Source organism: Acromyrmex echinatior, chromosome 2 (genome assembly GCF_024713525.1).
Source record: "Acromyrmex echinatior isolate Ae372 chromosome 2, ASM2471352v2, whole genome shotgun sequence".
NCBI lineage: Eukaryota > Metazoa > Arthropoda > Insecta > Hymenoptera > Formicidae > Acromyrmex > Acromyrmex echinatior.
Window position 1 is genome coordinate 16935181 of NC_141853.1, and position 60948 is coordinate 16996128.

At 33.4% G+C, this 60948-nt stretch overlaps 10 protein-coding genes across 14 annotated transcripts; 4 read left to right on the forward strand and 6 right to left on the reverse strand.

Moving 5' to 3' along the window:
- Positions 1–3202: 3202 nt before the first annotated feature.
- emc (Basic helix-loop-helix domain-containing extra-macrochaetae) lies at positions 3203–4632 on the forward strand. The gene has a single exon (XM_011051755.2). The coding sequence runs from the start codon at positions 4006–4008 to the stop codon at positions 4420–4422; it is 417 nt and encodes a 138-aa protein (XP_011050057.1). The 5' UTR covers positions 3203–4005; the 3' UTR covers positions 4423–4632.
- A 4384-nt stretch (positions 4633–9016) lies between these two features.
- Positions 9017–14572, reverse strand: Psa (puromycin-sensitive aminopeptidase). Its single transcript, XM_011051756.2, has 4 exons — positions 14162–14572; positions 13484–13728; positions 12933–13083; positions 9017–12268 (listed from the first exon to the last, which is right to left on the reverse strand). The coding sequence occupies exons 1-4, from the start codon at positions 14474–14476 to the stop codon at positions 10187–10189; spliced, it is 2793 nt and encodes a 930-aa protein (XP_011050058.1). The 5' UTR covers positions 14477–14572; the 3' UTR covers positions 9017–10186.
- Positions 14573–15930: 1358 nt separating this feature from the next.
- Positions 15931–24254, forward strand: Eip63E (cyclin dependent kinase Eip63E). 2 transcript variants are annotated; one of them, XM_011051758.2, is made up of 7 exons: positions 15931–16813; positions 18308–18397; positions 18706–18834; positions 19345–19559; positions 19645–20027; positions 20112–20656; positions 20745–24254. In XM_011051758.2, exons 1-7 carry the CDS (start codon positions 16768–16770, stop codon positions 20834–20836), a joined length of 1500 nt encoding a protein of 499 aa, XP_011050060.1. In that variant the 5' UTR covers positions 15931–16767; the 3' UTR covers positions 20837–24254. The 2 variants fall into 2 exon arrangements, with proteins under 2 accessions (XP_011050060.1, XP_011050061.1); XM_011051759.2 differs by having other exon boundaries at positions 15932–16813; positions 19369–19559.
- A 1056-nt stretch (positions 24255–25310) lies between these two features.
- On the forward strand, positions 25311–31981 carry ZnT63C (solute carrier family 30 member 1). 3 transcript variants are annotated; one of them, XM_087403600.1, is made up of 8 exons: positions 25311–25562; positions 27406–27597; positions 27965–28187; positions 29121–29382; positions 29462–29579; positions 29680–29895; positions 30284–30394; positions 30978–31981. In XM_087403600.1, exons 2-8 carry the CDS (start codon positions 27421–27423, stop codon positions 31206–31208), a joined length of 1338 nt encoding a protein of 445 aa, XP_087259726.1. In that variant the 5' UTR covers positions 25311–25562; positions 27406–27420; the 3' UTR covers positions 31209–31981. The 3 variants fall into 3 exon arrangements, with proteins under 3 accessions (XP_087259726.1, XP_087259727.1, XP_011050065.1); XM_087403601.1 differs by lacking the exon at positions 25311–25562 and adding an exon at positions 26921–26945; XM_011051763.2 differs by lacking the exon at positions 25311–25562 and having other exon boundaries at positions 30999–31981.
- Positions 31982–32051: 70 nt separating this feature from the next.
- LOC105143433 (inactive CLIP domain-containing serine protease A3) lies at positions 32052–34647 on the reverse strand. Its single transcript, XM_011051765.2, has 6 exons — positions 34475–34647; positions 33892–33968; positions 33400–33644; positions 32874–33098; positions 32471–32666; positions 32052–32340 (listed from the first exon to the last, which is right to left on the reverse strand). The coding sequence occupies exons 1-6, from the start codon at positions 34539–34541 to the stop codon at positions 32188–32190; spliced, it is 963 nt and encodes a 320-aa protein (XP_011050067.1). The 5' UTR covers positions 34542–34647; the 3' UTR covers positions 32052–32187.
- Positions 34648–35547: 900 nt separating this feature from the next.
- On the reverse strand, positions 35548–38511 carry Pex16 (peroxisomal biogenesis factor 16). Its single transcript, XM_011051768.2, has 5 exons — positions 38136–38511; positions 37815–38061; positions 36492–36765; positions 36132–36235; positions 35548–36055 (listed from the first exon to the last, which is right to left on the reverse strand). Exons 1-5 carry the CDS (start codon positions 38260–38262, stop codon positions 35800–35802), a joined length of 1008 nt encoding a protein of 335 aa, XP_011050070.1. The 5' UTR covers positions 38263–38511; the 3' UTR covers positions 35548–35799.
- Positions 38512–39933: 1422 nt separating this feature from the next.
- On the forward strand, positions 39934–44681 carry LOC105143435 (lysoplasmalogenase TMEM86A). The gene is made up of 6 exons (XM_011051769.2): positions 39934–40227; positions 42450–42613; positions 42719–42912; positions 43023–43138; positions 43328–43438; positions 43665–44681. The coding sequence occupies exons 1-6, from the start codon at positions 40207–40209 to the stop codon at positions 43767–43769; spliced, it is 711 nt and encodes a 236-aa protein (XP_011050071.1). The 5' UTR covers positions 39934–40206; the 3' UTR covers positions 43770–44681.
- Positions 44682–44947: 266 nt separating this feature from the next.
- LOC105143436 (uncharacterized) lies at positions 44948–47444 on the reverse strand. Of its 2 annotated transcripts, none has more exons than XM_011051772.2 (4): positions 47027–47444; positions 46343–46659; positions 46034–46235; positions 44948–45944 (listed from the first exon to the last, which is right to left on the reverse strand). In XM_011051772.2, exons 2-4 carry the CDS (start codon positions 46657–46659, stop codon positions 45702–45704), a joined length of 762 nt encoding a protein of 253 aa, XP_011050074.1. In that variant the 5' UTR covers positions 47027–47444; the 3' UTR covers positions 44948–45701. The 2 variants fall into 2 exon arrangements, with proteins under 2 accessions (XP_011050074.1, XP_011050073.1); XM_011051771.2 differs by having other exon boundaries at positions 47039–47438.
- Positions 47445–48173: 729 nt separating this feature from the next.
- LOC105143437 (tetratricopeptide repeat protein 27) lies at positions 48174–51902 on the reverse strand. The gene is made up of 8 exons (XM_011051773.2): positions 51668–51902; positions 50633–51491; positions 50482–50548; positions 50056–50388; positions 49815–49988; positions 49590–49742; positions 49355–49516; positions 48174–49122 (listed from the first exon to the last, which is right to left on the reverse strand). Exons 1-8 carry the CDS (start codon positions 51738–51740, stop codon positions 48565–48567), a joined length of 2379 nt encoding a protein of 792 aa, XP_011050075.1. The 5' UTR covers positions 51741–51902; the 3' UTR covers positions 48174–48564.
- A 533-nt stretch (positions 51903–52435) lies between these two features.
- On the reverse strand, positions 52436–60714 carry mdu (mitotic spindle positioning protein meduse). Its single transcript, XM_011051775.2, has 6 exons — positions 60237–60714; positions 59089–59689; positions 54748–54885; positions 53922–54367; positions 53346–53511; positions 52436–53221 (listed from the first exon to the last, which is right to left on the reverse strand). Exons 2-6 carry the CDS (start codon positions 59296–59298, stop codon positions 53114–53116), a joined length of 1068 nt encoding a protein of 355 aa, XP_011050077.1. The 5' UTR covers positions 59299–59689; positions 60237–60714; the 3' UTR covers positions 52436–53113.
- Between the last annotated feature and the right edge of the window lie 234 nt (positions 60715–60948).

A 60948-nucleotide genomic window follows, 5' to 3' on the forward strand; every position in this document is an offset into this window, starting at 1 on the left:
ATACGATTCGCAATTAATTGGGATGTACTTACCAAATGAAGTTAAATTTAACGTAAACGTTTCCCTCGACTCTATACTGGAATCTTCTTCAAGCGGAAATCAAGTACAAACTTACTTCGTTGCAAATTGTGTCTTATCGCGAAAGAATATATAATTTACGCACCAATAACCATAGAGACTTACGTAAGTATTTTAATCATACTGGATTTATTCTTGGCTACGAATATTACTATTTTATTTTATTTTAATCCAGTTGATTATTATTTGTATTAAATTAAATGAATCTTACAGACTCAATGTCAGTAATTATGTTAGATTTTGACTTCATTCAAGATTAATATAAAGAGTTTGATGATTTACGGCCACTAATTCACATATCGATGACTCGCGCGCGGTCTGGGAATCTTTCTGGGAGAAAGATAAGAAAGAAAGAGCTCTTGGTGCAGCTGTAGCAAATCGCGCGAGTATCTCGCGAGCAGTTGTCAATGATTCCGCATGTCCACCCCGCTGCCCTCAATTGTCTCCATAGACCGCGGCTTCCTCGGACGAGTCCCGGGGCGCGCATATTGACGTCGCCTGGAAATTCTACGAAGCGTGTCGCCGCTAGTCCGGTCGGCTCGCTTTTTCTCTCTCTCTCTCTCTCTCTCTCTCTCTCTCGTTCTCTTTTCTCCTATAATCGAGCGGCAGGCGCAGCCACCTCTCTCTGTTTTTATTCAACTCGTTCGTAGCGCCGGACATCGGGCGGATTCTTGTCTTCAACAACCGGTAACGAGACTCCGCTACGGAGTCACGAAGCGCGTACGTGCGAGCACGTGAGAGCCGGGAAGAGCAAGACGGAAGACACAAAGTACGATGTAATCGCGACGACGCCATCGCCTCGAGTGGGATATTCGCTGGGGAAGATTGAGCTGTCCGAGGGACGATATTTGCGTGGCGGTTCCAAATAAAGCCGAGTGTGTGGAATAAAAGCCTATGGCACATACAAAAACGTAAGGCAGTAACACGTAAGCAGTAAGCAAATTGGCCAATCACGGTAAGAGACCGTAAGACCAGTAGCAAATTTAATGTTACCATTTCCTTACTGCTTTACTCTTAGGCCTACGGAATCAGACTACGGAAGCAGACTGCATTAAAGATGAAGATTGAAGATAAAAATTTGACGGCAAGGAAGACTGAGGAAAAAGGAATTTTAGCTTCTGTTTTGATTGATCAGATTTCAATCTCAATCTTCAATGCGTAATCTGATTCCGGCTTTAGAGAGCGTTTATATTGGCCGTAACTGTCAAATGCCGTAATCTGTAAAAATTGATCAATCATCTTCGAGTATTTCCTTCTTACTGTCGAATCAGAAGGGACTTAACTGTGATTAGTCAATTCTTACGCTCCCTTACTTTGCCTTACGTTTTTGTATATGCCATGGGCTTAGCTCGTGGAAATTGTCACGAGGCACAACGATGTCGAAGTGGGCTTTTGAAAAAAAAGGCACATTTATGAATAAAGCTCTTTTTAAAATGGATGCTTCGAGTGTAATCACGACGCTGTCACTTCGAGCAAAATATTCGATCCGAAGGGATTGAGTCGCTCGAAATAACTCTTGTCAAATTGCAGTTCGAATAAATTCGTATATATGGGGGGGCTAAAAAAGAATAATTTCAATCGAATTAGTCAATTAGACAATTATGATACGAATTTAAATCGATAAGAATAAATCTAATTAAATAAAAGAAATCCCTTATTCGATCAAAGTGAATCTCAGTGCTTAAATATTTCTGTATGAATTTATAATTTATCTGATTCTACAAACCGTGCACTAAAATTCGTTTTGAGCAAATATAGAATTTCTCTTGTTTAATTAGACGTAATCAATTAGAATCAATTTGTCATACATCTTTAAACCATATTTGTTCCTATGATTATGATATTTCGATATCTCGTCTGTTTTCACATAGTTTACAAAAATAATTGTTGATATTACAATTCCAGAATTGTCAGAATTATTTTATTGTCTCTACATTCTATAAGAATATTTATGTATATATATATATATGCAAAATGTATAAAGTTGCGTCCATGACGCGAGGCATTTACGTAACGCGTAATGATTTCAACGTAAATAATCGGAATACGAGCGCGCAAATTTGTTCGCGCAGCGAACAGCGTTCGCCGCCGCGAGAAAATCGCACGGCCGGAATCATGGTGCACAGGTTAGCGAGTGACCATCACCATGCAAGTCGAGTACATATAGAGCCCGGGATAGTGGTGGTTGGTCGACCGCCTGTTACAGTGTTGGTGATGACGGTGCTTACGTGGTAGTGGTAGCCGTGATGGCTAGTGGCTGGCGCCGCCGGACGTTCAACAATGGTAGTGCTCCCCTTTCCCGCCTCCCTTTTACACTCCCCTCGTGTTCCACCGACGCCGCCAGTCGCATAGTCGTCAAACACCCCCGACTACTGATAGCTTCGAATCGGACCTCACGTGCGATTTTCCGATGATCCCTTCATTCATTATGTGTATATTTCTAAATGCGTTGATCTTGATTGTTTCCTCAGCCTCGTAATAAAAAAATAAATAGTGCTATTAGTTAATAACTACTTGATTACTTAACTATAAATTAGTAATGACTACTTAATTATTCAACTAATTAATAATTTTAAATAATTAAGTTAATATTAATAAACAATTAATTGTTTTACTAATTAGTAGCGATTAGCAATTATAATTAATACGTTATTCGTATAGTAATTATTATTTAGTTATTTTACTTTATTAATGAGATAATTAAATCAGTTTTAATTTAGTCACATATTTCTTATGCGAAACAATGCGATAAGAGCTTTCTTATTATTAAGAATTTTGTAAAAAGCGATTTTTAATTGATTTGCGTCCGAAGGTCCAATTTTATAAATCATTTGCAATTTATAATTGCAAATTTATATGACAATCGACTTAATATAGTTCAATCATTTTCGAGCACTCTTTTAATTATCTCAAATCGTTATACTTTCAGTATATCTAAATTATTTCGAATATTTCTTGTTTTTTCGATTCTTTCTTTTTCTACATAAAAATTAAATAATTCTTTCTCATCGAATTTACGATTGAGAGATTCTCACAAAACGCAAGATACAAATTGTACTCTCTGCAAGTCGCGTTAAAAATTGAGAAAAATTGGAAAATTCCGATCGGAGTACGTACTATAGAATTATTCAGAATGAATTCTGATCGGAGTTATTCAATAATTTCCTAAATTTCTATTTTTTTTTTGTAGAGAAAATAACAATTCTTATTGGAACCCATTCCGACTTGTTCCATAATACGTAGCCAATCGGTCAACAAGAAGGAGAGATCGCGTGAGGCTCGAAGCCACCGCTACTCCACTCGGGCAGCGATTGCGCCGTACAAATGCTGGAAGCGTCTGGAGGGTATGCGCGGGGAGCCGGGTGGGGCAAAGCTATAAAAAGACGCAGGTGAGGGGCGGAGGCCAGTCGGCTCCGATCTGTCAAACGATTCGTGTACAGTACTCCGCCGGCTGCGCATTCACCTTCACTATACAGTATACGCTCAGTTCGTCATCATATTTGGTGCGTAGCTGTCCGCTCGAAAACGATGTGGCTGATCGGTGAAATTAGTACCAGTGCGTGATCTTGCACGTGGTTCCACACCTGATCGTGATCGACCAACCAGAGAGAGAGAGAAAGAGAGGACTGTCACTCCACGAAGACGCAAAGCAACTGCAAAGTAAACAGGACGCAGGCAGTAAGCTCTTCGCTCTTCACGTGCTGCATTAACGCCTTTGGTGTTCGACGCACAGCTCTTTTCCGGCGATCGATAGGCACACGCGCGGTGGGTGGTGTGTATGTGTGTGTGCGGTGACGCGCTGTCGTCGAACGATCACCCAGACCCAGCAGCGGCAGTGTGCTCGCGAGCGAGGGTCGAGAGGAAAGAGCCGAGCGCCGGATCGATCGATTCCGGCCGTGTAATTCTCTGATCGCCGCCGCTACCTGCATGAAGGCGATGGTGGTGAGCCCGGTGAGCGGCAGAGTGCCGCCCAACCATCGCGGCGTACTGCACAACGGTCTGGGGATCGGCGGCACCAGACGCGACCTCGAGGCCGAGGAAGTCGCCGCTTACCTCACCAAGCTGCGCTCCCTCGTGCCGGACATGCCGCGCAAGCGGAAGCTGTCGAAGCTCGAGGTGATCCAGAGGGTGATCGAGTACATCTGCGACCTGCAGACCGCTCTGGAGGAGACGAACGCGGCGCATCAGGACGCGAAGACGATGACGACGGCGATGGCGACGGCGACGGCGACGGAATCGACGACGCAGTCATCCTCGAGGCAACCCATGCTGAACACCATCACGTCGACCGCCACGACGACCACTACGACGTCCGTCGTAACCGCGACGGTCGCCGATCGGTGACCTGTTGGTCGGACCCACTAGGGTACAGGTCACATCGAGGCCACCCTCCTCGTGGATTAAATGGATCGCTCTGCTCTTCGAAAAGGACGCCCGTCCGCCGATCTACTCTCGATCTGGGCAGTCACGGGAGGAGGTATCGATCATCGCCCGGAAGAGAAACCTACCCGGGAGACCACGTTCGAGGAACGCACCTACATCCGAAGACGAGAACGTATTTTGATCAAAGAGACATTTTGATCAAAAAAAAAAAAAAAAAAAAAAAAAAGAGCGAGTCCAGCACTGGTTTTTACCCTTCTCTTCCGCGAAGGGAAATTGTAAATACATTTGTACATACGCTCATCGCCATTCCACACGAGATCTCTCACGGTTATAAGGACCCGGCACAAATTTCCTCTATCCCTCTTCTTTTTCGTTCTCCCCTAGGATCTTATCATTCCAATTTTTCTTTTCTAACCGACCGCGCGACACCGATCGAATCGGCCGCGAGACCAGCGATTCGATTTCATCGCGATCTCTGGTCTTTCGAGGCCTCGATTGACGGACTGTGGAAGTCCCATACAGCACAGATCGTTCCATCCACATAACGCCAATTATCTAAAAGATGTCTTAAAGATGTCCAGAGAATGTTCGAGGACATCCTTAGGATATTACTCGGAGAAGTGTGCTGTAGGCAGCAATATTGCAGCAACATTGCGAACTTGCTTGCAATAAGTCTGTTCGCGTTGTTTGAAATCGCCCCCAAAATTTTTGAACTTGGAAATAAATATATATATTCAGACGTCGAAGAGAGAAAAAAAGCGAAAATACCGAGTACAAGTCTATTGTTGCCGCAAGTTTCTGTGCTGCATGGGAGGCGACGCGCGTGTTTCCAATTGGCATTCGTTCTTTGATAAATTACTTGTTGTGTGACTGGGAAACTGGATCGACTCTCGAGTCTCCCGACGGCAAGAGTCCATCCATCCTGTTCCCATCGTCGATCGTATCGTAACGCGATATCGCGCGTCGAGTGCGGCAACACGCGCACGCGTTCGAATACACTGACAATGAGCGCTCGCAAAACGTTCGTTACACTCGAGTCAATTACATAGCCGCCCCGCCCAACTAGTCTCGCCGATCGATCGCCTTTTCTTGCCGGAGGTCCTTCCTTCCTGGAGAACGCGCCTCGTCGCCGAGTCGCGTGCGCGCGACGAGAAAACAGAAGATTTCTATTCCTCGTCAAGTCAATGATCGACGAATTTTGAATGTCGGAGACGCGAACGAGATGACGATCGATCGGGATTGGCTACAATTTCGCGGCGAGCATGCGAAATCGAACTCGACGAGGCGATTCGACGAAGGGCCTCGTTTATTTTCTAATCAAAGTTTTCGCGTTCTATCGCTGCTATTGATTACTGTATAGTTATCTCACTGTCGTTGTTATAGCCTCTTATGTTATAATTTAGAAAGTGCTGAAACTCCCCCCCCCCCCGACCCTCAACCCGCGTAAATATTGTATATTTGCAAAGACTGAAAGGCTGTAAGTACATCATTGCGCGGGCGTACTGCACTCGTACACACGAAAAATAAATACAAACTGTGTCTATACGTTAGTTTCGTGCGTTTGTTTTTATCCTGCGAATAGCTACGTTCCTGTTCCCTCGTGGCTTATTCTATCTCGATCACGCAAATAAGTTGACTAATACTCATTTCTATCAATAGAAATGCAGTGATTAACTTTAATCTTGGCTCAATTTACTCTCTCTCTCTCTCTCTCTCTCTGTCTCTCTCTTCATCTTTTTCTAATTAAATTTAAATTGCATTGACAGAAACGGGTATAAGGCTTGGTTCCACCATGTAAGATTAATTTTAATCTCAGTTTAACTTACTGTTTATTTTTTTCTAATTCTACAAATTAAAAAAAATAAACAGCAAGTTTCTCTTCGTAGAAATAGATACGACTAAATCTTAGAATTAGAAAAAGATAAAATTGAAGATAAAAGTTATAAATCTTACATGGTGGAATCAGACCTGATGTTCATTTCTATTAACGTTCATTTCTATCTTTAAAATCTCAATTTAATTTACTGTTCACCTTTTTTTTAAGCACATATGGAAAAGGCTAAAGAATAGATTTTCTTAGAATTAGAAAAAGATAAAAGGTAAGTGAATCAAAATTAATTTTCATTGGCAGAAATAGGAAGTAGAAATAGGACGGGCAGGAAGTAGAAATAGGAAAATAATTCCTTCTACATCTCTGAAAATCTACATCTCTGAGAAATCAAACACTAGGATCAACAAATAACAAAAATGATCATTAAAATTAAGAGCTAAATTCAATAGAAAAAGCGAAATTTGTCGAAGAATTTTTTTTTAAAATATACTATTAAATTTTGAGATATTTTTTATACATTCGCATGTTCGATATACGACTAAAAAAATAAAATTAAACTAAATAAGAAATAAAATTTATTATTCATACGTTTGTGAATTTTATTTAAAAAACTTAGGGTTTCTCATTAACTTGACTAAAAAAGATTAAATGATATATATATATATATATTACTAAGATTAAAATTTTCAATAAATATAAATATACATTCATTATTTATAAATTAAAAATAAGACATATTTATATATATCTTTAAATTTTCTAAAAGTAAGATTGAACTTAAGAGAACTAGTGTCTGATGCTCTTTCAGTGTCGTTCATGAGACCGTAAATCTGTGAAGATTCAACGATATCGGGAACGGAAGCCGGATGGTATAAAGGGATAGACAGAGAGAGAGAGAGAGAGAGAAGGAACCGAGGGTTAAATAGGCGCACGTGCGCGCAACAATCTACGCACACGTGCGAGGAGGGATGATGGTCGTTCGCCATCGCCATCGGTCTCGTCGGAAGGCGAAGGATGTGTGTGGATTGTACAAGGGCGACACGTCGTTCCAGTGGGGTGTAGGAGTTCGCAAAGTCCGTATTGATCGTCTTCTGCCGCGGGTCACGTGCGCGTTCCTGGGAACGCTCGATCCGGGTTATACCCACGGGAACCGACCCCACGGTTCCTCGACATTCTCTCTTTCTCCCTTATCTCCCCGCCCTTCCTCTTCCACAATCGCTAGCGTCCGCTCTTCGTTCCCCTCTTTGAGCGAATGAACGAGGGGATGCATTCATTATTCCTCCGAGGATTTGGACAATCCTCTAAGAGCGTTCGTCTAAGGATATTAACCCTTCGTGCTCTTGATCTTCTTGTACTTCATGTAACATGAAGAAATATCTTAGAGAATATCATAGATCTGCAAAATTTAAAAAAATAAAATCATTGTAAACTTGGAATTAATTATTCTCAACTCAAACATTGCTGTTTCAATAATCTAGTAAATTTGAAAGGAATTAAAATTTTCATAATTGTATTTGTACTCCATCGTCATAAGATTTAATTCAACTTCAAATATTGGAATCTATAGATTGGTAGATTGATTGGATCTGTAGATCAAACAAAAAGTATCGAATAAAATAAATAGTCCTTGTTCCAATTTTGCGCCATTTCAAACGTTTCTAACAGACAGATAGAGGGTGAAATATCTCTTCCGTCGCGGGGGTAGTGGGCTACACTCGGTAACAACTGTCGGCTGATGACTGCCAACCAACAAGCACTGATAATGAAACTGAAGGCTGACTCACTACCGGGATCATCTTTCTTCCTTGTCTCGAATTGGCACGTGCGACCATCGAACGCGGGAAATTACGTTTTATGATGGTCGACATGAAAAATGTCGCGACATCAAGTATAAAAAGCGTCCACTTTCGTTTTTATTCTTCGAAGCAATTTTTTATTTTGATGGTGTCCCAGATAATATGTCCGCAATCGAGACATAAAATCATAAGAGACATGTCTTTAAAATATTTTACATTAACTGTCAAATTTTGATTGATTTTACACCTTTATAAAACATGTTTAATTGCAAATTGAAAGACTAAAATTCATAAAATCAATATATAGCAGGAAATACAAAAAAAAATAAATAAATAAATAAATTACGAACAAAGAATTGAAAAGCTGACGCTAGCTACTTTTTTCTATTACGCGTGTGTACAAGGAAAATGTATATTTATTAATAAATGAGGTAATTATGGCATTCATATTGCATTTAAATTTAAGTTAATACGTGAAATAAACAATCGTCTATTACATAGACTGTAAACTGTAATTTGTACATATTATGGGGTTACATACTATAAATTCTGTATAGAATTATAAGGCTAGTGCGATCATTATGAAATGTCATTGAACAGGAATATTTTAATTTTCTGTTATCAGTAAATAATGACGAAAGAAATATCTGAAAAGTGTTCAAGAGGTATTTAAAAATTTTAAAGCGTCTCTATGATGTTTGCAAATCTTTTAAAAACATTTCAAAAACTTATTTAGGAATTTCCTAAATATCTCTACATCAAAGTTTAAAATTTCTTTATGAATATTCCATCCAGACACGATACTTAATATAATTAACCTACTTTATAAATTTCAAGATACAATTATTTAAATTAGAATATTGAAATGAAAACCATTTCATGAAATAGTTAAGTCACATCGGTTAAATAAATAAAAATGCATAAACAATTTCTTGTTGAATGATTCATCAAAGTTTAACGTGTTTATTTTGATAAATGGAACTAATAGCTCTCTTTCATAAAAAAAAAGATGTTATATAATATGTAGTTTTTTTATACGAATACTGGTATATAATTCATATCGAGAGCATATCTTTGCAAATGGCATGTAATATGAATAAAACAATAATACAAAAGCAATCAACCTTCAACTGGCTCTTTTTAAATTATATCTATGTATATATAAATCATATTTTAAATAGATTTTGTTTTAAATATTGCTGTAGAAGGTTATTGAAAAACTAAGTTTTGATATAATATTGTTTCTTCTCATATAATATATATTCTTCTCATATATAATATATGAGAGATATCAAAGTGGCAATTCTAAATTTTTTCTTATAAATGATAAATTTAAAATGACGAAATCTAATAATGATTAATTAAGAATAAAACAATAAGACCACTGTAAAAGTGTTGAATTATGCCAAGATGATTTATCCGTGAGGTATAATAATTGTGTATATAAAATTGTATTTTCTCCCATTTGTTTTCACTCAACACTAGTCAACATTAAACAAATTAGCGTTTTTATCAAGCGTGCATACACGTGATTTGTCGAACTACACTAGTTTACAGCAAAAAAATTCTTTAAACCAGACAAGATATTTCTTAGATTTTTCAATATTGGAAATGCGATATCGCAAGCCTTTGTCCAGCACGTCAGATTTAAAAAATAATTGATCATTAATTTGCAAAAAATTAATGAAAACATGCTACATAAAACGTAAAATATTGAAAAAAAAATGCATTTTATAGGAGAAGAATACATTCATGACCTCTAATCAGAATTTTAAGAACGTTAAATACTATAAAAAAAACCATTTTGTGTATACTAAAGGTCAATTATTTCTCAAATGTGTTAGAAAAATTTAGTGCCATTACGTTTTCAGCATTCAAAAATCTGTAAAAAATACATTGTCCGATTCAAAATAATTAAAAAAAAAGTCTTGTAAACTAGTGTTATTTATGTATTATTTCGTACATAAGAGACAAGTAATGTTCTTTCACAATGTCAAGCAGTACCATAAGATATTCGCATAGTAAAACTACGCGAGATCGAATTATGCCAATGTCCTATTAAGGTATAACGGAGAGAAAAGACAAAGAATTATCTTTACTAGACTTGAGTGGTCAGATATTTTCTGATGGAGTCTTTTTCTCGGTTGAGCCATGCAGCATTCAATCTAATGGACTCCACGCACTGTTGCACCGTTCTTTCAGTGCCTGGAGTTGGATGACCCTCGAAGAAGCTCTCTACATCTTTGGCTTGTTCTTCGGTGACAAAATTCTCTGTTGTGAATTTTATTAGTCGTGCCAGCAAGAAGCCGCCTTCATAACGATCCAACAGAGTCTTCCATTTCTCCTTAAAGAAATTCCATGCCATGAGACGTCCTTTGTATGACAAACTCACAGACATAATGGCAAAGACTGTGTCTTGAGCACGGACCTCCTCGCTCATGGAGAAATCCAGGACCTTTCTTAACAGAGTTTCATCTTTGATTGCACCAAGCGCTCGCAGAATTCGCTCTTTCTCTTCTTGAAGATCAGCTTCTTTATACAGTTTTAACATAGTATCATAAGTATTGGCATCACCTACGGAAAGTACAGCACGATAAACTGGACTGCGCAAATCAGCAGCGAGTGTTGTTGTGCCGTTTACGTGCAACTCAAATCTTCTTTTCGCTTCTTCAATAGTATCTTGATCATTTAATGCTGCCATGCGGCCTAATACGAGAGATCTGAGTAACGTATTTAAATGACTTTCATTTGGCTTAGGATTCCAGCCTAATCTGACATTAACTTCACGAAATAGATTACGTCCAAACGCTTTGAGAGAATCCTCAAAGTCTAAGTGAGAAATGAGAATACCGATTTTACTTAAGATATTCACTATAGTGGACCACACGGTGTAGTTGTCCTCGTGCAGGAACGCCTGCATTAATTCGAGTACTTCCACCGTGGATGCATAACCCGCCTGTACCATTGCAAAAAGATCATCCAGTAAGCCTAATCTGTCCAGAGGAGGTAATGTATGATCTTTAATTGCTGGTAATAGAAGTGACAGAGCGGACTGACTGTAACGAGTCCGATAGAAGCCAATTGTTCCAGGATTGATCTTCAGCCATGTGCCCTCGGGAACGTTTTGGATTACAAATTCCTTGGTTTTTGCATCTAATATGCCGTCGAATATTGTTTTCTTTGGATCTTGTGAAGAGCTTACGCTTATTGGTATGAGCCATGCATTATCTGCATTGTTATCCACTGATCCATCAGCCAGGAATCTCTCTTGAGACAATGATAAGATCCTATTGTTACCTTCTTGATGATAGTCAACTTTGACAACGGGAAAACCCTGTCTCTTGGTCCATGACGACATCACCTTACGTACAGCCTTATTACTGACCTCTTCTAACGCGGCCCAGAGATCCTCAGTCTCCGCATTGGCGTAGCTGTGTCTCTTCAGATATAGATTCATACCCTTTCTAAAATCGTCGTCACCTATGTATGCATGCAACATACGAATCACAGAGGCACCCTTATGATATGATATGTCGTCAAAGATCTCGTCGATCTCCGACGGGTGACCGACCGGTACCTCGATTGGATGACTGTTCTTCAAAGCATCTAATTCCAATGCTCGTATGTATGTGTCTGTTACAAACTGAGTCCAGATATCATACTCTGGGAACAAATGTGCAACACACAGGAACTCTACAAATGATGCGTAGCCTTCATTTAACCATAGATGTGTCCACCATTCCATTGTTACGAGATTACCAAACCATTGATGTGCTAACTCGTGTGCTACTATCAACGCGATCCACTGTTTGCGTACCGCCGACGTATTCTGCGGATCTACAAGTAAACAGGTCTCGCGGTATGTAACGAGTCCCCAATTTTCCATAGCGCCAGACGAAAAATCAGCAATCGCTATGAGATCGATCTTCGGCAAGGGATACGCGATACCGAAGTAAGTTTTGTAGTAAGGCAGCACCTTGGTGGCCACTTCTAGAGCAAACTGCCCCTGTTCTTTTTTAGATTTGGGCACATAAACTCGAACTAACACACCATCACTAGACATGTTCTCTATGTAATCGAAATCACCTATTACTACAGCCACTAAGTACGTTGACATAATAGGTGTTCTTTCAAAAGTCAATGTCTCGCAGTTCCCATTTGTAACTTTGCTTTTTACAGGCTGAAAATCAAAACAAACAAGATGTACTCATATATATGTTGATAGTAAGATCGGAATTCATAGTCCGTTTTTATCATTACAAAACTTAAGTAATGTCTTAAGATGTTAAAATTAAAGCATATAGAAAAACATTAGCAATAAGAGAATCAGTGAATGTAAGGCAATAACATAGGTAATAACAAATCCAAAATGTTGATTCGCTTATTGTGTCTTATTGTTTATGTTTTTTTTATGTCATAGTCTTAAAATAGTGTTTATATTGGCTTTGTCATTGGCTTTGATATTAGCCTTGTAAATAGTTTATGATTGTACCGATATCTTAAAGTCATGAGCAGAGCAAAGTTTATCAAACTTAGGATTAGTTCTTTCTTCTGTTCAGTTAAATTCAAATCCATTTTCAATATTAATTTCTAATCTGATCACTTAAAAGATGATTTTAAATATAAGAACCGACTATGAATGGTATACAATAAGAAATAGTTAACAGATTAACAATCAACATATAAAACATTAATTTTAAGTATCAAATAATGTACACAAATATCAAATACAAAAAAAAAGCATAAGAAAAAAGTACATACATCTACTTTAAATATAAATTACAAGATAGAAAGCAAAAGAAAAAGAGAAGCAAATAATATTGTAGATGCTCGGCGTTGCTTACCATATTGGAAAGTGCTGTAAGACCGATTGGTACTTTTAGCGTAATGTCAAATGTTGCTTTCAGCGCTGGCTCGTCCCAACATGGGAAGCAACGTCTAGCATCTGTCGGCTCAAACTGGGTAACCGCCGCGTATTCAACGGTACCGTCCTCTCTGAAATCATAAAAAATTCTACGTTGTATCAAAGATGCTCACCATGTTCGATAACCCAATGAGACATGGCTGAGATGGAATTGTGAGATGTATATCAAAGGTTGCTTTAAACGATGGTTCATCCCAACATGGAAAAAACTTCCGTGTTGATGTAGGACACAAATAGGTTACAGCGCAGTTACCATCTTGCCTTTGAAAGATACATATAAGTACATAGTTTAAACACTCTGTCTTCATTTATCCATATATTATATAATTTTCAGGAACTAAAATTAACAAACAGTAAATATATTGTTAAAAAGGTTCTTTTTCTAATTAGACAGCTAGATAGAGATCAGTTTGATAATTTTTTTTATATATTCAAAGTGATCAGTTACCAGTATATCAGTTGTATTCTTACCCAGTATATTTGCTTCTATAAAATCCTTTCATCTTGTCATTGATCTCTCCCATGAATTCTATGTTCAGGTATCCACTTTTCCCAGATGGCAGAGCTTCAGGAAACACCAACGTGGCTGTCTCCTCCGATCCTGATAGTACAATTTGCACGGGTACAATGATCTTGCCATCATTTCCATAAAAACTTGCGTGTTTTATATTGATTTCCAAACAATTCAATACAATGGTATCCGTAGAAGTTTCCACCTGTAATCCGAAAAAAAAGAAAAAAAATGGATAAGAGAAAATTTTCGCAATTGTTATGTATGTCGCAAAGATAAGCATGAAATATGATTAACGGGAGGAAAAATAATAGATAACATTCGTAAGTGCAAATAGAATTCGTGTCACTGCGAAATTAACGAGCAAATCAAGAGATTAAAATCGCGATTGCCGGCAATTAGAAGATAAGGCGGTCCGCCTTAATGTTTGCCAATCAGATTCGAATCTAGATGCTATTTAAACAGAAACCGCGCGCGGCGGCGAGGAAGGGATCAGCGGGGGCGGGGCGTTTCTTGGTTATGTTTCCCATATGGTTAGCGGCCGCTTTGTTCTCCATCTCTCATTCGACTCTACTTCACTGAAGGGAAGGACAGAGAGTGGCAGCGAAAGAGGAATGGTGGCGGGTAGCAGAACTCACATTGAGATGTACTTTCTCCGTGCCGCTGAAGGTGAAGGTGGTGATATGCGGCGTCAACGAGATATCGTAATGATAGGGACGCACGCACAACGGCAGACGGCGAAACGGCTTCTCGTCGCCCGACATCGCTCCACACGGCTCGCTGACGGCAACCTGACACGTTTTCACGCAGTAACGCGCGTCCTGGATCCCACCGTTTCTGACGGTACACGCTCGTAACAGCCTCAACAACAGATTATCGTCAACTCCCTTCTCTTTTTGCTGACTCACAAAGCGACAGCGCACACTTACACGTGCGACGATGCGCGAGAACATGGCATGATGCCCCGAAGCTTCGAAGTTCGAGCCAGTTCGAGCTTGCCGGAGCTGCTAGACGGCTTATCGATACTCCGCTCCGCTGCAACTCGATTATTTTGATACCGAAAAGTCGACGTCGAGACGTCGAGTATCGATAATGAAGGTCTGTTCACAGTATTCATACGGCTGCATATGTGACGTGTGATGTGTGACATTTAAAAGAGAGAAAGCGAAAGAGAGAGAGAGAGAGAGAGAGAGAGAAGAGATTTTAAAGCTTGAACCATTTAAATTGACGTAGAACTTGAAAAGGTTTTTGTTAAGAAAAGATTAGGATCGGCATTCATAATCTATTTTTATCTTAAAACTGTCTTAAGTAATATCTTAAAATATGCTAATAAAACGGCTCTGTAATTGACTTATATCTTAAAACTGGGTATATAAAATTTACTGACTATCAATGCCGCTCTAATTTCAAATTAATCGGAGTATTATGGAGTATTATAGATAGATTTGGTTTTTGCATGGAATCGTTCTTTTTTGAAATAAATAGATATTATAAAATATGTACTAGATATCAATTATAGATATTGTAGAGAGAGAAACAGAAAATTAAACAATAAATGAAAACACGCACAATTAAGAGCCTAAATTCGCAATAATTGGAGTGATTGTATCACATATATACTTCTCAATACTACATATATATAACAATAATTATTTGTTATATATATGTAATACTGTTATATATTTGCGAATTTATACTCTTAATTGCTCGTGTTTTCATTTATTGTTTAATTTTTATCTCAAGAGCCCAACTTTAATTATTCTTTAGAAAAAGAAAAAATAAATTATATGTACAAAAATCGTGTTCTGATATTATATACATTAAATTACCAATATTGAAAATCTATAATAGTATAAAACGTAACAACTTGCAGATTTCAGTACTAACAGAAAGAGTATTTTCCATTAAATGACAATAATGAATAAGACAAGGCATCACATTATTCTATCGATCTTTTCTATGAATAACAAACGAAACGATTATGTACTTGTGCTTTTCTATTGTCAAGTCATGTAAATATAAATCCTGTTATATCTTTCGCTATTATTAGCATCTGATATAACAGATCAATAAAAATAACAAAATTTGTTCGGGCAGGCTAAATGAAAAGTATAACAAACAAAAAATTGAAATCATTTGTAAATTGTGCATAATATATACGTCTATTTAAATATTCATGATTTAAACGATAGTTTGATAACAAGTCAATGATTAAATGATATAAAAAAAGAAAAACAGTTTAAAAAAAATAAGAAAGAGAGAAAGAGAGACAGCGTTGTATTTCTTTTTGTCCAACAATCGCAAATCGCAATGCGAACGTTCGCGGTTCGTTTAGTCTAGTTACTTTTCTCGTTTGCGACAAGTACAGTGAATACGCACGCGTCCCCACTCTTGAACAACTTCATACAACACTGAATACAACGGCGGTCGTCGTTCTAGGTTGTGATACACGCTGACGCGCGTCTGCCGTCTCGGCCGAATTCGGCTGTGGCTCGCGACTTTCGTGTCGTGTGGTGCGAGGTGGTGACGGTGGTGTGGGCAGTCAGTATCCGCGACAAGCGAGATAGGCTTCCCGACAATCCCAACCGGTCGGCCTCGAATCCCCGATCGCAGATGATTTGCTGGAGGTAGTGGTGTGGTGTGCGCGAGCACCCACCGTCAGCGAGGGTTAAGCGCAAACGGGAGGGTTGACCGAATCATTTGTGATCCCGTGTAAGAGAAGAAGAGAAGAAATATCGAAAAGAAAGAGATAGATACGTGTATGTGTCTTTGTATATGAGTGTGTAGTGTGCACCGACGTGAACTTGCCCCTCTCGTGAAGTAGTGGAGAGGTGATCTCTTGGAGGAGGTCGACTACTTAGCGAGATTCTCGCTGGCAAATTTTGTGATAGTAATATTCTCTCGCGGTGGCTCACACCGTGCAGAAGGCTCCCATCGCCGTCCTCCCCGTCCTCGTCATCGTCGTTGTCATCGTCCACGGGGACAGCGCGGAAGCGTTTTCATGGCGCGAGGCGACGCGACGAGGATCGTGCGCGTTTCGCCGAAATACAAGAGGACGACGTGAGAGGGTCACGCGTTAGGGAGCACGGCGCCCGGGACTCTCGTCGCCGCACAGGAGCTGAGGAGCATCGGCCGAGGGAAAAACACAGCGGCGGCAGCGGCGGCGGCGCGTACCAATACACGCAGCCGAGTGCGTCACCGCCCATATGTGATGTGTCCCGCGCGTGCGAGCGAATGAGTAATCATGTACTGTCAGGACAAGGGTTCGACCGCTTCCAAGAGCAAAGAGGGTAAGTCGGACACGGACGCGCCCGTCGCGCATCCTTCCCCTATTTCTTTCTCGCGGCCGACGTTCCGGCTCTTGTCGTTTTGGTTTCTCATCGGTTGGTGGTTTTGTGTGTGCGTGTGAACGAAGTGAGAAAGATAGATAGAGAGGGAGTGTACGTGTATGTGTATGTGTGGTGTGTGTGTGTGAAAGAATGAGAGAGGAGACGATGAATGAGAGAGAGAGGTAAAGAGAGTTCCGTTCCAGGATCATGGAGACGGGAGAGAAGGACCAAGTAGCAACAGCAGTCTGACGGAGAGAAGCGGAGAGATAGAAAAAGAAAGAGAGGAAGAGAGAGAGAGAGAGAGAGAGAAAATGAAAATAATAATTCTCTCTCTCTCTTTTTTTTTGTTTCCTCGCGCGCGCGTCCCTTGTATGTGTGTATGTACAGTACCTCCTGATCGCAGGCAGAAGAGGGACGACTGAGTTCTTCAGTATATATGCAATTCAAGCGAGAGAAGAGCATTGAACATTATTTTCCTTTGCCGGCTTGATATTCATGTTGGCAGAAAGAAACGCGCGCGCTTATCAATTTCAGGATTGGAATCGCCGTATCTTTTCGAGTCGCACGATGGATACAATGCAATCTTTTGTGTGACACGAAGAGAGAGAGGGAGAGAGTCTACGTTTTATCTGACACTTGAACATCTCGACCAGAGATTTGTTCGGTTATTCGACGTGTGAAACTAATGTATATTAGTTCGTTGAACCTCCTGTGCTGTAATTACAGTGCCATACCTGTACGCAAAAAGAACGTGTGTGTCGATACTCGTGTGCGTGTACGTACGTGTGACTGAATGGCGTGTCATGTGTCATATACATACGGCAATCTCAAAGTTTTTTATCGTGTTAATAAGTGTCCCGTGAGAGTTTGCTTTGTTATGTGGCTTGCTCCAAAAAAGAATGATAGTTGGCTGATTCGGATGAATTGATACACATACTTGGAAAGTGCATACTTAAGAAGACGTACTTTCACTTTTAATTGCAGTAAAAATTCATTATCTTCTACGAACGGATGAGTCATCTACGTTCTGAGAAGTTGAATTAAATTACTTTGGATTCGGGACAAAATTGTGTTCAAATTACTTCGTTCATTGAGTGTCATTATTCTTGCTTTATCTGTAGTATAACGATGTATAATATCTACAAAAAACAATTATTAATATTTGTATGATGTAATCATATTCATGCTTTGTATCATGTATGATTATTTTTTATCATATTGTAATTTCCTGTGAGTTCCTCGCATTGTCATTTAAGAAGAATGTGATGCATATATACCTCTATCATCATTAAGGAGCACTGGCATAACATAGCGTATGATGTCATCATAAATGTAATGATCTGTTATATCTAAATTACTCTGATGTTCTTGGCCTTCTGTTGTGATGTCATGCTATCTCAACTTACATTCAGTGTATCAAATTGTGTGTTTAAACATTACATTTGTTACATATAGGGCCTGTGACAATGCGGGAAAAGAAAGGTGGTGCTCTCAGTAGAGTGCAAAAATTAAAAAAGCGCCTTAGTCACAGCTTTGGACGTCTTTGTAAGTATTTTTTGTATAGGTAATTACATTAATAAAATATAATAGTAATCACAAGGATTTAAATATTGAACTTTGTTTTAATATTTTTTCCAATATTAATAAATATATAATTAATGTCAGGCAAATAATTGCGTTTGCCTATTGTAATTAAACAGCATGATGTTTTAGTAATATATTATAATTATTATTGATATTGCAAATATTATAGTATTACAAAGATCGAGTAAAATAGTTTTATACAAGTAAATCATGAATCGTTAATTAGACATAATTAATGATGATTATAAATATTATTTATTTTATTACAGCTATATCAAAAGAAGAGGCTGATGATGCAACAACGAGAGGTCAATTGCCGTATAATGGTTATTCGGAGGAGTTCCTAGACCGCTTAGAGCCAAATGGCAATATACCTGCGGACAAAGATCGTCGTTATGGTGAGCTTTATCCAAAAGTATATATATTTATGGTTTCATAATATTTTATAGATGTAGTATATCGTGATGTAGGTCTAGATGTTTATATATTTTTTGAAATAAGAGATGAAAACAAAGAACTTAATTCATGCTTTTTATTATATTAAAAAAGTAGAAATCTAATTTATGTGCACACATATTTTATAAAGTTATTTATTAATTAATTTGTATTTATAAGAATGCACTCTTTCACATATATTGTTAGTAAAAACACTAAAAAATGATTACTAAAACACATTTGTTAATGTGATCAAATATCACGTTGTTGTTTTTCTATATATTATGCATAGTTGAAATTATGCATATGTAAAAGTAGCTATACCGCGATTGTTTAAATGCATAAATAACATCAAAATATGTATATATGTAATTTAAGCAAAGTAGAATTATTTATCCAAAATTTTAAAAATCTGTGATTTTATGTATTTTTATTGCTGTTATGTTAAGAAGTTCTATTGCTGTTGTTTTAAGTTTTCGGAAATTGGACTGTCATAGAATGGACAGGTGTGGGCGACCATGAGAGAGTGCATCGACAGCTTTCGGTTTCTAGCGATTCGAAGCTTCTCGATGAAGATATACGAGAGGAAGCTAGGGTAATTCTGCGGCCCCGACGCCCACCGCGGCCCAAATCTGAAGTTTTCCTTGGTCCAGAACCTAGAAGAACTAAAAGATTTTCCGCTTTTGGGGTAACATATTATATTACATATATGTACTCATTTGCATTAATTTTCTAGCATGATACTAAACATTAATCTCAATTTGTCTCGGCAGGGAGATTCGCCATTCGGTAAATCCGAAGCTTATATAAAATTGGAGCAGTTAGGAGAGGGATCATATGCCACAGTGTTCAAAGGCTATAGCCATCTCACTAATCAAGTGGTGGCTCTTAAAGAAATTAGACTGCAAGAGGAGGAAGGAGCTCCGTTTACTGCCATTCGCGAGGCAAGTCTCCTCAAAGAGTTAAAACATAGCAATATCGTGACTTTACACGATATCATTCATACCCGCGAGACGCTCACCTTTGTGTTTGAATACGTTCATACCGATCTATCCCAATATATGGAGAGGTATTTCGGGAACGGAGGATTGGATCCCCGTAATGTTAAATTGTTTCTTTTTCAACTGTTGAGAGGACTGGCATACTGTCACCGCAGGTAATTAAAAAAAGTTTATAGTATGTAATGTCAACGTCTTCATCTTGATACGCATTAATTAATTTGTATTACTGCATACTTTAGGAGGGTTCTGCACAGAGATGTAAAGCCACAGAATTTATTAATCAGCGAGATAGGAGAACTTAAATTGGCAGATTTTGGGCTAGCAAGGGCCAAATCCGTGCCATCGCATACATACTCACACGAAGTCGTGACCTTATGGTATAGACCGCCCGACGTTCTTTTAGGTTCCACAGAGTATTCCACCTCGCTTGATATGTGGGGAGTAGGTTGCATATTTGTGGAAATGTTAACTGGTGAACCGACATTCCCAGGTGTACGCTGTACGTACGACCAACTTGATAAGATATTTAAAGTACTGGGCACACCTACCGAGGAGACTTGGCCAGGTGTCACGCATCTGCCCGGGTATAAAGCACATAGACTGATATTTTATCCGCCGCGGAAACTGGGACTCTCGTTTCCTCGGCTGTATGATATCGCCGAGGGCGATAGTATGGCGTCATCGCTCCTACAACTGAATCCCGATCAACGGATAGGTGCGGAGGAAGCGTTACGTCATCCCTATTTCGCCTCTCTTCCTAGGAAATTATATGAATTACCTGATGGTAAGGATTTTGTAAAATTTCGCACAACCAACGTTGTCGTGAAATGTATATGCGTCTCATGTGACGAAATCTATTGATTCTGTTACAGAAGTGTCGATATTCAGCGTAGAAGGTTGTCACTTGTATACAAACTCGAGGCACGGGTGCGCGGATTCGCGTCACACGACTCTTAAGACTTGAGGTTAAAGCAAACGTTAAATGAGTAAATTATAAGTAAATTCGCAATTTACACATTGAGTGAAATATTCATTCTCATGAGATTCATATGTGTCTGTGAATACACTCACATACACACACACACACACAACACACAACAATACATATACAGATATACAGATACACAGGCGCACATGCACTATTCCCAGATGCGTTGTTCGCTCTCTCTCAGGGCTGCTCCATGATTTCCGCCACTATTCTTTTCACACACATGCAATAATAATATTCTTTTCTCCTTCTTTTCTGAGAATATACGTATCGAGTAAATTAATTATTAACGAAGATAAATCGTAATTCTGGTCAAGGAAACAAGAAAGTAAAGCTTACGACTACAAATAAAAAAAAAAGAGATTATAAGAACTTGCGCACGCTCGATTTAGGAAGCAAAAGCACGCACGACCCATCCTCGCACTTCGTCCAAATACTAGATTTAGATCAATACCAATCAAAAAGAAAGATACCATACCGCCGCCCTGCGTCTCCCCGATCCCAGCCCAAGCCAAGTAGGGCGGACGGTCGCTGGTTAGCAAAACTATTTACGAAGTAATTACTACTTATCTTAGAAAAATTATGGAAGACCTGTAGCACTTTATATAAACGAATTTTACTGCTGTTTCGAATACGATGTTGGTCGCTAGGACAGTTGAGAATATTGATAGATAAGATAGGGAATCGTTGTTTGAATTAAATTTATTGTTAGCCGTGATGATAGCACGTAAGGTATAGAAGTTTAGGGGGATCAAAAACAGCGCATCAGTATTAATCAAGTGCCATAGTAGCCAACATCGCGAGATGCAGTGAGAGAAACTAATTGAACGCTCATCGTTAATAATACCCGATTGTAGTAATTTAGACGTAAGTGATTAGCATTAGATTGTATTTAATATCACAATCGAAGTTTATCGATAATGTTGCAACGTAGCGTAAATGATAGCAAATTGAGACAAAAAGAGAGAGTGAATGAGAAAGAAAGAGAAATGAAGTAGTGATTTTAGACTTGTCGAAATTTTATTTGTTCAATTTGCTTTTAATTATTATTGACATTAGCCAAATATGGTGCTCGAGCTGTAAACTGTGACATGTACAATCGACCTCATACTCGTGATATAAAATAAAATATATTTAACGAGTATCCGTTCGATTTAAAAAAAAACTACCGGATATAAAATAGCGTTGGCAATAGTAGAAATAGGAAAATGTAAAGAAGAAAAAAAACGGCGTTACAGTTCTTCCAAATTTTGTCTAAGCTACAATTGACGATTTTTGCGGTAAATATTACTCCTTTTCGTAGGTTACATTTATACCGATTTTTCAGCACACTTATTAAAAAAAGAAAAATATATCAACGAGGTGAAAGTAAAAGAAGGGAGAAGGAGTTTCGAAAAGATTTGAAAGACGCTATTATTATTACTACCGATTATTGCGTTTATTTCGGTAGATTGTATATAGAATTACCAGATTCGTATTATCGATGATGCTGAGATAGCTAAATCGAGATAATAAATGTGACTTTGTAAGAAATTCAAATGTATGGTAATCTGGACCCTGTTCATCCTTAACCCGGCAGTGGTACCACAGAGCTAAGCGAAAAAGCCTGCAAAAAAGAAAAAGAAATCACATCTCATTTTTACGGGAGTGCACATTTAAACTACTCTGAACTGAAACGCCAAATACTGTTTAAAAAAAAGTTATACTTATTCATCTATTACAAAATACACTTATTTTTGAAAAAGATATCAGTAAATCGTAATAAATTCTGTAACGAAAATGCGTATTGAGGTTTGGAAATGTTGCATTTTATTTTTACAACTCGCATGATACAGATTATATAATATATAAAAAAATTTCTTCCATGATATTTAAATAAAATTTTTATTTTTTTATCTAATTTCTTTCATCAGAAACGTTTTCTTTATTGTAAACAAATTGGCAGTCCCAATATATTCTTTCATTATCTTGGCATTACTATTGTTATCATTCGGAATATCATCTTTTATCGAAGTTAAATATACATAATGTAAAATTAAGTTTTAGAGATTTATATTATAATTCTTTGTTTCTTATTCTGCCATTTTAGTGAAAAACAAGCATTTATAGAATGAATTAAGTAGATCGATATTGTAATAATAAGTATAATTTTTTATGTTCACGGAATTCTGAATATATATATATTCCGGTGAATTGTTTTTTTAGGAAGTGGTGCTAATACCTTTTTACTCTAATGTGAAATTTGTAATAAACTCATCCCATCCTATGGATGGTAACTTCGAATTTTATTTCTAGAAAGAAATATTAAACGTTTAATGTATATATTTACGTGTAAACACGAACCCGTTTACATCGATCTCAATAAATGTAAAAAGAATAGAGGAAAAAGAAAATTGAAGTGTCATAACTCTTTTTTATATGTAAACTATTTTTTTCTTATTCATATTATATACATCTTAAAAGTATACTTAAATCGATCTTTTTAACTGGATTTTTTTATTCTTAGTCCTATTTAACTATATTTATTTTGTTTTATTTATTAAATATTAAATTATAATACTCCAAAAATAGTTACATTTCATATAAATACAAAATTAGATTGATTTTAAAAAATGACAAAGCGAAAATTATATATGTAAAAATCGATTTTGTATTATGAACTTTGTTATATTTTATGTATATAATATTTATATCTTTTATGTGGATGCACGTATATGTATTTTATATTATATCTAATTCTGATATAGCTAATATTTTGTTTGAAATGAAGTTTATAAATTCTATATTTTGGGTGCATTTATTAGACTTTTTGAAAGTTTACTTTCTTTAATTTTTAATTAACATTTCTAAATAATAAATAATTTCGTCAAACATGACGCAATCTTTTACAAGGAAAATATAAACAATTTATATGTACACGTCCCTAAAAACTTTATCATATTGACTACAAACAAATTTTACCACTGCCGAGTTAAACGCCTACCATACATAACGCGTTCCGTTCAATTTTTTAAAAATAAAAGTTTTTGTAGAACTTTAATATGTACTTACGTTGTTTATGCATCCGATTTTGTATCTCTTCCGGTTTTCAATTGTACATTTTATTTATAAAATTTTTATATAAGAAATCGCGAATATTACCGAAACCGCTACGGAATTGCATATCGGAAAAAAATAAAAAGAAGAAGAGGAAGGTATGTTTTCACGCATAGATTTTCGAAAGTGAACATTCTTGAACACCTCGCGTCGTTATGAATATGTGGTATTACATATGTCTGACGATTAGACCGATTGATAATGATCGATTCCGATTTTATTCGGAAGCGACAAGTTGAACGTATTGTGCCTGTGCTACAAATATTTGAAATAATAAAGATACAATACTCTCGCTATATATATATATATACATATATATACATATATATACATTGCTTCCTACGAATTTTACATTTATTTTCGAAACGCATGGCATTATTTTCTTAACAATCTGAGCAATATTACATATATATTAATTTTAAGAACTTTGTATACGAACTGTTTCAGGTTTACATAGGACAATTTACAAATTTGGAAATAATTCATATTTGCAAAATGGAATGTTGAAAGCCAAAATAGCAATCTATCAAAGACAGATTTTGCGAAGTATCTATTCTCTAGAAATTTTGTCGACAGAATACAATCTGCTAACCGCGGATATGATGGCAGATTACCAGCAAACACCAAATGAAATCTGTAGAATACTACTCTATTTAAGTTAATTATGGTAGATTCTTCTCAATTTCTACCGGTAATTTGTCAGATCACAATGATAAAACACGAGCTTAATACTGGATAAAAACGGGATTAAAATAGAATAAGTATACATTAGAATACATACTATTAATTAAAGTAAACAAGAAGAACAGAGTTATGAATGAAAATATATATAGTTTTGTTCCTAGTAGCTAAAACAGCATTAAAACAGCATAGGAACAAAGGTAGGACAAACAAGAGTCTACTTTGTGTCATATATTTTATTTGAAATTATTTCTATTTCATTTATTTTATTTTTTTTTTCCTTCCAATTTATCTCTCACTTTTTTTAAAAATATAAATTATTGAATATAAATTACTTCTCATAATTGACGCGTGTATGTATAATTATGTATTTTATCGAATGTAAATTATTATTGTGAATTTTTCCTAATTGACGCGTGTATATATAATTATGTATACATGTTTGAATATAAGTATATATTTTTTATAAATTAAAGAAATTTTTATATGTATAATTTTATACGGCCACACAGTGATACCCTTTTTACTCGCGTTAGGTACTTCATTGATGTGGCGTTCACCGCGCATGCGCAGAAAATCCAATTCTCCCTACGACGCCGCGCGATTGGTCGGTCGGCAGAGTGCAGACTTTACGGAGTTTTACGAACGCAGGTCAGCGTCTTCGTCTGCCTTGTTTATCGTAGCGTGGAAAAGAGAAAATCAGTTTAGCCATGGGCGCTACAGTGCGTTGTCAGTCCTTGTCGTGTGCCTTGTCTGTACCTGCCAGCGATGCGCTTTGTGCGTACGCGTGATCGCGCGACGGAATATGTCCAGGAACGTTCTTCACGCGCCGTGTTCAATTAGGGTCACTTGATAAATCGAACGATCGGTGGCGAACGCGAAAGGCAAAGACGGCGAACGGGCGCGACGAATTTTCCCCTCGAAGGTAAGTGCGGCAAGCGTACCTTCTCTTTTTCTTTTTTTCACCGCCCTTGTGATTTTTTTTTTTTTTTTGGCTTCCTCGCTGACTCGGAACGTTGATGATGACATCATCGATCTTATGGATAATAAATAACCGTAGAGTGTTGATTGATGGGTTCTGGGAATCAATGAGTATGTAACTTTTTCCTTAGGGCGGAAACATGAAAAGTAAAAATTTTTTGCGTGTGTATGTGTGTATATGTGTGACATACAATATAACAAAAAATTTTCACTTTTCATGTTTTCCGCTCTAGAGAAAAAGTTGCATGATCGATACCCTGGAGATAATCGGAGATCATTGATATTATCGACCACTTTTTGTTTGGCAAAAATATGTGTATGGGTGTGTACGCGTTTGTACAACTTATATTTTATACCGTATACATATAGAATACATTTCGCAAGATGTATCTGCGAAACGCTCGAAGAATTGTAAGTTAATTACGCATTACAGACCGAACGTCCGGATATTCATATCGAAATGGTAATGTTAGTGCTTTTCTATTATCCCCGAGAGCCTGTTTTTGGTCACGAAAATTTTTACTCAGAACCGGCTTTCTTTCGCTGCAAAATAGGCCTGTTTTTTTTTTAGCTGAATCTCTGTGCACAGTTCATCTTTCCTCCTTTTTTCTTCACCTTGGAAACGTGGAGTTCATCTGATGTTCAGATAAAAAAAACTTAAATATAATCCCATCGGCACTCTCAAAAATTCTTCGATTTGATTAGACTTTTTCTTTTTAAATGAACCTCTTACACAGTTCATCTTTTTTCTTTTTTTCTCAGAAAAAAAAAGATATACCGTGAAAAAGGTTCAGTTAGATCTAAAAGGACAGACTTAATGTAGCCCTTTTTGTGACATCAAAGATTTGCAACGCATGATTAAGATAGAAAGTCAATTGTGTCTCTTAAAAACGAGGTCAAAATTACAAAAGCGAGCGAATTTAGAAGAATAGTCATAATGTCATTGGTCAATACCTAATAAATTTGCTCACTTTTGTAATTTTTATCTCGTTTCAAGATATGCAATCGACCCCCTGATGTTTTTAGCTAAATCCTGTTGTTTCTTATACGATTCAATTTTTCTTCTTTTCTCTCGACTTTGGAGATAGAAGGGAGAAAAGGTGAACTTACAAACGGTTTCAGCTAAAAAGACGGGTTTATTCTCTCCCCATGCGATGAATCACGTATCTTGTCGTTCCGCTGTGACTCATATTTATTTCCTTTTTTCCTTTCCCCCCTATTACCGGATTCATGGTAAATAGATATAAGGAAATTGTTTTACTGTGTAGTGACTTTTGGAGCGCACGTGTACATTGCGCGCGATCTCTCGTCGTCTTCGTCCTCGATCGTAAGAGCATCAGATAAGAGAGTTCCTTTCGCGTATATTGGGGGGACGTTTCTCGCGCTCAGATAATCGTCTGAAATTCGCGTGATAAACAAACAAAGACCACGGAAGCAAAAGTGAATAGGAATTCATTAAATTTCTCGCATCGTGATAAGTTTTTCATCAGTTGTCGATATTTTGAGTAGTGAGAGGATAAATTTCTGTATCCGACGTTACTTTCTCGTCTTTATCAGTTAATTTGACATTATGATATTCGTGATAAGAAAGATAATTTCTAGTAACATTTATTCTTTAGCGTTTGTAATAAATTATTCAATTTGTTATGTTGTTCTTTATACTTGCGTCTATAGATTCAGAGAGTTATAAAAATAAGTGTGTATTATTAGAAGCTTCTTGCGGAGAATATTTTGAGGCAATGCATATGATGTATTCTGCAAAATACTCATTTTTCTGATGTTTTCAGGTCTACACAGATACCATGGGTCGTTATACAGGAAAAAAATGTCGTCTCTTGACAATGTTATGGCTGACAGCTTTATTTTTTTTAGTCGAAATCGTAGTTGGTTATGTCACCAATTCGATGGCTTTAATAGCAGATAGTTTTCATATGTTGTCAGATGTAGCCGCTTTAGTGGTAGCATTTCTTTCGGTGAAGGTAAGTTCTGCAGTTTGTTTTGAATTTTAGATCTTTTCTTTTTAGCTCAACTTCTTTGCACGGTTCATCTTTTCTCTTTTTCTCTCTACAAACGCGTTTATAAGTTTATATGCTTCACATCCGAGTGTTCCTCAGGTATTATATTATTCTTGTTTACCATTCGGTAAACAAATTTGGTACAACAAACATGTTGTACCAAATTATACTTGGGTGGCACTCAGGCGAGAATATAAACATAGCCCAACATAAAAGGAAAAAAAAGAAAAGACGCAAAAAGTTAAAGCAGCTAAAAAATAGATCTCTCGTTGAAAAATTTTATGGCCAATATTTTATTATATTTAATATTGTTAAATTTTTGATGTTGTAGATGTCACCAAAGAAATGGTCCAAAAACACATTTGGTTGGGCCAGAGCCGAAGTATTAGGAGCTTTAGTGAATGCCGTGTTTTTGGTCGCTTTATGTTTTAGTATTACTGTAGAAGCATGTAAAAGATTTATCGAGGTAGAAGAGATACATGAAGCTAAACTGTTGGTCGGAGTTGGGGGACTTGGTCTGCTGGTGAATGTGATAGGTTTATGTTTATTCCATGGTGAGTATAGTGTGTATCATACAACTTATTTGTTTTAAAATTTAAACTGTTCAAAGTATAAATAAATGTGACATTTGTTTTTATATGTAGATATTTATCCTTGTTTTAAAGATTCTCTAAAGTTGTCTTGTTATTATATAGAAGTGTAAAATTATAAAAATTGCTTATACTAAATATTTGTATATTTAGAAGAATATACAGAAGAATACTCATTCAGAAATTTCTATTTTCACTTTCTTTTTCTGTTAGATAATATTTGTAAAGCATTTTATTTGTATTTCATATCTTAATTATCATCTTTCGTATCTAACCATATGATAACTTAATTATGATTATGGATAACAATATTGTATATTCAATTTGCCTATACGATTCTTTGTTCAATACTATCGTGATGTTATCTTATTATTAGTCCTCGAAAGATTTTATCTTGAGTTAAGATAAAGAAAAATTGATTATGAAATGTACATGGTTAGCAAATGTATTATTGCAGCAAGATTTAAAATACAAAGTTTTTGCAAATATAAGACAGAAAAAAAATTTTTATAAAATTACTGGATCTATATCTTGAGATTGCAAAGAGAGAAAAATGTCCGAGCTATAATATAAATGTTAAAAATTCGTCAAGGAAGAAAAGTATCAATATCTGTTATCTTATTGATGTCTACTGAACTGTAACCGAGTATTTAAAAAACATTCGATTTCAAAAAATGAATATTAATGATATTAAACGGGAAAATTTATTATTTTATTTCATTTCATGAAACTCTGAATAATCTGTCATATTTAATGTATTTTATAACTTATTTGAAAAACAATTAATATTTCTTAAATTAAATTTAATTCAATTAATCGATTTTTTCATTATATATCTTATAAGATAAAAGTAATCTATTTTATATTAATAGATACTTATAAGTGCAATTATTGCAGAACATGGAAGTGCTCATGGTCACTCGCATGGTATATCTCGAAGTCATAATAGATTAAGTACTTTGGTAGGCACTGATGATAATGAAAATGACGAAGCTTATAGACCTTCGACACCCCAAGTAAAACGAGCGCATGGCCATTCGCATGATGCAAGTCAGATGAATATGCGAGGGGTATTTCTTCATGTACTTTCCGATGCGTTGGGATCTGTCATTGTAATTGTGTCTGCTCTAATTGTATGGCTAACGAATTGGAAGTATAGGTAATTATATACTACATATTTGTATATATATAGATACTGAAGAATTTTAAACATATAATTAAAAAAATGTTTTATATAGATTCTACATTGATCCTGCACTGTCGCTTTTATTAGTCATTCTTATTCTGCGTTCAGTGTGGCCGTTACTTCAAGAATCAGCTTTAATTCTATTGCAGACTGTGCCAACACACATTCAAGTAATATTTGTTGGCTTGTATAATGCAATAACACGATTTTTAAAGTGCATGGTACATATTTATGATATACATTATTTGATTTATAAATTTATTTGTACAGGTCGATGCTATACAGCAACGTTTGTTGGAAAACATAGATGGTGTATTAGCTGTACATGAATTCCACGTGTGGCAATTGGCGGGTGATCGTATTATAGCTAGTGCGCATATAAGATGTAGAAATCTTTCAGAATATATGAAAATTGCCGAACAGGTTAAGGAATTTTTCCATAACGAAGGTATACATTCGACGACTATTCAACCAGAATTTATTGACGTAAGTAAATACACACATATAGTAGTATTATAAAAAAAAATCTGTTTACATACGCCAAACAAAACAGAATTAGATAGAAAAATTTGTGTAAAAAAGCTAGGTGTAAATGCACCTAGTGCAATTTGTTATTCTGAGCAATATATTTTTAATGCGTTTTTTATCTACGTTTGTAAGTTATGATTAAAAAGTTTATCCGTGAGTCACATGTACGTTTAAAGCGAAGTTAACGATCTTTTGTTCAAAGTTAATGATGCGTAAGATGAATGTTCACCAAACTATCTACGACTCACAGATAAATAATGTTTCACTCATGGCTTATGATTGACACTAATTTGAATTATTTTTGTTGTTAGATATTTTTATTAAAAATATGTTTCTATCATTCTAGTATCATTCTAATAGCGAAATTAAAGAGACTCCCACGGAAGATTGCGTGTTGGATTGTCCAAAGACTGATAAGCCATGCAATCACGCGACGTGCTGTGGTCCTTCCAAACAAGTAAGTACCGTATCATAAATTTCGTATCCTTGCATCATTCATCATCCGTATATTCTTCGGGGTTTCTTAGTATAGTATGGAAAGAAATATAAGTGCTCCATCTGTGTATCCCAATTCAAAGTACCTTGGACCAAGCTTAGATGGAACAAAATCAGAATCAAATACGACTATAGATCGCGATAGTTCGTCTACTACATCTGGGAATCTAAATTTTAGTACTTCATCCATTTGAAAGTATAGTTATATTTGTTTGTGAAAGAAAAAAAGCATTTTGTATGTTTCAATGAACTTGCTTCAGTTGTTTGAAAAGTTAACTAGCTGTTTTGCATTCAATTCACATTATTTATCTAAATCTAAATTCAACCAGATTATAATAAGAGCGATACAATCATCAACAATACGAAATCAAAATTGTAGGTAAATTTCTATCTTTACATTTGTGTCTGATTAACAAGATAAAAGAGAATTGTTAATACGTATTTATTAATACATGTTGTGACAAACGTCTTTTGTAAAAATTAATTTTTTTCGCGTTTTGTTCTTGTCTTAGTTTTACTGACAAGATTTGTAAAGATTTATATAGACAATAACTTATATAATACAGGGTCGTGAGACTCCTTCACCTGGAGAGACACCGTACATGTGCAGACAGCGTAATAGCTTGGCACGTTCGACAGGCTCTATAGGAGGAACGGAGCAGCAAGAAGTGAATGAAATGGAACGCGGACACTTGTTATCACTGCCCGCTTCGCATCCAACATCGTTTCACTCCGTCCAAGTTCCCCACACTCACGTTAATGCACCAACTGTCTGAACTCTCATTGCATTATCAAATATATCTACCTCCATAGTAAAATACGCGAGATGCGTCATGATTTATTGTACAAATATACAATAAATATCTATCTACATAAAATTCATTAATATCATAGTTGATGGCAGTGGTTGAATGACATATTATAGCAATTGCTTATAATTGATAAATTAATACATTCGTGAAATCTTACAAATTAAAATTTATTAATAAATTTTTCCTCCTTTTTGAAATAGTTTGGCGAATATCGAAATCTGTTTTCCATCTTTGCCATCAATTTACTTAGAGTAAATGATTAAGATACATGATAAAAAATTAAAACCCAAAGGCATATTAATACCAAATATATTACGTTATATGATGCTCTATATGCTCTATATGCTCGGATATAAATAATAAAATTTCAAATTTTTACTATAAATTTCTTGGAAAAAAATTTCAAAATTAGAAGATTTTGCGACTGATGCATAATTTATCGCATAAAATATGTAATTTAAGCTAAGTATTTTTTAAATCTCATTTGTATATTGATTTGACAATGTGATTTTATAAAATCCCACTTTAAGAAACTCTTTATTTATATGTAATTTTTATTGCGTTGATTGTAACACGTAATTTATAAGCTAGGACGCAAATTTATAAGCAAGAGTACCAAATCTCTTCGTTATGTTTATGTATTCTTTCCTGGATATAATTCTTAAATGTTAAGTCTGTATATTTTTTATGTATTTCTTATAGATTTAAGCAATTATAAAAGAAAATTATCAGACGTATATTAATTGTTTTTCCTTATAATATTTATGCAATACTTGCGAGAAGTGCTGTGACAATTATTTTAAGATATTTTATATTGATATACATTAATAATTTATTACAAGTTTTTTTACAAAATTTAATTTGATATTTGTGACAATAGTTGTGACATATAGTTTTATTTAATTTTTTTAAGATACATATATGTATATTTTCAGGGGTTACGTTATTGTTGCATGATCCAGTTATAGAAAGAGAGTACATCAGTGTATACACCAGGAACTCCTTCATCTCCACAACCTATTCCCCATGATACCAGCCCAACAACTACATACTGATCGTTTGATGTTGGACACACCAACGGTGAACCACCATCGCCCTTTAAAGGAAATTCATAGTGATATTGTTAGAATTAATGAATACTTTAAATTATTGAAAAATAACTTCGTGATCCAGATTGCTATGCAATATTCATTACTTTGCAAGAGACAATATGTCATATTTCTTACAGTGCATGCATCTTTGTTCTGTCCCGCTCCTGCGCACATGAAACTGTTGTGAAGGACAAAGTTGCGTCCTAGTCTGGTCCCTCGAAGGGCCGCTTGGCAATCCGCCTTACTCAATACACGCAAATCTACTTGTTTTAGAGTAGGTTGTAACTGTCCGTTATTAAAGGCATCTTTCCCCCAGCCAGACATCCAACACCTTCAAAATATTGAAATAATGAAATATTAGATAATCGCGACATATTTATAAAATTATATATGGAGGGACATTTCGGCATTTAACAGAACGATATAATACAAAAATTAATATATTAATCACAATAGATCATTATGCATTTTGTTGATAGAATTCAAATGTAGACAGAATTGAAAGTAATTTTAGACCGAATATATCCATTATACGTACTTTGTTCCCGGTGTAACTGATGTAGTTGACAAACATGCTGTATTAATGTTACCATTACTTGCAATAGGAGCAGGCGAACTTAGTTTAAGCACTGCTATATCGTTGTGGAGATTTTGCGAATTAAAAGTAGATATCACAGAAATTTCTGAGATGCCGATATTTATACTCTGACCATTTTCAGATTCAAAACTCCACTCACCTAATCTCGCTATAATGTCGCTATTACTGTAACACATTTTTAATATACACATGTGAAGAATAAGATATTGAAAATCTATATCACATTATAGTTTTAGAAATTATTCTCTTTATAAAAAAATATTGTAAGGTCTGATTGCATCAACGTTAATTTAATTTTAAGTGAGGCTTAAAATCTCACTTTCTCTCTTTAAAGACGAAAGAGAGAAAGAAATGAAGAGTTTCAAGTCTCACTTAAAGTCAAAGTAACGTTAGTGTAACCGGACCTAAGAGGCATATTCTCTTCAAAAATTTAATTTTATAATTTAATATTAAATTTTTAACTTACTCAAACTCTGCCACCTTATGAGCAACAGTAAGAACACGTCTTGAACTGATAAGCACTCCTCCTCCGATATAATTACCTTGGATGGTTAAAATGGCCACCATCCAAGGATATGCACCGTAAGCGGCCAATCCTGGTCCCGGTGATTGCGATGATATTCTTCGTAAACCACAAGGAATACTATTATCATCGTCATCGTCGTCATCGATTACACAGCAATATGTATATCCAGTAGGGCAACTTGTGTCCTATAAAAGTATAAAACTGTAGTTAATATAATAGTATATTGATATATATATAATATATACATATATACTATACAATGATCGTTAGATATATTTATGTAAAAATAGTAATTTACTTTTTTCATGCAAAATTTATATATATAGAATAAATAATTTATCTATATTTTCTAATTTATCTACAAATATATGTAAATATTTCAAATGAGTTCTATCGTTATAGTATTTTTTTCAATGAACTGAAATATATTACCGGAGTCACTACTCTGATGTCAATGCCACCAGTAGTGCCATCGGGACAAATAGTTCCATAAACGCAGTCACATTCGTCTGTAAAAATATAATAAAATTAGGAAACTGACACAGTAATTTAGAAATTAAATACATTATAAATTAAGAAATTTATTTTTCTATTTACAAATTCTTTGATATCATTTAAATAACTGTAAATTTTTCAGGTATATTAATATTTTTCATGCAATTAATAATTTTTTTATTATCCCTGTTATTTTTTATTTTTATTTATTAAATTTTGCAGCTTATCGTTAATATTTCATATTTTTCAAGTTTTATAGCAATAATATCGCTTATTTGTTACGTCAAATTGTCTTAATTGTCATTTTTTAGTTGCTTACAGAAAAAGATTAAAAATACAAAGGAAAAAAATATACTTTTATTCCTTTATAATCAGTTGTTTTATCAAAATTGCATTTCAAAGTCATTACAAAATTTTAATATTTTGAGACATTCAGACTCATTTTTTCGAAAACTTGATCTTATTAGTAATGTCGTTGTTATGACAAAAGAGCGATGTATATATTCAAGAAAATACATACTTTGTGCAAAAACAAACATTTGCTGCAATAGTTGGCATGACAGTACGAACAACAAGACGTTATTCATCTTGAAAATCAGAGATCAAAGAGAGAATAAATTAAAACATAGTATACACTCTTGTCAACGAAACTGATTCACAACAAATAAAATATAAAATTCAACTTACGAGATTTATATATATGTACATATATACACATAGATGCATCAGCGCGTTGCGAGAAACAGTACATTTCCGTTTTTCGTAAGTTTCAGGGGAACATATTAACTTGTGCATCCAGCCGGACGAGATATAATACACGGCCTTTCACGGCACGCTAAAAACGACACTTCGTGGGTTTTCCAGAACTATCACGTGTAAAATATCTGATACTACGTGAAAAAAATAGACAAGCACACACACACAAATTGCTTTCGATCATAATTACATGTAATAATCCATAGCATGTGTGCACTAGTAATAGTGCTCAGCGGTCTTTCCAGAGGATTAAAACATTTATTTGACGTGGAGAGAAGGTCATCTCAATTTAACAATTAAACAATGAAGGTCAATAAATAGGAGTTACTGGTACGAGCAGAATCACGCATCGCTGATCTCATTCAATATTATGTATTAAAATACATTGTTGTAAGAAAATATTGTACCACAAACAGTGATATAACAATTTGTCCTATCTGATATTTACGATAAAAGGATTGTTACATGAGCGATAGATGTTATAACACAGAATCATTATAAGTGAGTCACAAAAAACTGATATATAGTTTGTTTTAATTTATTAAAATTTATTAAGCTGAATTTATTAAACCGTTTAGTCTTTAAAAAAATTCAGCTTGATAAAAATAAAATAAAAATACATTAAAGTCATTTATCAATCATGATAAATCATTAAATTTACCAATCGTGATAAAATTATCCAAATTGTATAAAGTTGTAATAGGAATCGGGAAAATTCGTCAAAATACTCGAAGAATAAGCCGTCCTTCTTTTCGCTTCACGCTACGTGTTAGAATTAATCAGAACGCTAATAAATTAATCAAAGCGAATTAATGATTATTGAAGAAAAAAAATGCCTTTTCTATATGATCTTTATATAATTTATTTTTATAAATTAATGAAATAAAATATACAGAACAATCATAAATACCATCGCTTAAATTCATCCCGGAACAATATACTTGTATAATAATAGAGAAAAATATAAAAATAACATAAGTCTCTTTCTTGATAATCTTCCAATAGTAAATTGGTATGCTTAGATTATGCTGCTTTCGTATTTGAAAAACTTAACTTATGTATTTCTCGTAGCGAGCTTATATCAGTAAGTTAGCGCGACCACATGTAAAAATACGTACTTTGCATATACGGTAAATTCTTTTTAACAGCACTTGTCAAATACTTGGCAAGAGGTACGGAACTAGATATCGTATCAAGCAGTGCATCTATCTTATTACGGCTGTACTTGTCATAAAACGGCGATCTCAAAATGTACAACAGTAAACTCAATCTTCGACGCACGAGCTCTTCTTCTTCCTCCTTACTTAATAATGCTTTTTGGGCACAACGATTGAAGATATTTAAACTGCACAAATAATAATTTCATTACATAAAATATCACAATTAATCAATTACGTATAATAGTTCAATATGCTGTGTACCTGGCTATATCGATAATAAGTGATAATATCCACGGTGGCCAACGGTTTTGGTTAGTAATGTACATACATCCTAGATGAAGCAGTGGCTTTGTCACATAAAGACTCTAGAAGTTAAATATTTTGTTACCTATATCTTTTTTTTTACATTAGTATATTAAAGGCGAAATCCGTATGGTATGCAATGCCAGTATTGCCTGAGTAATGTCAGCATTGCACAATTGGGTTATGCAATGCTGACATTGTACAGCAACTTCACCCATGACATATATTTTGAAAATTACATATAAATTGAGATACTTTTTTTATTATATTAAAAAACTTATTATTAATCACATGACAGTACTATATTTTTTAACTGACCTCAGCTAGTTTAAGATTCCTCTCAGATTCCTGGTTTTTAGTTAGATTCTCGTTCTCGTCTGTAATAGAAGGCAAAGCTTTCCACGTTCGTAATTCTATAGGAGTAGAATACTTTACACTTCTAACAATAGTGCCTGATCTTTTCAGCATAAAGCCTTCCTTCAATTGCACATTGTCGATTTTATTGAATTTCTCTCTGTTAAGAGGCGATATCGCTGGGCTTTTCGTTACACGTTCCTTATATGTATAAATTAATAGCAGTCGCAATACAGACCTAGGAAAGATAAATGTTGATCAACAAGGAGACTTGATGAATTTTGTCATCTGCATTATGCTGGATTAGCATACATTAAAGGTTGGTTTATATAAAATATCTAAATGTAGAGATATAATATAATTTTGATAATAAAGTAATAGTAGTGAATAATGCAATTTCTGTCAATATCATTATTGGATACTTAATTTTTTTAATATTTATATGTTTTTACATTTAACTTTACTATTTCATGATAGCTCAATTTTAATATGCAATATTAGATCTGTTTTTCTAGAGTTGAATTAATATACACTTTAGAGAGAGAGAGAAAGAGAGAGAGAGAGAGAGAGAGAGAGAGAGAGAGAATTCAAAGTAAAATATATGTAATTTGATTTAGCTAAAGTGAGAAAATAGTTTCAGTGCAGTCTAGCGTATAGAAATAAAAAAACAAATTCAGTTCCATCAATGTAATTAAGGGCCACTTGTTCCACTTTTTGGTAAATTTTACCCATTAGGTAAATCTGGCAATATACATGATTGAGTAATCTTATTTAATGAATAAAATTTTACCAAAAGGTAGAACAGTTAACTACAAGTCCTACAAGTTTAATTTCGGTTTAACTTGCTGTTTATCTCTTTTTAATTTCTAGAATTAGAAAAAATCAAGAAATTGAACTGAGATTAAAGTTAATTTTATATTGATGGAACTAGGCTTTGCATATTTTTATCAATTTAGCTTAACTTTAATCTTGGTTTAACTTTGTATCTTTTTTCAATTTTAGAAAAGAATTAGAAAAAAGACAAAGGCCGGTATTCATAGTTAGATCTTATATTCAAGATTGTCTTAAGTACAGTTTTAAGAAGTCACAAACTAATTAGAGGGCTACATTAACGACTTAAGACAGTCTTAAAATAAGAACCAACTATGAATACTGGCCAAAGAGTAAATAAAACAAGAAATTTGTAGAAATGTGTCAGTAGAAATGAACATAACTGTAATACAAGTGTACAGACTGAATTCGTTATTAATTTATCGACAAAAAATGAAAGAATGGCTCAATACTTACTTAAATAATTGTATAATTACGATTATTAGCCATTTTCCTTTTGGCCCCCATAATTTCTTAGCTGACACTTCGAGAAAGGTCTCAGTGTACTCCACCACAGTTAGCCAAATTTTAATTTTTGAGTCAAACTGAGGTATTTTAAAATGCTGACGTTTGCTGCTGTACATAAGCAAATCATTGCAGAGCACTATTAGATTTGGCATGGAATAAATCAATTCCACGGCCAAAGTCGAATTGCGCAATTGTCCTGCAAAGAACATACATTTAATGATATATACGTGGTGAAACGTAACAATAAAGTTCGACGACTTATTTTCTAACCAAAACTGAAATACGATAAACATCTGACAGTAGCCTCGATATCTGTCAATAATTGCGGATTCGCTACGACCCAATTCTTATATGATGTCAACAGGTTGTTTAATATAGAATTAACACGGTTCGCCATCTCGTTACGTTATTTTAGATTTTTTTTACAGCGAAAAATAGACATTAAATGTTTAATTCTGCTTATCTCATTATAAGAAAGTAAATTATTGCGTTGAACACTGGGATTGTGCCATATTTGATTCCGAAGGTCGAACTCAATTTCGATTTTAAATTCGATTTTCTTCATCCAATGCGAATCGTTGATTTTGTGCGAAATCGATCTTTATTTTGTAAACTTTCCTAAAGGCTTATCCATAAACTGCTTCAGCGAATTTATGCTTATTTCCACCAACGTAGATTAACTTTAATTTCAGTTCAACTTACTCTTCGTCTTTTTCTAATCTTTAGAACTAGAAAAAGACGAAGAGTAAATTGAACCGAAATTAAAGTTAATCTATGTTAGTGGAAATGAGCCTTAACAGTTAAGTGAGTGCTCACTGCTATTGATGTATTCTTCCAGATCTAAAATGCTGATTGGATGATCTAAAAAAATATTCGCTAAACGCAGCCATTTAGAGAAATTAACCAATGAAATATTCAGCGTAGAATTGTGAAAAGAAAGGACCGAAGGATTGAAAGCTTAAATTCCTTCTTCACCCGAAGAGAAATTAAAAAAACAAAGTAAAACATGTTATATGAAATTTATTAAATCCCATTGAGATGTAACAATTATATATTCATCTGTAGGATAAAATGAATATATATATGAATATATAATATTTGAATATTAGAGAGACAAACAGAGAGAGAGAGAGAGAGAGAGAGAGAGAGAGAGAGAGAGAGAGAGAAAGTAAAGATTCTGAGTGCCGAAAGTGCAAGCACGAACAGACTTATCTTGTAAATGGCACTGATTGTCCACGCTGCCAATTGGCCAATTCTAACAGGTTAATTTAATAAGAAAAAAACTACAAAATATTTAATTACGATTAATTAAAAAATTACTATCAAATGAATGATTTCGTACGAACTTTTTTATGAATTATTTCATTATTTGTATTTTATGTGAAGATTTTTAAAATGCAATTAAAAATAATTCGACAAGTGATCGAATTAATTAATCAGCTATGTCGATTAACTTCATAATATAAGAATAGATTAAGAAGAATTGATTAAGTTAAAATTATCTTTTTAATTTCAAAAATCTTAAATTCATACGAAGTATACAATTTACAAGAAAATAAGTTCAAGAAATAATTCATTGTTGATTAATTTCATACGAATAAACTTGATATGACACTATTTACACATAAGTTTAAAAATATTTAATTTAAATTATCCAAATGATTATAAAATCCTTTCAATTATGTACTTTAAAAAAACTTCATACACAAAATACAATTAATTTCAAAAACTGTATTTACTTTATATCAACTAACTGCATAAAATGAAATTATAATTAATTAAAATATTCTACATGATTGTGTCAAACTTTTTAAATTATATATTTTTCCAAAATTTTCATTACTTTTTTTTTTTAATTACATTTTAAAAGTCTCTATACAAACGATTTCATAAATCGTTTAAGAATAAAAACAATTGTCGACGAAGTTCATACAAATACAGTGAAATTCTATTTTTGAACGCGCAGCCCTGGATTGAAGTCCCGACGGCATTGGACGACATCGTCGGCCAGTTGGCCGCCCTGGGCGATGTATTGTAATTGACGGTGGTGCACAACACACAGTGGCCCGGTGGCAGGGCGCACGATGCGCGCGTATGCGTGTGTGTATGTGTGTGTGTGTATGTGTATATGTGTGCGCACCAGTATACATGCGTGTGATGCGATGCGTCGAAAAGCGGTCATATAAATAAACAGGGAGCCTGCGAACGATCAGCACTCGCGGGGCCTGTCACGGTCTTGGTCGGTTGGACTTGACGGACGGTCCGGAGTGACATAGACGGCTGCTACGGCGTTGCTCCCTCCCCGACTACCCCGCGCCCCTTTGGTGTCCTTCAACCGAAGATGTCATCGCCTACACAAGTGGTAAGAAGACGTGGTTGCAATAGACAGCGATAAGACAGTTTACGCTGATAAAGGCAGACGTTTATATCGTCACCCTCCTTCCGTAAACACTCGTTAGTTTTGTTTTATTTTATTTTATTTTATTTTATTATTATTTATTTTGTATTAAATTAAAATTGTCTCAATTGCCGCTTTCGCCATTTCGATTTAAATCGAGAGAAGCTGCTGCTGCTGCTGCTGCTGTTTTTTGTTTTCCCCTTTTGTATGAATCATGTATTCGTTATTCTCTGCCCCTTTGTTAGAGCGCGGCATATTCGCGTAAAAATAGAATTTATTGAATTAATCCAATAAGTAACTACTCGCGTAGTGGTTGAAACTGAAAGATAAATATTCGATTTACATTTACTTATAATGTTATGACATGTACGTCAAAAGTGTATTATAGTATACGCGTATAAAAATTATCGGAGCATTGTCACAGCAACTGTATTTTAAATTAGGAAAGAATTATTTTGAGAGGAGTCGTCTAATTTTCAACGAATATATAATACTAGCGATTCTCCGGATGAATTGTAGGCACGCGGTTACAATTATGTTAATTAAAACAATTTGCATCCTTCTTGGGAAGCAAAAACAGAGGATTGCGCACCGTTTTTTTGTGCCCATACAAAGATTTGAATGAAGATAAAGATAATTATTTATAATTTACATTTCGTATTTACATTTCACAATAAACATTTTTTGTGCCGATATAAAAATTTTGTTTTTAAATAGTTTAAACTGCACTGAAAAAAAATTCATGTAATTTTACATGGAAATTACATGTTTATGACTGGAAAATTGCCTAAATATGATTGGAAATTTACTGGAAATCGCAAAATATATTTATAACGTTTATAACGTTTATATAAATTATAGATAATTACACACACACACTGAAAAAAATTCATGTAATTCATTCCATATAAAATTACATGAATTTTTTTTAATATGTAATTATCTATAATTTATATAAACGTTATAAATATGCTTGTATTTTGCAATTGAAATATATATAATAATTAAGTATAAGTGATACAGAATTAATATATGTAATAAAAATTATTTTTTAATAATTTTGCATTATTTTGTAAATTAAAACTCTTTCTGTTTTGTAAACTAAATTCCTTTCCAATGTTTCAAATAACCGGATAGCTAAATTACTAATCATCAAATCGCAACATGTAACATTAATGAATCACAAAATATGAACGGGAATTACAAAGTACAAACAGTCAGAACCCTGAATTTCCGCGTTATGTGTATCCTGTTGGAAATATCTTAAAGATCAATTCAATGCAATCGTTGCAATAGAATACTATTAGAGAAAACTACCGTATTGGCATAAAGTGACTACTCTATATCAAAGACCATTGTGCATCCTGACGGTACCAATATTAGATAATATACTATCTTGTAACTGGCTGGATTAGGTCGATGATTAGGCCTCAGTGACTGCGGATAAATCTCATTCAAACATGCACTATCATTAGATAGGTTTCATGAATAAAGAGCAGCTTACCAGGAAACATTTTGTTGAACATTTAAATATTTTGGTAATAATTAATGTATATAATTATTTTTTCCTTTAAAAAATTAATATGCTTTAAATGTTAATAAATATATAAATATGAATTTTACAATAATCTCATAATCGTATTGAATTGCTGTTAATGATAATGTGATTATAAATTAAAAATTAATTTGTAATCGTCATTTATTTAAACAAATTAAAACAAAATAGAATTAATCTCAACTCCTGCCAGTAGATATAAGTTTTATTCTATTCCATAAAATGAGCGGGTTTACTTGATTAGATTGTCTAATTGTGAAATATCAAATGATAAGTTAAATGATTAATTAAAGATGTTTATAATATAATCTACAATGTTTTCGAAATCTTTCATTGACTAAAGATGTGTTTTTACGTACTTAGAGATAAGTTATTTTAAAATAGCTGCTTCTTAATGAAAATAGGTAACTTTGAATTTAATGCGGTTAAAATTGAATTATGAATAATTTATTGTGGAATTTTTTTGTTGTCTAATTTTCCTTATTTTGTACGCACATAGTCTCAGAAAAAAATAATTAGTCTATTAAAATTATCATATAAATACATTTTTTATCATTACAATGTAATTCTGCATATACAAGTCGATACAAGTTTTTGCACTAAATAATAAAATGATATTTTTACATTTCAGATAAAAAGCGTTGGGCCAAAATTGGTACCGTTCTTTAAAAGCGTGTCCGTATATTTTGTATTACTTGCTGAACAGCCATCTCTATTAACGGCGTGTTTTAAATGTTTACCGATAATAAGTCTTATTATTTTTGTTCTGTTGCACGGAATTAGTTTATCTAAAGAGTAAGTAAAAAGTGCTTATATAGATTTAATAATGAGCTGGATGATTTTATTTTGTGGTAATCTTTTTGCTTCAGCGTTGCTAACGTAATACTCATCTCTTTGCAGATATGCCTTCTCCAGGCGTATATTAACGGGATTAGTGTTTAGTTGCATAGGTGACGCACTATTAGTGTGGCCTAATTGCTTCACTGCAGGGATGTGTATGTTTGCTATTGCACAAATTATGTATATATTTGCATTTGGATTTAAACCCCTTAATTTAACACTCGGAGTAATACTATATACATCTTGTTTAATTGGTAAGATTTATGAACACGATTATTGCGAATATGTGTTTTTAACCGATTAGATAATAATTTTCATTGATCGCTATCTATCATTAATTAATTGGTTAATGTACTGCTTTCAGTTATATGTGCTTTGATGCCGGGATTAAATGGGGTTTTAGCAATAGGAGTGCCAATTTATACAGTATTACTTACCACTATGGCATGGAGAGCTATATCAAGAGTACAATTCTTCGGGGTAAATTTATGTAATAATATAAAAATTACAGAAACAATTAACTTTACCTGTTATCTCTATCCTTTTAAATATGTGCCACTTACTTCTCTAACAATAAATTATCATTTATCTAAAAACTTTGCCACAAGTATTAGTTTTTATATATATTATCAATGCAATATAGAGAATTAATCATATTTTATCCATTAGGAATTGTGGACGTGGACTAAGTTATGCAGTTGCATTGGAAGTATTTGCTTTGTCATATCTGACACTTTGCTCGGGTTTCATTATTTCCATAGTCCATTACCTTATTCTCAGGTATGTACATTAAGACTTTTGTTCATTGCGAGTACTGAAAATCTATAATATACGTAATGTATACAATAAATTTTTTGTACTTGCAATGAATAAAATATTTCAAAGTCATATTATTGAATAACGGAACGCAGCTTTACGTTCATAGTGCTTCTGAAAAATAGCCTTGATAACGATATGATAATTTTATGAAAGGTATAATAATATTCGATTTTTTTTTACTTCTTAGGTATCCATTATGTTGACATACTATGCAGCACAATTAGGTATAGCATTAAGTGCAGTAGATTCTAAAAACAATAATAATAACAGAGTACCTGCCAGTAAAGGCTGAAATATTTATTTTTTATCTGGATAATCTTATCTGCAGATGTAAAACAGGGATGTTTCTCAACGTCTGCTTTAAATTATGTGCATAATTCCAGTAGGAAATTGTTGTGATAATCGTCTTTGACATGTTGAATATTTCAAAGTCATATTATTGAATAAGGAGACTCGGACAAGTTTCAGTGATAGGATGTTGTACCTTTTGACTATAGAAATAGTCTTATATTTCTTTTTTGTATTATTAATGATGCAAAGAAGTCTTATAGAGATTTCGTATTAGCCACATTTGTGGTGTCCTATTTTTTGTATATGTATAAGAAAGAATTAAAAAATATTATACTATTAAGTATAAATATAATAGAAGAATAAAATATTAGTATTCTTAAAGAAATAATTTCTTTGCGAAAATTTCGTTGTTTTTATCAAAACAATTACGTTGTAGTGTTATAGTATGTCTCTGAAGATCAAGAATTTTTTAATGTAAAAAGAAAATATATTATAGAATTAGTGTTATATATATGTATAAACGTTTCTTATGCATAAAAAATCGCATTTGATGAATTATATAAAATTGATTATTTTACATATTTGGGCCAAAATGCAATATCCGTGATTCATTGCAAATGGTGAACATATTAAATAATACTACTTTTGTAAGAAAGTTATTGTATATATACGTTATATATGACCTATATTTGTTAGTGTGTTATTATCATTCATCAATGTAAATTATCATCTTACAGAGAACAAGTTACAATATAAGTGTAAATTGTACCATAGATAAATATTTCTTACGTCAATCTATATTATATGTTACACTGTATATCATGTTATACATATGTTATGTGTTTATTATAACATGAATCGTTAACACTGCCATTTTTGTTGGCAAAATAAAAACTAAATGATGATTTTACAATGGACTCTCAACTGAATGTCTAAATTAAATTTTTCAATAATTTCATAGTGAAAATATAATATTTAAACATAAATATAAAACATAAATATAAAATTACTTTTCATGAATTAAATTTTTAAATAGAATGCGTTTTTCAGTTTAATTAAAATATTTTGCTCATTTATTTTATGTTATATATTGGTTGGTTTTTTTTTAATGTATATTTTAATATAAAATTTTTATTATCTTTTTTTGAAATGTCCTTTATAAAATTAGAGATATTAAAATTTATTTATAACATTTTTTATTTACCAAGAGTATTGTTTATCCTATTTATATTCTGGCAGTACTACAAGAATTTTCATTTTCTCTTTTTGCTAGATACAAATATAAAAGCAACTTTTTTAAACAAAGTTACAAACAATTACAATATATATCTAAAATATATTTTCAATGTGTTCTTGGAAGATAGAATAGAATAAAAATATTGTATGTAATCTTTCAATAATGTATGCTATATAATGCACTATATATATACATACACACACACACACACAGCATTAGTAAGTTAAAAATTAAAAGAATAAAAAATTAACTTACTAAAAGTAGTTAAGATTGAATTAACTTAAGTTTAAAAAAAGTTAATTTTGAGATCATAAAAAAAAATTTTTGAAAGAAAATTTTTCTTAAAATGAGATTACTTTAAATAACATGATATAGATTAACTTTTTTTATTCACATATAAGTTACTTATATGTAATAAGAGTCACACCATAAGTCGTTTTTGTCAAAATCTTGTGAGAGAATCTTATGAGAGAAATATATTTACCAGAGAGAAAGAAGGGAGAGTAAAGTGGATAATATTCTTTTCTCTGATTGGTCCGCCATTTATAGTTATTAACTTTTAACATTTTAACTAGTTACTACCTCTGTGTGTGCATGCGTGTGTGTGTGTGTGTGTGTGTGTGTGCGCGCGTGCACGCGCGTGCGTGCGTGTATATTCAATATTATATGTATCATTTATGCAGACGACTTAAGATTTTAACGAGGACACATGGCATGTCTACCTCCATCCACAGGTAATGTTGCTCCTGTTATGAAACTAGCCTCGTCGCTCGCTAGAAATGCAATAGTCTTTGCAACTTCCCAAACATTGCCCGTTCTTCCTAGAGCATGCGTTTGTTTACTGCGATCGAAAAAGTTTTTAAGCTGATCTTTGTCCATTCCACTGGTTTCGTGTAGATTTGTTACTATAACGCCAGGATTTACGGCATTCACACGCACCTATGCATTAAAAAAATTTTTAAATAATGCCAATAATAATTAAAAATGATATTAAGTTAAAAAAAGAAAATAGTCATGTTTACACATACCTGTTTTGGTGCCAAATCTAAAGCAACGCAATGCGTAAATTGATCCAGGGCCGACTTACTCATGCAATATGCCAGACAACCTGGGAAAGATCGTAATCCATTTACGCTAGAGATATTTACAATGCTGCCCTTCGTCTTGATTAAATGTGGCACTGCTAACATTGTTAATTGATACACTGAGCGAACATTTACGTTGAAAATCCTGAAAATACATATTTTGTGATACTATACCGGCGTGTTATCAAAATGGAATACAGTTTATCAATATTGATAAAAGTTTTTATATATTATCTGCTTATTATCACGTACTTGTCGTATTGTTCTAAGCTTGTGTTCTCTATACTACCGTTTGCCAAAATACCGGCGTTGTTAATTAAAACATCTAATTTTCCATAATGCTTGATTGTCGAATCGATAATATTTTTCACATCGTTCTCATTAGTTAATTCTCCCGTTACGATGAATGGCTTGGATTGTTCACACTGTTTAGCTACCTTCTCTAAATTGTCCTTATTACGTCCACTTATCGACAATGATGCCCCAAGCTGAGCTAAGTGAATAGCTGTTGCAGCACCTATTCCTGAACTAGCCCCTGTTATTAGGACAACTTTTCCCACGAAAGACATCTAAAATAAATAAATGTTCTGTACTGTTGTAACATATGTGCAACATCATGCACTACGTATATCTTATATAATCTAAGATAATAATATTGCAAATTCAGGTTCATTCTACAATAGATGAATTTAATTTGCTCTTTATCTAATTCTTAGCACTAAAAAAAGATAAAAAGTAAGTTAAATGAGATAAATTGAAGTTAATCGTACATTGATGGAAGTGGACATTACATATTATTATTATTATTAATAAGTAATATTTGTATAATTTGCAAACATAATAAATCAGCAGAAATATTTCTTTTGAACCGATCAGGTTTTTGAAAGAAAACTATGCCGGTTATCGTTTCAAATTAAAACGATGTTCAATAACTACCTGAATACTTACTGTGATAATATGATATCGAATGAAATGTTCACAAAAGTCAAGTAAGATAAAATCGTGAGAGCAAGGTATAAATCGCGTAACCAGTGATAAACAAATACGATATACCGCGGTATATATAGTACGTCAGTGCAATAAGTGAGTTGGCACTTCGTGTATTTGTACGTTCTATCCCACTCTTCTAAGATTTCGTTTCACGCATTACGTGTATAATGCATCATTTATCCTTGTTTGACATTCGGTGAATAGCAAGGATAAATGATACATCATGCGTATCATACGTGAAATGGAATTACCCAATATAAGGGCTTGGCTTTCACCAAGCTTAATCGTGATCAACCGCAATTGATCGATTTTACTAAACAGCAAACGCGATTGGTCAGTCAACGGCCAATTAAGCTAACTGGCATTGGTGAAACTGACTCATAAAGTGTTTTTTATTGCTGCATACAGTGCACACAGTGCAATAAGTGAAGTGAAATAAATATATGTTTATCTCATTTCACTTATTGCACTGTGTGAAGTTGAAGTGCACCAGTTCAGAGAGTGCAGCAATTAAAAAGACAGTAATCTTAGAACAGATTACAATTTTTTGCGAGAATAGATTACAATTTTTTTAAAGTCGCAAATGAAAAATAGTACTTTATATCATTTAAAAAATAAAACATTGTAAGTATTGTGTTATATTATTGTTACAAATAAAATTTTTTTGAAAAAGATATAACAATACAGAGATAGTGAATTTGAATTAAAATTTTTATCTCGAAATTAAAATTATTTTTTAATTTTTCTCAAGTATTCAAAATTGATAAAAGTAAGAGAAATACTCGGTTTTGAATTTAGAAAGTGCATAAACTAAAAATTTTCATGTTGCAGACTACCAATTTTGAATGCTGTTAAATTAGAATATGAAACATATTATAACGTTTTTTTGATTCATTTGAGTTTTTTTGACTGTATTTGAGTTATAGAATACTACATTGATATACAAAGCAAATATTACACACACACGCACGCACGCACGCACGCCGCATCATGTTCAAAAATAAAAAAATTTTTTATCTTTAGAAACTTATTTAAGTTACTTACTTTCGCAAAAATTTTAATATAGATTTTCTTGAAAATTTTAGAAACTGAATTCTGTTCAATTTAAGGAATTTAATTTACAATATATACATAGAAAATGCAATAAATATTTAAATGTTCTCTGTATTACAGTCTATAACGAGTGTTATCTATTTATATGATTAAATTGTAATAAGCCTAGCTATCTAGCTGTCTAACAAAGATATTATTTGTATGAATATTGATACGCTGACTTTCAGTTTATATGTATGACTAATATATGTATGTGTATGTAGAATATTATCATATTGATAATTGATTACAATAATTAATTATATACAATGCATACGAAACAGAATTTAAAATACTTATATTGTTTGTTGTAAAACTATCTTATTAGAATCAATCATATCATTGATTTTATAAAGTTCTGTAAAAAAAGAATTCTTCTACTAATATCCTCATTATGTAGGTTTTATTTGTTCTAATTCATTCGTTATAGTCGCTAAATATTCTTCAACTTTTATTAATTGTTCGATGATGTTCGTATTACTCCACTCTTGTTCCTTGACTTTTTTCACGACCCCTAGAAGCGACAATTTAGCGCTTCCTAACATCTTCCTTTTCTTGATAACTGCAATATCAGTAGTACAACGTAAATATGCTTGCGCTAAGTCACAACATAAATCCAGCACTTTTAGAGTTGCAGCTTCGCTGTGACTCCATGGATTCGAAGTGATAAAACGATACGCTTTTTGTAGATACTGTGCCGCTCTCTCTTCGTTAACGTCTGTTTTTTTCAGTACGACAAGTTCAGCATACATTCTCCAAATATCTGGATTATTAAGTATATTAGAAGTGATTCTTCCAAATAATTCCAAACTATTTTGAAGCAAACGAGATGCTGGATTTCCGTTCGCATCATTAATATTATTTACTATAGCATTTGTTAATATCTGGAGAACTTGAACATCTAAATGGTTACTTTTCAAATCCAAAATACGATGATAACATCGAATAACCTGTAAATAAATTGTTTGAAACTATTAATAAAATATATTTAATATAAAGAGCTATATTAAATTTAAATATATATATATATATATATATATATATATATATATATTCACTGTTAATATATGTATACATGAACTAATTCTGTAATTTTTAATATGTTAATACTTTTAAAATTGATTTAGATATTTGAACAGAGAATTTTTATAAAAATTCTCAATCAAATATATAGATATTTACCTCCGAAAAATGTCCCAAATCAATGCTTACGATCATCAAATTGTCCCACACTTGCCAACAATCGTAACAAGATGCTATGGCATCTTGTAAAAATTTCCAAGCTGTTGTTTTATCTCCCAATTTTATGTATGCTTTTGCTAAATTGTTCCATGCTTCAAAAGCCTGAAATTTTTAGATAGAATAAGAATTTTATGAAATCCATATCGATTGTGAAAATAGTAATATGTGTACGTACAAATTGTTCTAAAGAACAGTAACGTTTATATGCCATAGCAGCCAACTTCCAATCTTCGATCTGTAATGCTGCATAACCCAATCTAAACCACACATCTTCCTGAATATTATTCAATTCAACTGATAGCTTTAAATGTGGTATTGCCTCGACATACTAAAAAATAAATTTTACATTTAAGATTTGAATAAAAGATTTACTTTGGCAGTTAATGATTCAAATACTAACATTTTTCTTTGCGAAATAATATAATCCCCAATGTTTTTGTACTCTACTGCTTTTTTCATCGGACAATTTCCATGCCACTTCATAATGACTCACATCCCCAGTTGCATCTCCTAACAGACACCACAATTTTATTGTTGGTTTCTTAGATATTTCCTGTTCGATAATTTCAACTGCCTGAAAAAGCGTTCACATTAGTTATTTTTTATATAACTTTTTGTCATATATTTAATATAAAATATACCTTATGTTTCAAATTTAACACGTTATAACAGACAATCACATCTTCCCATAGTTCTAATTTTATAAAAACTTCGAGAGCTGTTTTTACATCACCAAAACTGAACATTAAATTAGCCCATTTCTCCTCCAACATCCAAATCGGTCTCATACCACTTGCAAAAAATAAATCCATTCTTCTGGCTGTAGGTACTTTTACATCATTATAATCATTTATTAGAGATTGTGTTTGCTTCATTGATCTATTGATAGTTCTCTTATTGTTAGATTCCGATGAGCAACGGTAGTATAAAGAAGTCATCTTTAATGACCAATTTTTTGTACTCTCAATAACTCTCTACAAGAAGAATTTCTTAATATTATCTATTGATAATAAACTATATTATTTAGTAATAATAAAGAAAAATTCAATGTTAATATTACAGCTTACACTTAGATAGGGCCTGATTTCCTCATCAGTAAGTTCGTACGTAGGTTGACACAACTGCAACTGAACACTGTTAACTATTAAAATCTTTCTGTGTTATAATGGTGACATGCTATAATTGTTGATATGAATACAAATATATTATTATACTTACTATTTTCCTAAAATTATCGCTTCTTCTATCATACCTAATTTAGTCTCTTCTTTATGTTCTGAAAACTCAATGCAATCTAATCTCAAATCATCAAAATCATTTAAACTCAAAGATCTTGGTACATTTTCGCAATCTATCGAAGGAAAAGTATCGTTGTTCATTTCTATTTTGAGATATAACTGCGGCTTTTCTTCTTGTTGATACTTGGTACGTTTTCCCATTGCACCTTCTAAATTTAATTTCAAGCCTGCTATTTTTTGTGCACATTCAAGATGTTTTTCAGAATTTTGTGATCTTTTATAGTACAAATAAAATGTACCAGCTTCCAAATTGAATAAAAGCTTACAAACAGGATGTTCTAATATATTCAGATTATTAATTTCTGTTATTAAATTTTCAGTTTCTTCAAACAATATTCCTGTGTTTTCATCTAAAATATGTTGATGCAACAGAGTGGCTCTAAACAGCCACCAAATGCAACTTTTATATTTAAGCTGCAGATCTACGTCAGAAAATATTTTCTTAGACAGATAAATGAGTTCTGGTTTTCGTACATTTATATTACATCCGTCATGCAAGGACAAATGGTTGAGTGCTTCATTTCTTCTGGTTTTCAACCAATCAATATCTTTATCAATAGGAGGCCCTGTCCAATTGCATTGGACAAAGTATAATAACGAAGCTATTCCTGTACACAGCCATGACAGATGGGTATGCGTTTCAGATAAACTATTATGTATAATTTCTTCTAAGTTATCACCATTTTTTATTGCCTCAATAAATGTAGAAAGTTCATTATTTATTATATCTTCATATCGGCCGTTTAATATTTCACATACATTATTTGGTAAATCTGAAACTAAAATAAGAAATAATTACTGAAATAGAATTATATATTCTTGTAAAAAGACATTAGTATAACAGAAGAATTTCTACATATTGAAATACACTATAATGTGTATTCAAAAGTAATTGTATACATTTTATTGAATTTTATGACTTTACAGTAACATGTAGTAACAATAATTCGCATACCTTTATTTATGGAGAAATTAAGTAAAAGTTTAATTTCTATGTCTTCGTCTATTTCGATTATATGTGAGGCCATAATGTCATAATATAATCATAAACAATAAAATGTGGAAAAATACTGCGTTTATTTTATGTTTGGATTTTATTTTTTACACGAAAGAAGATACCGCGTGGACAGGTGAGCTTATTTTGAAGCGTCTCTATATCCTTAAAACATAGACATTGAACTACGTAGCCAATGTTCACACATCTCAATGGATAATATTCACTATTTTGTGGTTCTCTTCTATGCTATAATCATGATGTTTTTTTAATTTTCTTCTTGCTACATCCACGACTGATCAGATAAGTAGTAATTATAAATAAAGACATAAATTAATTTTTCTCATCACCGGCAAACAATCGCAGTGATGGATAGCATAAAACAAATATGTAAGCGATGATTTTATATCTTATTAAAATTATAAAGAATAAATATATTATATGCTTTCTCAGATCTCATCCATCCTATTTTTAAATAAAATTTAATGTAATAATGCAATATAAAGTCTCCTAGCATTGATCAATAATAATTTAAAAATTATTTTAATTTATAATTGGTTTATTTATTGTGTCAATGTTATGTGCCTAATTGTGCTACAATAGATATTTTTTAAAATAAAAATCGAACATTAATAATATCTTTATAATTATAGATTCTATTATAATATCTTTATTGTTAAAGTGTTATTAAGGTAATGGGCTGTGATAATAATGAAACCAAACAAAGGGTCGGATATGACAAAACAAATATTTATAATTAATGCAATATTATTTAATATTATTATTACAATTGGATTTTTCACATGCAGGTATCAATCGAATATCTTACCTGTCTTCACGAATTAGTATTTGATACACATATTTTTAATACTATACACGTCCAAATCGAGTGAACTAATTATGATAAGCACTTAACAACCGCAAAGTTACAAATTAGATGATAACGTACGAAAACTCAGTTGCTCGCGAGTGAGAATATTTTACACATTGTATTTATGTTATCCAATTCATCAATAACGATGAAACAAAATGTGTTCTATTTTTTTTTAATTTTTCAATTTTATAAGCAGTCGCGTTTTAATAACATTATTTAGCCAATAACTTAATACTGAAAACACGCAGCCGTGACATGAATTAAATTTTAATTATAATACTAGAGCGCATAAATATTCAAACACAAAAGAGTGATTCATTCGTAAATAAACTATATAAAAAAACAAGATAAAAAAACAAGAAAATATCCATTTAAGATACGCTTTAAGAAAGGTGGAGCAATGCTCTTAGTGCAATACAGTTATCCACTGTAATATTAATAAGTATTATTAATTTACAATCGATCATTTAGATAGAATAGGATACCGATAGGATAAAGATAAAGACGGTGTTGTTCTGCAAATAGTAGAATTTTCAAAAGTAATTTCTATCTTTCTCATTGTTATTCTCAATAGCTTCTCTCTTGGCGGCTATCAGATTCTCCCATTGCGCGATGAGTGTGTTACGACGTCGTGGATTAGGCTACAAATAAAATAGTAAGCAATAAAATTATCAACAAATGCGATCCAAAGAATTATATTTATCATAAATTAATGTTTATTTTAATGATAGTAATTGATCGTAAAAAATGAGAAATATTACCAACCTTGTGTTTTCCTTTATGTTCTCTCTCGATTTCATCTTCATTCAAGGTATTAGTAGAAGTACCACTTCTAAGGGAACTGGAGCCGTCGTAAATATCGGAATCGTTATCATTTCCTATATCAAGTAAATTCGGCTGAGACTTTGCCAACATCTGCGATCTCATCAATCTAGAAGATAAAACGAGATTTACACGAATCAGTTACAATTTAAGTTTGCAAATGTTATAATCAAGTAAAAAGACTCCTTTACGTAATTTTTATTGCAATGTGCAACAATTTGCCTAGATAACATTAAAAAGATATTTTATCTTTTTAATGCTTTCTTCATTGCAAACGAAAGATGTTAAATAAATTTAAATTATATTATTATTTAAATTAGTATTATTTATTATTGTTACAGAATTCGAGATTTAATAGTACAAATCGCTTTATTAATAAATTTCAAAACTTATTCTTAAACAATTAAAAAGTCAGTCTCAAATTAATTTTCCCTTTAATCTGTTATTTTAAAAACCGAAGATTTAAACTGAATCGTTTAGTAAAATAAAGTAAATTCTTTGATATGAAAACTTTGATACCTTAATTCGTTCTCTCGTTCTTTCATGTCATGTAGCTCTTTTTGAATCTTTTGCTCGACAGGAACATATCCTTTCCTCGTTAATGGCTTCTTTGGCTCGTCGTCCGGCTCCAGTGGTATTTCCAATGTTCTGTTAAAAGCTTTGATGCTCAGAGGATTGAGCGTGATAACGGGCGTTATCGGAGAACTCAAATTATCGTCGTTTTGCGATTTACTCTTATAGAGTTTTCCCCGTGTAGCTAGAAACCTGTGCATCAAACCCTTCTGGCTCGGCGCGGTTGCAAAGCGCAGCGGTGTCGGCGTCGTGCGCGTAGATATCACGCCGTTCGTCATCTTTGGCGTCAAGTTTGGCGACCGCGACGTCGGGCTGACTGTCTCCAGGATCTGCGGCGTGGACGTCGTTCTTTTCAGTTTTCCCGAGGCCAGAGCTTGTGGCATACGACGCACCTATGCAACAGAATTACTAATTATATATTATTTTAAGATACAAGTGGATCTTTCCGTGTTTGAGACGATTTCCAAATATATTTTCACATTTTAATCTTTCCCCTACAACACAAAGTTGTACAAAAGTTGCAATAACACTGCTGCAACATTAGCAATATTTGTATAATACAAACAAAACGATAAAATTGAATAAGAAAATTATTAGTAATATTGCAGAGATTTTGCAGCGATATTATTGCAAATTTTATGCTGTATGGATATTTTCTTCATGGAATTTGAAACTTGAAAATATTTTTATTTTTATAAAGGAAAAGAGATGCGCGTGCGATTTTTATAGGTTCAGAGACGTTAAAATTATTTGGTGTTCATTCTGAAGATACCTTGAAATCTACCGTCTCGTGGGATGTGGTTTTAATGCTACCCACGTTCCGCAGTTCGTGTTCCCTCTCGGTAACTTCTTCGATTTCCCTTTGTATTCTGTCCGTCGCTCTCTTTAACTGCTCCAGTCTATGCTCCGCCTGCACATGCATTTTCACATGAAAATATGGAACGTGTGCGTTTAATTTTTGTTTTTCCTCAAGAGGTACAAGATTATTCATTAAAATTCAATGGTTTCGTTATTAAGATTTTAAAATCTCTTCACGAAAAATTTTAAGTTACGTGATAACGCACAAACTCGTTATCAGAGTTTTAAAATTTTTTTACAAAGAATTCAAAAAATTTAAGATAAGAGGAATCTCACTAAAATTTAAAAAAACAAAGTACTAACAATACATCCAATATGGATCCGATCGAAAATCGAATAGTTGAAAAATTTATTTGATTCTTTTTAACGAGTATTAGAGTTTTTAATAACTGATCCGCAGATATAAAAGAAATGGCGTGACGTGATGACGTCTTTTAAATTTTTATATCATGTTTTGTGTGTGTATGTATATATATTCCAATTCTCGCGATATCTTTCTCATCGTGCTTATTGGTACCCAATATTGATTAATGGATTGATTGTAATAACTATTGATAAATAGATATGTTATTTCATTGGAATGATACCATGGAGAAACACTTTCAAAGAATTAGATATGTGGTAGGAAGGTGAAAGGGTTTTCAGCGGTGCAGCAAATTTCTTATTACAACAATAACCGTCATCTTTGCCTTTATCGATCGCATATCAAACATTATCAGTTTTTATCTTCAGAAAAAATTATATCGTGTTCCACTGCAACTTCCTCGACACGTCATGCATTTGAAGTCATGAAACGGATAAATAAGAAACATATTTTCTGTACGAAAAAAATACAGGAACCGAAATTGCAATCAAGCGATGACCTTCGGTAAAAAAATCAAGGTTATTAGAAATCGTTTTTTTTTTTAGTATCAGTGAATACATCGCGCTTTTATCATGATAAAATCTTCTCTCTACTTTTCTTTTTCTTTGAGTCACTTCCGTTTCAAATGTTTACAACAAAATTTCAAAGCCTGTTCTTCCTTTATGGAAAAATACTATATTAGACTTGCAAAAAACTATTGAAAATAATTAAAAAACCATTCGAGTCAAATATTATATTTATTCATTCTAATAGTTTTTTCTTACTAATCTAATACTATTTTCTCACAGTTTTCCAGTAAACATCAAATATAACTACTACTATATACTACACTACCGCACTGAAAAAAAGAGTTGTATTAATTGAAATTCTGGTTAAAAGTAATGGGCAAATCAAAATTTTCTTAGTTGGATTTATAATTCTAGTTAAGATAATCAAAATGAATTCTGACTCATATGATCAGAATTTTCTGACAATTCGGCCATTTTGAACCAGAAATTTTCTCAACGAATGTAATATAAATGTAAAATGTATATATTTACGTATGTATGTTATATAGCAATTTATTTATATTTTCCTGAGCAATTTCTATTATATTTGTATCGGTTATTCATTGATTCATAAAGCTTAGTATTCGCACGGATATCATTAAAGGTCGCTTGAATAAATTTTCGCGGCGATTAACCAGGTCTGAGAAAGACTCCAAGGCCAGTTTTAATACCTCGTCTCGGTGTCTCTGGCAAGAAAAGTGCCGTAAAAGGGTTGGCGTGGCGTACGAAAGGCGAGGCGAGGACAGAAGCTGTTGCTACAGCGGCTATACCGAGTTTCTCATGAGGATTTCCAGCTGTGACGTGACGCCGGTCAGGAATGCCGTCCACAGAAAACTAAGCGAACACCGACGGAGGTAACGGCTTAACTGTAATCATCGTTTCCCTTCTAAAAGAAATGGGCCACGACTCTTCCTACCGCTCTTTCGTCTCTCCTCTCGATCGGCATGCACCATCTTTGCTTCCTTCGAGAATGTCTGAGCGACCGACTTAAGGTCGATACAGTTCTCCCAATGTCGATTAACATTTGAATTGCCAAGTCATTCTTTTCCAAGTGTTATAAATTATAAAATGTAGACAATATAAGTACTTGGAATTGAAAAATTAAAGAATATTGAGAGAGCATTATAAGTAGAATAATATTTAAGACTTATAGAAAGGCCGAATAAAGGTAATTAAAATACAGTCATAAAGCTTCAATTAAATTTTCAGAATTTTACTTTCCGTATTTTATAATAAATAAATCATCATATAAGGAAGAAAATATATTTAAATTAAATTGCTGCCTTGACTTTTGACTATAATATATTCGTACAGTCATTCTGTTCTCTTCCAGGGAACTTCTTTCTTCTTCTTCTATATTTTTATATCGTGCGTCAAACACGATTGCCTCATTCCGATCTTGAGCTTTGTATCATTCTGTATGAAGATCGCGTACAGTATTACGTCAACTGAATCGAATTATAGTTGAAGTCAATCGGCTTCAAAAGGATCAGTTCCCAAGATCTGTTATTATATCGATATTGGTTTCAACTTATATATATATAAATATCTAATATATGAGAAAAATTAAATTGTAATACATTAAGTAATATCAAACGCACTTCCTGGCAAGAATTCCAACAATTTGTTTAGAATTTAAGAACGACGCAGAAAACGACGCGTGAACAAAAGTTTTCCGCAAACATATGACAGGAACCGCGATGACTTTACAAATTTATTGACTGTTTTAACAAATGGCAATATTACATATGCGGAATACGTTGTATTATTAGCCCAATTGTTACAGATGAAATGATTACGAGCACGCATTTATTTCAACTTTTTAAATTTAGACAAAAAATTTTTACTTTTCTTCTTCTGTCGCACTAACGTCGTTTTTGCAATTAAAGCACCAAATTACTGAACGTTACGAAGAAGCTGTGGAGTGCGAGAGATATGATATCAACGCGTAGACGATTCAATGAAAAATGTCATTGTAAACACAGTCGCAATGTCACACGCAATAGTACGAGGTGAAATTAACTCTCGCTCAGCGGAATCCAAGTATTTCATAACCAGACCTCTTATAACATTAATTTATATTCATCACGCGAATTAAATAATAAAATAATTATATCTTTCAAGTATTTATTCAAATTCCTTATTTCCTTAATCAATAATTGTATTTTTTTATCTCTATATCTGTATTTATTTTTATTTTATTTATCTTCCGAGATGATAGAAAGATAAAAAGGACGTGTAATGAAATCAAAGTAATCAAGCAATTTTTGTTTCTTTACCTTAAAATAAATACGAAAAGAGATCTCATTTCGATCTGAACACGAAAAAAATGATATTGTATTAATTAAATTAACAGCATTAGTAAAAAAAAACAGTCTAATTAAAAATTATCATGTTTATTTAATAACAATATTAACAAAACAAATAAAATTTTATTAAAGCAAGAGCATGACATATTTGTTTCATTAAAGATTTTCTGAAATTTAACAAGATTATTTTTAATCAGACTGCTGTCAGCTATTAATGCTATTAATTTTTTTCCGTGTAAATTCGCATTTTGCGTAACTGTCAATTCACTCACTGCTCGAACATTAGAGATAAATAAGACTGTCGTCACGCAGATTTACTCCGTTTAGCTACACTTTCCATATTTTCCTATTTCCTAATGTCTAACACGCATCTTTAACTTTCCTAGATCCAAGTATACGCGTATTTCGATTGCTTTAAATTACAGGAAGGGACATCTGTGGAACAGGCAGATCATCGGTTAGATCGTTCCAATGAACGATCACTCTACGATAGTTTACGGAAATATATTTCAACAAACGTTAGACTTGTTCTTTTTAATTGACTTTTCTACATAGTTCATCTCTTCCCTTCTTTTCTCTCTACACTAAAGAAAAAAGAGAAAAGATGAATCGTGCAAGTTCAAGTGATATCCTGTTTCTATCAATGGATTAACTTTAATTTCGATTTAACTTATTCTTCAGCTTTTTCTAATTCTTAGAACTAGTAAAGAGTTAGTTGAACTAACATTAAAATTAAATTTGACAGGAACGGGCATAAAACAAACTTCGCCCGGTTCCATCAATGTAGGATTAATTTTAATTTCGATTTAACTTACTGTTTATCTTTTTCTAATTCTAAGAATAAAGAGAAAATTGAACTTAAGATAATTTTACATTGACGAGAAACCGGACCTAATAAATGTAACTGCTATATAACATATATATAAATATTTTACAGCTACATTACATAGTTATATTCGGTTTGCTGGAGCGTCTGCAAGCGATCGGAAACTCCTTTTTATTTACTTTTTAGTCGAAGCGAGGGAGAGACTCACCTCCATTCCGTGCGTTTCCGCCGGTGAGAATTCGAGAATGCAACAGCAGGCTGGCAACGACGATGGATCCGGACTGAACCTTTTATCGGGCTTCTCCGTGGCAGATACGCGACCAGTGCGTCGACCTCGAAACGGGGAACAATTTCGAGCGGCTTTATCTGATCGCGAGGTGCGCCGACGAGCAACGACGACGTCCTCGCTTATTATCATGCCTCGCGCAACTAATATTACGTCACTTGTTCAATTCAATATTTACGCCGATGGCGCGTGTCCCGCGCGTACGTACTGCTGACGGTAAGAACGTCGTGTCGCTTTCAATTTTCTTAGGATAATTCTTCATGCGCATGATATATTGCACCGTTAATGCTTGTTCCCGAAAGTTCTCTTTCCGACGAGCGTCGATCCGTGTCGTGATCAGGATGACACCCGACGAACCAACCCTTCGTAGCTACTTCCAGCCTTCCAGATGCAATCGAAGTCCTCGCTACAGTTCAACTCCTGAGTACCGGACGTGTCACCGTACCGGAGGTGTCTCCTGATGTCGTTCGAGTATTCATAGAGCTTCTTCTCGAACTCCTTCAATAGAGGGAGGTCTGGCTGGCTAGTGATTACCCAAGCAGAACACAAGTCATCATGACAGCGAAATGATTGCAAAATGATTACTAAAAGTCACTTTTCAATCATTTACGATTTATTTTATGTATCACGACTTCCTATACAGCATAGAACTTGGAGCAATTGCTGTAACGTTTTTTTCAATGTTACTACAATATTTCTGAAACGTTGCGATGAACTACGTTCAGCATAAAGAGCGGCAACTATTGTAAAATTATATTTAATGCGATTGGTTTCTACATTTATATAGACTCGTGAGAAACTAAGAGAAAGATCAATCATAATATTAAAAAATCTGATATCTCTAAGGAATACACCAAGTTAAAGAGAAAGTCAAAATCACTTAATTTATTTTGACATCATGAAAGCCAAAATGATAATTTTTAGCTACTAAAATTTGACTGTTTATTAACATTAAGAATAAAAATAAAGTCATTTTAATTTTTTTGTTGATTTTTGGATTTGAATAACAGTTGCAAAGTTTTTGCTGAACGTAGTTATTATTTATTATTATATATTTATTGTATAATGACCTGTGTTGTATGAGTTGTTGTTCTGCTTGGATGTTTATTAGAAGCGTTATATTCGATCTATCTATAGAGAATTGTAGAGGAACTAGCGTCCATAGATGTGACGCTTATTATACAGCACAAATAACTCCAATAATATTGGAGCAACATTGTAACATTACAATAATATTGCAAATGTTGCAGTAATATTGATGTAATTCTTCTGCTTTCCAAGGAACACACGGAGTCTCGACAAAAAATCAAAATGACTATTTTAATTCTTTTAACGTCAACAATAAACAATTAAACCTTGTAATTCTTAACGTCAATAAATAGTCAAAATAGTTAAAATCATCACAAATAAAAAAATAGAATAAAAAACGAGCAATTAAGAGCATTAATACGCGGTAATTGGTGCGAATATCATAAATACATATATTTCGAACATATCTATTGATCTATTACATAAAATACCCAATCATAGTAATAATTGTTCGCAATCTAACGTTACAAACATTAGATTGTGACAATTATTACTATGTATCAATAGATACGATTAATAGATACGATCGAAATATATGTATTTATGATATTCGCACCAATTAATGCTAATTAATGCTCTTAATTGCACGTTTTTTATTCTATTTTTTATTTGTGTTAATATTTCACCAATTTGAATTAGTTTTAAAAATCATCATTTTGAAGTCGAAATAAAATCATTTGATTTGATATATTC

Coding starts and splice junctions, on each gene's coding strand:
- emc (XM_011051755.2), top strand. CDS start 4,006: ATGAAGGCGATGGTGGTGAGCCCGGTGAGCGGCAGAGTGCCGCCCAAC.
- Psa (XM_011051756.2), bottom strand. CDS start 14,476: ATGTTCTCGCGCATCGTCGCACGTGTAAGTGTGCGCTGTCGCTTTGTG. Junction 13,729..14,161: donor CGGAGAAAGTACATCTCAAT/GTGAGTTCTGCT, acceptor TTCGGATTACAG/GTGGAAACTTCTACGGATAC. Junction 13,084..13,483: donor TATAGAAGCAAATATACTGG/GTAAGAATACAA, acceptor TTATGATTTCAG/AGAGGACGGTACCGTTGAAT.
- Eip63E (XM_011051758.2), top strand. CDS start 16,768: ATGTACTGTCAGGACAAGGGTTCGACCGCTTCCAAGAGCAAAGAGG. Junction 16,814..18,307: donor CGCTTCCAAGAGCAAAGAGG/GTAAGTCGGACA, acceptor TGTTACATATAG/GGCCTGTGACAATGCGGGAA. Junction 18,398..18,705: donor TCACAGCTTTGGACGTCTTT/GTAAGTATTTTT, acceptor ATTTTATTACAG/CTATATCAAAAGAAGAGGCT.
- ZnT63C (XM_087403600.1), top strand. CDS start 27,421: ATGGGTCGTTATACAGGAAAAAAATGTCGTCTCTTGACAATGTTATGG. Junction 27,598..27,964: donor TAGCATTTCTTTCGGTGAAG/GTAAGTTCTGCA, acceptor TTGATGTTGTAG/ATGTCACCAAAGAAATGGTC. Junction 29,896..30,283: donor TTCAACCAGAATTTATTGAC/GTAAGTAAATAC, acceptor CTATCATTCTAG/TATCATTCTAATAGCGAAAT.
- LOC105143433 (XM_011051765.2), bottom strand. CDS start 34,541: ATGAATAACGTCTTGTTGTTCGTACTGTCATGCCAACTATTGCAGCAA. Junction 33,969..34,474: donor AATGTTTGTTTTTGCACAAA/GTATGTATTTTC, acceptor ATATTTTTACAG/ACGAATGTGACTGCGTTTAT. Junction 32,341..32,470: donor AGAACAAAGATGCATGCACT/GTAAGAAATATG, acceptor TTTCCTTTAAAG/GGCGATGGTGGTTCACCGTT.
- Pex16 (XM_011051768.2), bottom strand. CDS start 38,262: ATGGCGAACCGTGTTAATTCTATATTAAACAACCTGTTGACATCATAT. Junction 36,766..37,814: donor GTAATTATACAATTATTTAA/GTAAGTATTGAG, acceptor TATCTTTCCTAG/GTCTGTATTGCGACTGCTAT. Junction 36,236..36,491: donor GGAATCTTAAACTAGCTGAG/GTCAGTTAAAAA, acceptor TTTAACTTCTAG/AGTCTTTATGTGACAAAGCC.
- LOC105143435 (XM_011051769.2), top strand. CDS start 40,207: ATGTCATCGCCTACACAAGTG. Junction 42,614..42,718: donor GGAATTAGTTTATCTAAAGA/GTAAGTAAAAAG, acceptor ATCTCTTTGCAG/ATATGCCTTCTCCAGGCGTA. Junction 43,439..43,664: donor GTCCATTACCTTATTCTCAG/GTATGTACATTA, acceptor TTTACTTCTTAG/GTATCCATTATGTTGACATA.
- LOC105143436 (XM_011051772.2), bottom strand. CDS start 46,659: ATGTCTTTCGTGGGAAAAGTTGTCCTAATAACAGGGGCTAGTTCAGGA. Junction 46,236..46,342: donor AGCTTAGAACAATACGACAA/GTACGTGATAAT, acceptor ATGTATTTTCAG/GATTTTCAACGTAAATGTTC. Junction 45,945..46,033: donor TAGATTTGGCACCAAAACAG/GTATGTGTAAAC, acceptor TTTAATGCATAG/GTGCGTGTGAATGCCGTAAA.
- LOC105143437 (XM_011051773.2), bottom strand. CDS start 51,740: ATGGCCTCACATATAATCGAAATAGACGAAGACATAGAAATTAAACTT. Junction 50,549..50,632: donor GCGATAATTTTAGGAAAATA/GTAAGTATAATA, acceptor AATAGTTAACAG/TGTTCAGTTGCAGTTGTGTC. Junction 49,743..49,814: donor ATTATTTCGCAAAGAAAAAT/GTTAGTATTTGA, acceptor TTTATTTTTTAG/TATGTCGAGGCAATACCACA.
- mdu (XM_011051775.2), bottom strand. CDS start 59,298: ATGATAATAAGCGAGGACGTCGTCGTTGCTCGTCGGCGCACCTCGCGA. Junction 54,886..59,088: donor CGGAAACGCACGGAATGGAG/GTGAGTCTCTCC, acceptor ATGCATGTGCAG/GCGGAGCATAGACTGGAGCA. Junction 53,222..53,345: donor AACATAAAGGAAAACACAAG/GTTGGTAATATT, acceptor TTTTATTTGTAG/CCTAATCCACGACGTCGTAA.